The sequence below is a fragment of the Maylandia zebra genome, linkage group LG3 (genome assembly GCF_041146795.1).
Source record: "Maylandia zebra isolate NMK-2024a linkage group LG3, Mzebra_GT3a, whole genome shotgun sequence".
In the NCBI taxonomy this organism is placed as follows: domain Eukaryota; kingdom Metazoa; phylum Chordata; class Actinopteri; order Cichliformes; family Cichlidae; genus Maylandia; species Maylandia zebra.
In genome coordinates, this window is record NC_135169.1 from 46,765,248 (window position 1) to 46,836,738 (window position 71,491).

At 39.8% G+C, this 71,491-nt stretch overlaps 4 protein-coding genes and 2 long non-coding RNA genes across 7 annotated transcripts; 5 read left to right on the top strand and 1 right to left on the bottom strand.

The window, feature by feature from the left end:
- The first annotated feature begins 6,665 nt into the window (after positions 1-6,665).
- LOC112430676 (uncharacterized) lies at positions 6,666-11,307 on the top strand. Of its 2 annotated transcripts, none has more exons than XM_076881951.1 (13): positions 6,666-6,734; positions 7,090-7,127; positions 7,430-7,514; positions 7,614-7,704; positions 7,845-7,933; positions 8,014-8,141; positions 8,236-8,287; positions 9,127-9,224; positions 9,326-9,462; positions 9,546-9,611; positions 9,799-9,845; positions 10,011-10,159; positions 10,878-11,307. In XM_076881951.1, exons 2-13 carry the CDS (start codon positions 7,103-7,105, stop codon positions 11,198-11,200), a joined length of 1,290 nt encoding a protein of 429 aa, XP_076738066.1. In that variant the 5' UTR covers positions 6,666-6,734; positions 7,090-7,102; the 3' UTR covers positions 11,201-11,307. The 2 variants fall into 2 exon arrangements, with proteins under 2 accessions (XP_076738066.1, XP_076738067.1); XM_076881952.1 differs by having other exon boundaries at positions 8,053-8,141.
- A 145-nt stretch (positions 11,308-11,452) lies between these two features.
- On the bottom strand, positions 11,453-13,064 carry LOC112430678 (uncharacterized). Its single transcript, XR_013096950.1, has 3 exons — positions 12,898-13,064; positions 12,427-12,534; positions 11,453-11,862 (listed from the first exon to the last, which is right to left on the bottom strand). It is a non-coding gene; the product is annotated as an uncharacterized LOC112430678 (long non-coding RNA).
- Positions 13,065-43,836: 30,772 nt separating this feature from the next.
- Positions 43,837-45,071, top strand: LOC101463644 (uncharacterized). The gene is made up of 5 exons (XM_076882748.1): positions 43,837-43,949; positions 44,104-44,448; positions 44,528-44,647; positions 44,729-44,763; positions 44,919-45,071. Exons 1-5 carry the CDS (start codon positions 43,907-43,909, stop codon positions 45,036-45,038), a joined length of 663 nt encoding a protein of 220 aa, XP_076738863.1. The 5' UTR covers positions 43,837-43,906; the 3' UTR covers positions 45,039-45,071.
- Positions 45,072-50,430: 5,359 nt separating this feature from the next.
- Positions 50,431-55,987, top strand: LOC101487942 (uncharacterized). The gene is made up of 7 exons (XM_076882258.1): positions 50,431-50,503; positions 50,726-50,861; positions 51,838-51,965; positions 54,890-55,234; positions 55,389-55,493; positions 55,575-55,609; positions 55,868-55,987. Exons 1-7 carry the CDS (start codon positions 50,431-50,433, stop codon positions 55,985-55,987), a joined length of 942 nt encoding a protein of 313 aa, XP_076738373.1.
- Positions 55,988-65,129: 9,142 nt separating this feature from the next.
- Positions 65,130-66,740, top strand: LOC106676848 (uncharacterized). The gene is made up of 5 exons (XM_014414281.3): positions 65,130-65,205; positions 65,593-65,945; positions 66,097-66,199; positions 66,281-66,315; positions 66,621-66,740. The coding sequence occupies exons 1-5, from the start codon at positions 65,130-65,132 to the stop codon at positions 66,738-66,740; spliced, it is 687 nt and encodes a 228-aa protein (XP_014269767.3).
- Positions 66,741-69,131: 2,391 nt separating this feature from the next.
- On the top strand, positions 69,132-70,529 carry LOC143417119 (uncharacterized). Its single transcript, XR_013097333.1, has 4 exons — positions 69,132-69,212; positions 69,385-69,723; positions 69,904-70,011; positions 70,130-70,529. It is a non-coding gene; the product is annotated as an uncharacterized LOC143417119 (long non-coding RNA).
- The last annotated feature ends 962 nt before the right edge of the window (positions 70,530-71,491 follow it).

Sequence of the window (71,491 nt, forward strand, 5' to 3'; positions counted from 1 at the left end):
TGGTCAACAGTACCACAGTCCAATATATCTCTCGTTTGGTAAATTCTAAACGTGAGGCTACATACAGTGATGGATTTCGAAATGGAAAATTTGAAATGACAACCAACATCATAACTCTTTTCCTCAAAATCAAGAAAGTGGATCAATCTGACTCTGGGCTGTATTTCTGTGGATTTCACTCAGATAGACGTCTGCTTTTCAGTGTGACGCGTTTAAACGTTGGTGGTAAGATTATTGCATTATTGTTCTGTAGACTATTATTGTAGTCTTTGGTTTGTTTTGGTTCCCATTGTTTTAATACTTCTTTTTCTAATTATGCTACACTTCCTGCATTGCATATACAACAATTTTCTATAATTTGATTATTATTGAATCAATAAAAAAACAAATTCAGTGTCTTGTTTTTGAAAAGACACTGATGAGCCTGCGGATGGCATGGACAGCAAATTTAAACGTAAGATTTTCCTAAAAATGTATTTTATTGTGCATGTGCACATGATTTGAAAGCCATAAAACAGTTTTGGAGGTTTTAATTTTCTGGATTTTTCTAGCAGAAGAACCTGACGTTGTAGCTAAGCTGACGAGCGTCACCTTTGGTGTTCTGTCTGTTTTGCTCCTAATGGTCATCATTGGACTGGTTGTTCAAAACGGGAAACTTCAGCAAGGTACTTTTTAAAACCTACAAAACTTTTTTTGTATTTAATCTTTATTATGTGCTCTACTGAACAGTCAGAGTAACTGTGTTGTTTTTGCCTCCTAGCTTTTAAAGAACAACAAAATCTGGACCAAAGTGAGGTGACTAAATTTAAAATGTACTTTTGTACTTTGACAAGGCCCAAACAAAACTAGCTCATATACCACAAACTAACATTTGATGTGTTGCTACATGTATTTTGGTAAATCTATTTGTGTATGTCTGTATGTTGTCTTGCACATTTTCTACTAAGCAAAACTTAATGGATGTTGATCCATCATATACTTAAAATAATTAATGAAAAATAATAATTACTTCATAAGTAATTATTATTCATTGTGAATGTTCTTTTCACAGAGTCGAGACAATGATGACTTGAACTATGCTACAGTAACGTTTCAGCCGAAAGCAAAAAGAATCCAAATGGAGTCAAATGTGATCTATGCTGCTACCAGATAGTCTCTAGTTTCTCTGCTTCTATAGTGGCACTTTTTTGGTGCATGGTTTAAACACAACTGAGATGAAAATTCTGACACCTGTTAAGTTGCATCTTTCTTGTTACAGAATCTCTAATGAAACAGTAAATACCGCCTATATTTCTGAACAACAGAGTATTTCATTGTGGAACCTGGATCAAACTTTGAGTTGTATATTGTTTATATCATGTGTGGAACCATATGGTAAAAGTTTATATGTTACCAAATAATACAAACGCATGTGAACGATGAGGTAACACACAGCACTGTGTTTGAGTTAGATATATATCTTTGTTCATGACTGGGAAGATTTAATGCTGTCTTATATAGTTTGACTCATACACTTAGTTTGTTTATACCTAGCTTGTTAAAAAAAATTATCTTTCTATTTTTGCTTAAATTGTTTAAACATGCTATGTTTCTGTGTTCTGTTGCAAATAAAATGCCGTTTTATGAGGTTTGCAAGTTATTGTACACTTTTTTTTAAAATTTATATTTGAAACATATAACTTGGTTTAACATAACTGAAACATACTAGTGCTGTCAACATTAATGTGTTAACGCAAATTAATCCTCCATCACGGTCAACGCAATTAAAATTTTTAACACAATTAACGCATCTGGAGTGCAGAATGACTCAAAATCGGTGGATGTTACTGTCAACACATTTCCGGCAGTTTGTCCAAGTGGAGTTGCCTTCACACATGCGCAAATGGGTAGTTGATCTGGTAGTGACGGGCAGCTGAACCAATCAACTCAGTATGGAAGATGATAAACGCACATTGGAAATTTGAGTATTAAAAAAATTACAAGACGGAATAGTCAACTGACATAAAATATTATGCACATTGTGGAAGAAGGAATTTTCTTTTCACCAAAGCACTTCCAGCTTGAAATATCACATTGACGCGATGCATACGTTAGTCCGAGATGCCGCTAGGACTTTGAGTAATGCTTCACCCAGCTTGCGATAAACCACTCACGGAGCATCGGGGACTCAGTAAGTCTACCATGGTCATATTTACTGACACAATGCCAAGTGGATTACAACAAACTACGGACCTATTAATATCATTGACAAGACGCGCTTTACATAGCTTTGATTCCTCGTTTCAAGGACTTGAAGTGCCTCCCCAAGACTTAAGGAGAAAAAGCGGATAAATGAAAGATTTCTTTGTTAGCATGAATGTTCAAGATGTTCAATAAACATGTTAAGTGTGTATGTTTTCCCTTTTTTCTCGAGACTGTTTGCTCATTCAAATTCTGTTTGTTATTCAATTTCTGTTTGAATTTAAGCATACATTCTTTGTGTTTATTCTGAATTAACTTCATTATATTGCATAAATGTCAGTTACAAGCTTAAATATAAAGTTGAAAAAATTTAATTGCAACCAGGATATTGATCAAGTAAATGCGATTAATCGCAATTAATTACAGAAATTGGACGATTAATTACTTTTTAAAAAATTGTACTTTTCTTTTTTTTACTTTTTTAAAAAAAATAAACGATAAAGTGACCTTTTATCAAAAACCACAAAGAGAACCTAAGGCTAGAGTGAGTGACGGCTAAGAGGTTCAACTCACCAGTTTAAGACACAGGCGTCGAACTCCAGGCCTCGAGGGCACACACACACATATATATACATACATATATATATATATATATATATACATACACACATACATATATACACTCAACAAAAATATAAACGCAACACCTTTGTTACTGCTCCCATTCCCCATGGGATGGACGTAGAGACCTAAAATTCATTCCAGATACACAATATAACCATCCCTCCCAAACAGTGGTCACAAATCAGTCCAAATGTGTGGTAGTGGGCACATCTGCTATATTGAGATAATCCATCCCACCTCACAGGTGTGCCACATCAGGATGCTGATCTGACATCATGAGTAGTGCACAGGTGTACCTCAGACTGCCCACAACAAAAGGCCACCCTGGAATGTGCAGTTTTGTCTCACAGCAAAATGCCACAGATGCCACAAGCAATGAGGGAGCGTGCAATTGGCATGCTGACAGCAGGAATGTCAACCAGATCTGTCACCCGTGCATTGAATGTTCATTTCTCAACCATAAGCCGTCTCCACAGGCGTTTCAGAGAATATGGCAGCACATCCAACCGGCCTCACAACCGCAGACCTCGTGTAACCACACCAGCCCAGGACCTCCACATCCAGCAGGTTCACGTCCAAGATCGTCTGAGACCAGCCACCCAGACAGCTGCTGGAACAATTGGTTTGCACAACCAAACAATTTCTGCACAAACTGTCAGAAACCGTCTCAGGGACGCTCAACTGCATGCCCGTCGTCCTCATCGGGGTCTTGACCTGACTCCAGCTCGTCGCCGTAACAGACTTGTGTGGGCAAATGCTCACATTCGATGGCGTCTGGCACGTTGGAGAGGTGTGCGCTTCACGGATGAATCATGGTTCACACTGTTCAGGGCAGATGGCAGCTGAGAATGTCCCAGTTCTTGCATGGCCAGCATACTCACCGGACATGTCACCCATTGAGCATGTTCGGGATGTGCTTGACCGGCGTATACGACAGCGTGTACCAGTTCCCACGAATATCCAACAACCTCGCACAGCCATTGAAGTGGAGTGGACCAACATTCCACAGGCCACAATTGACAATCTGATAGACTCCATGCGATGATGTGTTGCACTGCATGAGGCAAATGGTGGTCACACCAGATACTGACCGGTTCTGGGTCCCCAGACCCCCAATAGCGCAAAAAACTGCACATTCCAGGGTGGCCTTTTGTTGTGGGCAGTCTGAGGTACACCTGTGCACTACTCATGATGTCAGATCAGCATCCTGATGTGGCACACCTGTGAGGTGGGATGGATTATCTCAATATAGCAGATGTGCCCACTACCACACATTTGGACTGATTTGTGACCACTGTTTGGGAGGGATGGTTATATTGTGTATCTGGAATGAATTTTAGGTCTCTACGTCCATCCCATGGGGAATGGGAGCAGTAACAAAGGTGTTGCGTTTATACTTTTGTTGAGTGTATATACATACACACACACACACACACACACACACATACACATATATATATATATATATATATATATATATATATATATATATATGTGTGTGTGTGTGTGTGTGTGTGTGTGTGTGTGTGTGTGTGTGTATGTGTGCGTGCTTTGGACCTTTGCCTCTTTCCATGAGGTCATGTCTCATGTGGCCACTAACCTCATATGAGGTAGGTTCTGGTCACCAAGTTGGAGAAGCTGGAGCAGCTGCTTAGCTATGATATATTTCCATCTCCAAAAATCTTAGCCAGTGGTATGGAGGAGATTCACATGCTTGCTTTACTCATCACCATCAACACTGAAGCAGACATTGGTTAGCCAAGTGGTACACAGGACTGGTAGCTGCTGGAGGACCTGGGCCAAAAACTGTACTTCCCACCTGAGATTGTCTACACTAACCTGACATTGTGCAATGGTGGGCATCACTCCAGTTTGTTTACATCATTGACCTTACTGTACCATAAGATGATGCACTGGAGGAGGCCGATGAGCAGGTTGCAAGGCTTTTCCGGGAGTTGGGAGTGTGAGAGTAGATCAGCAAGTGGTGAAGAAACTATCCAGAAGTGTTAAAAATAAAGGCAGTCATTGGTTCTGGCTCAAAAGACAGAACTTTAGTTTGGTCTCCATTGTGTAAGGAACATAAACACTTGCTGGACTTCAGCCAGGCCTCTACTGGGTAGATGGTGTTTTGGGGGTGAGCCTGGGATTGACCGCTAAACCTTCCGGAGACGTGGTGGGCTTATCAGTGAAACATCAAGGAAGGAGGGTGCCCACTTGATAATCAAAAAAGACTCCACCACTCAGTCGACAGCTCCATAGTCTAACTTGCAGGTTTCATGTATACAGTTTAGTGATATAAATAATGTACCTAGTCCTTTAAACAAACAATAAAAAAAATGTAATTGAATTTAACTGAACTGAATTAATTCAGTGATAACTTTGTATGTATTTATTTTTTCCGATATTAGCACTTTGAACAGTATTTTTTCCATCTGTAAGTTAAATTTCAGGCAATCATTTCATAAATTTTGATAATTATCTCACACTTTGCTGTACAGTGGTTTAGTTATTGCCTCGCAGCAAAAAGGTCCTGAGTTCGATGTTCTTCCCGTGGTTGCATGGGTTTTCTCTGGGTCCTCAGGCTTCCTCTCACAGTCCAAAGACAGTTAGTGGGGTTAGGTTAATTAGTGAATGTATGTTAGTGTTGTTTATCTGTATGTGTTAGTCCTGTGACAGACTTTTCAGAGTGTACATTGCCTCTCGCCCTATGTTAGCTGGAATAGGCTCCAGCTCCCTTGCGAAATGGAAAAGAATGGATGGATGGATATCTTAAACTTTCAGGTTGGGTTTCTTGAAATTCCTTCTTGCCCAGAAGTTTGTGTGAGTAAATAAAAATTGTGAGATCCCTTAAAGCTGATGAGTGTTAAGCTGAGTGGTCTGACTATTTTCCTGTTAACGATATGCGCTGGTTTGGTTGTTTAAACAAAGAACATTCAGACAGACACTTTTTAGATCTACAACCTACAACTGGAAAAAGTATGAATGTTGCTGCAAAAACAGACCAAAGTTTTATCTTTTAATGTCACCACATGGCTCTGTTAACTCATCAGTTATACTGTCTCTTTAGATTAGCAACTAAAGAAGAAGAAGAAGACGACAAGTATCTGAAACAACAGTTGGGGTCCATTTTATACTGGTTTTAATGTTTAAATATTTTGATGATTGTACCATTAGTACGGTGTACATTTTAGGACATCGTCAGGTATCAGACAAAAAATTGTCAGGTGTCAGTTGTCAAAAAAAAATTGTCAGGTGTCAGAAAAAAAATTGTCAGGTGTCAGTTGTCAAAAAAAAAATTGTCAGGTATCAGAAAAAAAATTGTCAGGTGTCAGAAAAAAAATTGTCAGGTGTCAGTTGTCAAAAAAAAAAAAGTCAGGTATCAGAAAAAAAATTGTCAGGTGTCAGAAAAAAAAATTGTCAGGTGTCAGTTGTCAAAAAAAAAAAAAGTCACGTATCAGAAAAAAAAATTGTCAGGTGTCAGTTGTCAAAAAAAAAAAAAGTCAGGTATCAGAAAAAAAATTGTCAGGTGTCAGAAAAAAAAATGTCAAAATGTCAGGTATCAGAAAAAAAATTGTCAGGTGTCAGACAAAAAATTGTCAGGTGTCAGAAAAAAAAATGTCAGGTATCAGAAAAAAAATTGTCAGGTGTCAGAAAAAAAAATGTCAGGTATCAGAAAAAAAATTGTCAGGTATCAGAAAAAAAATTGTCAGGTGTCAGACAAAAAATTGTCAGGTGTCAGTTGTCAAAAAAAAAATTGTCAGGTATCAGAACACAAGGTACCAGAGAGAAAATCTTCCTGCAGGTGGCGCTGTTGTCATGTCCCACCCGAATTGATTTCCAAATATGTCATCAACGTGTGACCGTGGGAGAGCGTAAGGTCATTGACCTCACCGGAGTTTTACCGTGGTTCAGGCTCCTAACGACACAAGGTAAGTTTAACTTTTTCTCCCTTTTGTTCATATTTTTGCCACAGTTGTGTTATATTAAGTTGCAGTTATGTTGTGAAAGTTACATATCAGAGACGGAAAGCCAGTTTTGTACGAAACCAAATCAGTACTATTTTTGTCTGGCTAATTCATTCTAGCTAGCGACAGTGGTGAAACGTGATTCAAATTTAAACTGTTCAGTAATTGTTTTGTATACATTTCAGCAAATGGACAAGCTGAAAGCTCACGAGCAGCCTGCATCCTTTCTGTCGCTCTTTTTCTTTATTTCTCTTTTCTATATTGCTACTGTCGGGATATTTTTTGATCCCGATATGTTTTTTTCTGTTGTTGTTTTTAGACTTTGCTGCAATATGTCATCTGACGATGATGAAAGGAGTATCCGACTCTGGCTGGTTCCCATGACTGTACCAAAAATACTTTTTTTTTTTTTAATTAAAAAAAGAGCATTAAAAATAAATGACTAAAGTACAACTTATTTATTAACTACTGTTCACCTCTTTCATATCAAAGAAGTGTATTTTTTGCTACACATGTTTTATTTGTGGGCACTGAATAGACGATGCTTTTAGTGTAATTGCCACATAAAAAGATTTAGTACTTTACTGGTTAACTACTTATGTTCAGTGTAAGAGGTGGGTGATCAATTAGACTGTTGTTGTTACACTTAACCTTTCAAGATATGATGATAATAACATTGTTCAACAAAGGCTTAAAACAAAAGGAAATCAGCTGTGCACTGAATTCATATGGGCATAAAATAAGGTAAGTCTGCATTTCAACAGTTTCCGTGACAACTCTCTAAAATGACAAAACATGCAGTTTGCATTTAATATAATGTAAGTCTGTGTTGTCTTTTAACAGTGAGAGGCATCTGAGACGAGTTTTAAAACTTCTAGGGTTGAAGCGAAGATGCCCCCAACGACCTTTTACTGAAATCCACAAAGCTGTGGAGGTAAGCGTTAAAACATCAGTGCAAAAAATATATATTTTCCTGAAGTCTGTGCCATGAGCTATTGTAGAAACAATAAATGTTATTTTCTGTAGTGATTTAAAAAAAAAAAACATTCAATTGTCTGTTTGTTTGTTTTTTAGAGTGAGATGAAACAGTGGTCTCCTGAACAAGGAATCAGGGCAATGGTAAAGCGGGTAAGGGATGTCAGAGGAGTGCGGCCTTGTTACAGGTTGGTTAAATAGTGTGTATATGATCAAGTGTTCTCTTGTTTTACTGTTGAGCTCAGAGTAAAATCTATTGTTACTGTAGAGACGATGTTGCGAATATAATGAGGTATATGGATGCAAGTGGTCTTCAGAGGAGATCTCCTGGAAAGAAGAAAATTCCCTGTCGGAATTACATCAGCCGTGGTCCAAATGACACACGGCACATTGATGGTATTTATTTTATCTTTTCAATTAACCTTCCAAACATGTTTTGATGGTACTTCTGTTGAAACAAATTGTAATTATTATTTGTTGTTTCATATAGGCAATGATAAACTGAAGTTCTTTGGAATGTGGATACATTTGGGGATTGATGGGTAGGTTTGAATATGGCATTCGCTACTTAATTTATTATATTCAGTGATAGTACAAAGTTGCTTCAAGATAAGGATGTGCGGTAAACTGAGGTGTTATCTCTCCTGAGTAGTCTAGGGCAGGGATGGGCAAGTCCAGGCCTCGAGGGCCGGTGTCCTGCAGGTTTTAGATGTGTCCTTGATCCACAGCTGATTCAAATGGCTAAATTACCCTCACAACATGTTTTGTAGTTCTCCAGAGGCCTGGTAATGAACTAATCATTTTATTCAAGTGTGTTTACCCAGGGTGATATCTAAAACATGCAGGACACTGGCCCTCGAGGTCTGGATTTGGCCAAGCCTGGTCTAAGGGACCAAGATAAAGTATGAATAGTGAAGGAGGATTCAAGATGGCGGTTTTTAAAAGGCTTATTTCCTGCTAGTCTTAAAGTTCCATTTCAGACTGGCAGTTAATTTCAGGGAGGGCCAAGACCAACACAACAAACAAAACATCCCTGATATAAAGTAAACAGAATTTAACTCCAAAGAAAATAAAATGTACAATTTACGATAACCTACCTAACCAACACATAAACAGGAGAATACAAGGGATTACAAAACAAAAGGCAGCTCTCCCCTCGCGTCAGTCTGAACACAGTCAAGAGTCACATTCAATTCCAAAGGCATGTAAGCCTACACAACTATGGCAGTCAAAATGGCTGGAGGAACCAGAAACAACGCCTAGACATAATACAATGGAAAACCAGCATACTCTTGGGGAATGTAACAAAAACCAAACATAGTGCCAAAACATGATTAAATCATATGTACAAGTGGCCACTTTTCTGTTTCTTTCTTTTCAGATTTTCCAGGAAGGTTCTATGGCTAAAGGTGGGCACATCCAACCGCAAGCAAAACTTTGTGGCCAGATACTTCTTTGAGGCTGTTCAAGAACAGGGTGGTATGCAATATACTAAAAAATGGGGGGTTAAAAAAGATTACATTTTGTTAATAAATTTATTTTTTCATCATTCACTAATTATCTTCAGTTTGTGTCTTTAGGCTGTCCTCAAATGATTCGGGGGGACAGAGGAAAGGAGAACCTTGTTGTGGGTCAAATGCAGATGGCATTTCACATGCGAGATCTTGGGAATCAGGCATGGAGGTGCTTCAGAATGGGGACATCAGTGCACAACCAGGTATGTCTTTAAGCTGGTAAATGACTATTTCTAAAGTAACAACCTGACAACAAAACTGATAATGTCATGTTTCTGTTGTTTAGAGAGCTGAATGTTTCAACAGTATTTTAAAGCGGACATGGATTAAGAAATGGCTGACAACATTTGAGGTAAAGCAAATCTTTCACCTGTAAAACCTATTAACAAAGAGTAGCCATCCAAATTTCGTTAAACATACGATGGATTAGTTTATCTGAAAACACAAGGCCAGAATCTGTGTTTATGTACATCTGTACCTTTTCACTAATGAAATTCTCACCTTCACAACTTATGTCTTTTTCAAAACAACATGCGTAGGCCATGATGGAGTCTGGGATCCTTGAACTGGACAATCCTGTGCACATGTAAGTCAATATTTTTAGACATGAAAAATAATCAAGCAGCAGTATGAAAGTATGTGGTCTAGGAATGCCTTTGTTTTTTGAGTACTGATTAAAATTTAGCTTTTACTTATTCTACCTCAAAGAAGCAGATGAACATATTAATTTTTTAATTCTCCTTTTTCATAGCAACTGCTTGCAGTACTCACACTTGCCACTGCTTCAAAGAGACTTAAAAACGGAGCAAACAGTTTGGAACACCCATGACATCCGCAAGCAACGCAATGCACCTGGTCCATTTGGGAAACCCGACCTTCTGTTTACCTCACCACCTCCTGGTATGTCATTTGAAAGCCTGTGGGGTTTTATTTTTTTGTTTGTTTTTTAACTTTCATTAGTTTACTTTTACTTTGATATAGCACTCTTCACAGGATAAAAACCACAAAGTGGCTTCACAATAATATAAAACAGATAAACATAAAACAGCACAATCGAACATACAGAATAAATGCAATCAAGGAAACGTAATGATGGAGGCAGAGCATTCCATGACCTGGGAGCCACCGCTTTGGAAGATCTCTTGCCTCTGGTCTTCTGGTGGGACTACTAACAGCCATTGATTAGATGATCACAGGCTGGGAGAGGGAGCGTGGGGTTCTATAAGATCAGAAATTAAGGCAGGAGCTTCACGATTCGGAGCATTGAAAGTCATTACTAAAATTTTTAAATGAATTTTCTAAAATATACTGGAAGCCAGTGTAATGAGCGTAAAACTGTTATAATGTGCTTTCTCTTTTGTGTCTTCCGAAGAAGCCTACTTGTAGTACAATAAGAGATTTCTGAATTTCTACTGTCAATACTAAAATGGCTTCATATTGACACCTTTAACTAAAAATTTATCTAAATGTTTGAGTGATATTTCCATCTTTAAGTTTCTGTAATAACATCTGTAAACACTGACTGCTTCTTATACAGGTTCTAGAACAGCTTTGTCATTATTCATTTATTTTTAACATTCAAAGTGAACATCTTTTCAATATTGCCTTTCATTCGCAGGATATGGCAATGTGCTGCACATTGTTGACCCAGACCTTTTAGACTATGCCAAGCAATTAATCTGTGAGAGGGAAGAGCCTTCACTGGTAGCAAACCAGGAATTCAGAGACATGTGCCAGAACATTTTAGAAAACAGCCAGTTTCCCTGCACACCTGATGGTTGCCTTGCTGCATACCTCATGCTAGTCCAAGAGCTCACAACTGCCATGAACAGAAATGCAGTTCCTACACTTTCTACGTTTGCCGAGGCAAATGACATATACATCTTTCTGAAGAGAGAGAGGATGGAAGGTGCACCAGTAAACATTTCCAATGACCAATAAAATCATACAACAGTGTTTGTTAACATTTATTTATCCTTGTTTAAAATCAACAGGTAATTTGAAAACTGTCTGACCAACAAAATGTACAATAAAATGTTGAAATACAATTGACAAGGTGCCATCTTTCATAATGATTCAGTGTTTCATTTACCACAACTTTTGTTAACAATAATGTAGAACATAATTCACATTGAAAGACTTTTGAACTGCAGACTGTAGCAACATTACCACTTGTAGCCATATCGACTCGTAAGATCAAGGCCTGACTTGAGAAACTTAACAACATCAGATGCGGAAGGCCTTGAGTCTGGGTCATAGCTCACCAAACCACCAAGAAAACTGTTTTTGTCACTGAGATGTGATAGGGCATGTGGTGGGGTTTTGGTGGCCATTAGTGCAGCCAGTTCTCTTTGTTTTTTAACCATCCACGGAGCGGAACCCGTCAGGATCTCCAGATATGTGGCTCCGAGGGACCACATGTCTGTCTGGAACGAGGCCTCTTCAAACATCAGTATGCATTCAGGGGCCATGTAAAGATATGTGCCACCAGCTGGACCAGTAGCCTGGGCAGTGAACTTACTCCCTTGACGAAGCATCACAGTGTCTCTTATGTTTGCCATGCCCCAGTCTGTCAGGACTGCCTTCTTAGAAGGGTGGTGAACCTATAAGGTATACATATGAGAACTTACCAGGTTGTCTAAAATTTCACAAATGTTATCAAAAATGTCATTCCAAAGACCACAGCTCATAATTGGGGAAAAAAAAAAACCCTCAAAGCTTTTAGCACCCAGATCACCCAATCACTGCAGATTTATTCTGAGATTGTTTATTATACCCAACATTAAAATTAACAGATTGGTTAATGATCCAACCCGGTTTTATAGTCCTGTGCATTTTTTAATCCCCATTCCACTTAAGCAAGTGGTACAGACTAATAAAATAATAGAAACTTTCAGTTTGTAAAGCCTAAACTTACAACATGTTTGGGAATTTTGTAGGTGTGCAAGAACCAACATATTAAAGAAAAATTGGACTATTAAAGAAACAATGTAAGGCTTCTTACTTTAAAAAAAAAATCCTTTATATGAATATGCCAGAAAAGTTTCTCATTGTTCAAATGTAGTGTTTAATAGACTGAAGAGAATAAAGTTAAATAAATAATATACTATTTTTATTTTGATCTTCAAAAACAAAGTGGAGAAAAAGAAAAATACAATATGGCTTACCATGACATTTGCTGGCTTTATATCCTGGTGAATGATTCTCTGTGCATGGATGTACTCTACTGCCATGGATAAGTCCAGTGATATGAAACCGGCATCATCCCCTTCAAGCTATCAAGACAATATATAATATTAATAAAACAATGCATAGCCAGGTGTGACAATCTAACATGTCTACCACTGGAAATGTATTACTTCAAATAGGATTAGTATTCAAATGCAACTGCTCGTAAGCTTTCAGCTTGTCCATTTGCTGAAATGTATACAAAACAATTACTGAACAGTTTAAATTTGAATCACGTTTCACCACTGTCGCTAGCTAGAATGAATTAGCCAGACAAAAATAGTACTGATTTGGTTTCGTACAAAACTGGCTTTCCGTCTCTGATATGTAACTTTCACAACATAACTGCAACTTAATATAACACAACTGTGGCAAAAATATGAACAAAGGGGAGAAAAAGTTAAACTTACCTTGTGTCGTTAGGAGCCTGAACCACGGTAAAACTCCGGTGAGGTCAATGACCTTACGCTCTCCCACGGTCACACGTTGATGACGTATTTGGAAATCAATTCGGGTGGGACATGACAACAGCGCCACCTGCAGGAAGATTTTCTCTCTGGTACCTTGTGTTCTGACACCTGACAATTTTTTTTCTGACACCTGACAACTTTTTTTCTGACACCTGACAACTTTTTTTCTGACACCTGACAACTTTTTTTCTGATACCTGACTTTTTTTTTTTTTGATAACTGACACCTGACAATTTTTTGTCTGATACCTGACTTTTTTTTTTTTTTGACAACTGACACCTGACAATTTTTTTTCTGATACCTGACTTTTTTTTTTTTGATAACTGACACCTGACAATTTTTTGTCTGATACCTGACGATGTCCTAAAATGTACACCGTACATTAGTCCAGTTCAAGTCAGTGTAAATTCTTTTATATGTATAGTAGTATAGTCGTTTTATGACTGTGCATAAACATTTTTTATTTTAAAATTCATTGCCATGTTTTGGTGTAGCTAATACTAATTTGGTAAATGGACTGGTTCTTCTATAGCGCTTTTCTACTCTGTCCGAGCACTCAAAGCGCTTTATACAGCTAATTCATTCACCCAATCACACCCATTCACACAAGCACTTCTTTCTTTTTTTTTCTCAAATCTCTTTATTTGGTTTTCCAGTGTTCTTTATCATAGAGGCAACTAAGATTCAAATATAAATGATTACATATATACAATAAAAATTAAACAAAGTCAAAACAAAACAAAACAAAGAAAGCAACAACAAACAACGAAAGAACGTTGGACAGAGGATGCTATTTATCGAACTACCAATGAGGCTCAGTGATCATTTATATCTGTACAGTATTGAAGAGATCTATAAAAGGTTGCCAGGTTGAATGGAATTCCTCCAACCTCCCCTTTAGTAGGAGTTTAATTCTTTCCAGTTGCAAGTGTCTCAATACATCTTGTATTAACGCTGATGTGGTAGGAGGCACCTTTTGTTTCCAATTTAGTAGAATCAAATGGCGTGCCAGCAGCATCACAAAACATATCACATTATTTTGGGTGGCTGATAGGTCTACAACAACCAGCTTCACTCCAAATAAAGCACAGATTGGGTCTGACTTAAGTGGGGTTTTTTTAGAATTTTAGACAAGATGTGAAAGACATTATTCCAATATGTTGCTATACAGGGACAATTCCAAAACATATGCACCAGTGAAGCAGGTTGCTGTTTACATCTTTCGCAGGAGTTTACATTGGGGAACATTTTTGACAGTTTCAACTTTGATAAATGGAGTCTATGTAGCACTTTAAACTGTAAGAGTCCATGACGAATGCAAACAGAGGAAGAGTGTACCTTTTCCTGGGCTTTTGTCCATTGATTGTCTGTAATTCTCGTACCAAGGTCACACTGCCAGGCCTCTTTCAGATAGTCAAGTGTGATAATTCCATCCAGTTGTGACAATGCGTTACACAAGCACTTCTAAGCTTAAGTGCTAAGTATCTAACATTCATACACATTCACACTCCGATGGATGCATCGGAGAGCAACGTGGGGTTAGTATCTTGCCCAAGGATATTTGGCATGCAGACTGGAGCAGCCTGGGATCGAACCACCAACCTTCTGGTTACCTGACAAGAGAGTTATATAGCAAGCAGGTCCTCAGCTAGTTTTTAAACTTTATCTCAGCACTTCTTCTGCTAATTATTTAGCACAGTGTGTTTCGGCTGCATCTGCATCCCATCAGCCCCTATTTGTTTTGTTTCCTACATAGACTGCCTGCCACTGTATGCAGGAAGCTGCTGTACACTGTCCTTTAACAGATATGATCAGGCACTTTTTTCAGTATGTGATTCTAGATTTTTTGTTGTGTTTACCTCAAACTCGAACCAACAGGAGACAGAGAGCCTGCAGCTGAGAGAGAAGTAAAGTTCATGTTGCTTAAGCTGCCAGCAGATAGTAAAGTGATAGTAAAGTTTAAAAAGAAGCTGTGAAACCTCATCTACTTGTTTTGATTACATAATGTCCAAGATTGCAGACTTTGAGAAGAATTACAATTTTTTAATGAAAGTGATTAAGACTGCAGCCATGCACCCTTTGAAGACAAAGGTTGCAGGTAACGTATAAAGCCTGTGCCACAGGAAGATTTCAACACTAACAACAAATATGAAATGACTTTATTGATTCAAAGACTAAGAGAGAGGTTATTTACAAAACTTTCCTGTTGCTGGTCTTATATGAGTAACGCAAAAAACAAAAATAATGAAATCATAGGAGCTATGGTATAAGGTATGTTTCTCTGAAATTAATTTCATCAAGTTTCATATAAAACACAAAAGTGATTTTAGTTTGAATACACTGACATTTCTATTATCTTGTATGAGAAAAGAGAAGTTGTCTTTCCTGACATTTGAACAAACAGAAAGTTTGTAGCAACACTGTTTATCAAAGGCTTTTAGCATTGCAATGAAACCACACGCAAAAATAGCTGAACTGCTTTCACACAAAAGTTTCACATCTGTCTTTCAGCTGTTTAGGTCAACTGCTTTAATGCATTTGAAAAGAGTGACATGCTTTTAGAGAAAAAAAAACATACTGGTCCAGTAAGAGGCTCTACTCTGAATCCAAATGCCTGGTTAGCGACAGAGTTTAGAGAAGAAAGTCCAGGCTGGTTTCATTTGACAAAAAGCAGCAAAACTAAGTTGTGCCTCTTTGAGTCCTTTAAATTGTTCCTCATACTCAATGAGCTTGTAAAGGTTAATAATTTACAACGTTACTCAGGCACGTCTGCTGGAGAAGTGTGTCCCCACATCCTCAAGGCCTGTGACCCCCAGCTGTGTCTTCCATAAACTGTTCATTCTGAGTCTGAGTCTGCAGAGGGTCTCAGTGCTGTGGAAGACATCATGCCTCGTCCCTGTCATGAACTGGCTGTGTGGAGGCAGATGAGGACCCAAACGCAAAACTCACGGAGGCAGGAACTGAACTCAAAATCACTGCTTTATTGCAGGTTTCACAAAGGAACAGAACTAAACTGGGAATACTAACAGAAGACCGTGGGAAGACAGAAAGACACAGGTTCGGGGAGAAGACATTGACGACGCGACACTGACCTGATGGAGACATGCACATAAATACACAGAGGGTTAACGAGGGAAGTGGGAGCACACGGGGAACACAGCTGACACAGATAATCATAACGAGACAGGGCAGGAGTGAACACAACATGACGCATACTGACGAGAGACTGTCAAAGTAAAACAGGAAGTACACAGAGGTTCAGACAGGAGGAGAGAGAGCACGGGGAGAACACAGACATAACAGGCTGGGGAAAACATGGAATAAAACACAAGGAGAAACAAGGGCTCACAGATACACAGGGGCACACAGGAGGTAACCAAATAAGGAACATCTTAACTAAATAACCTAGGAACCAAGGCATAAATAGGGAACAAAATACAAAAACACACAAAACTAAGAACACTGGGCCAACATGGCCCAGGACCATGACCATGACAGTCCCTGTACCAAAGACGAACCTGCAGCGGCATTGCAGACCACATCCTGCCACATACCCCCATCACCCGACAGGCTAGGGAACATCCGGGCGAATCTACTCCCTCTCCCGCTTGAAAGGAGTGCCCTGAACCGTTGGTGCCCCCAGCCTCCAGTGGCAGCGGCGGCACAGTAGCCGTGGAAGTGCACTGGGGCTCCCAGCTGGCGTCAGTCCCTCCATCTCCCCAACCTCGGACCGCGCAGGTCTTTCGGGCGCCTTGACCTCAGGCTCAGGCCAAGCAGCCTCCCCTAGCAAGTGGACCTCTGTCTACAAAACACAACAGGTGATAAGATGTACCACAATCTAAGGAGTGCTCTGACACGTTGATAAATATGTTTTTTTGCTTTCTCGCAGTCGATTAGATGAGATGATAAGGCAGTGTGAAAAAATGTTCCTATTAAGTTGGAGCAGCCCCTCGCGCAGCTCCTCCTCCATCTCTAGCAGGCGCCTCCTGTCATGGTCCTGGGTCGAGCGACCCAGTGTTTGAGTTTTATGTATCTTTTGTATTCATTTGTGCCCTAGTTTAGTTCATCTAGTTTCAGATGTTTAGTTCTTTGTTTAGTCCTTTGTTTCTTAGTTGTTTATGTCATCTCCCCCTGTACTCAGTCTCCCTGGTTCATGCGTCATGTCTGCGTGGTTATGTTTAGTTCATGTCATGTCTAATCCTCATGTTTCCTGTTTTACTTTGAAAGTCTGTATTCAATGTCAGGGTATTTAGTTTCACTTCTCCTGTCTTGTCTTTAGGTTCATGTGTGTCAGCTGTGCTCCCATGTGTGGCCACTTCCCCTGATCATCCCTTATGTGTATTTAGTCTCTGTGTTTCATGTAGTCTGTGTCGTGTCGTCTGTGTTCTCACCCACCATGTTTGTAGTCATAGTTTTCTGTGGCATCATAGTACCAGCTTCCCAGTTTAGTTTCATCACTGTGCTTCTGCCTTGTTTGACCCCCATGGCATCAGCCAAAATAAAGGCTCGCTTTTCGTTTGAACTCAGCTTCGTGTCTTCGCCTGTGTCTGCACCTGAGTCCTCCACACACTCTCCACTCGGCCTGCCACTGCGGATCGTGACACCTCCAGCAGCCAAGCGCTGCCAGATTCTCAAACCTCCGCTCACCGTGCTCAAGCTGGTCTTGGAGTTCCAACCACTGGTGGCGTGACACTGGTCCTGCAATGTGGCCACCATTTGGGCCAGCTTTTTTTGGATTTCACTGTGTGTCACGATCCTGGGTCTTTTGATGTTTATGGTTTATTTTTAAGTTCTTTATCTACATTCATCTTTATCTAAGATCATTTGTTTATTTCGATTACCCTTGTGTCTTCTACCCCTGTTTTAGTCTCCCTTTGCCCTTTATGTGTTCAAGCTGCATGTCTTATGTTGTCAAGTTTATATGTCTGCGTCTCATGTTTCCTGTTTTATTTTGAAAGTCTGTCCTAGTTCAGTGCAGTCAGCTTTGCTTCCTTTGTCTCCTTATATCAGATTAGTGTAAGCTGTTTCCCTGTGTGTTTCCACTTCCCCTAATCACCCTTTGTGTATTTAGTCTGTGTGTTTCTGTCGTCTGTTGTTCCATGTTTCCAGGATTTTCCATGTTTAGGGTTTTTGCAATGTTCAAGGTTTTGTTCTTTTTGTGTTTAGCATTTAGTTTTCCCAGTTTGGTTCTAGTTAGGTTCTTTCTTGTGTGCATCTACCTTTTGTTTTTGTACTTTTTTATCAGCCATATTAAACGGCTTGCTTTTTGTTGATACTCAAGTTTTGGTCCAAGTTCCTTCATGTCTACATTTTGGGTCCACTCTTCACAATACATAGTCTGTCTCTGCCAGACTGTGACACTGTGGTGGACTTGGCTCTCTTTAAAGGGAGATGGTTGGTGGGGGTGGGATGTTGGAGAGGAAAGCATGTTCATTTTTTTAATAAGTTTTTTATATATATGTGATTTTTTAGTGGCTAATGAATTATCAGAAGAATAAATAATAAATGCTTTCTGGAGAAAGGTCTTATGGGCAGATAAGACAAAAACTGAGGTATGTTTAGAGGACTGGTGAGTCTTTTAAACTCTGTACTAGCTGTTAAGCATGGAGGTGGTAGCTGTAAAGTAAATTTACAACAGATTTTGCATCATGTTCATTTGAAACATCTTTCCACTGTTTCAGGCTGGATTTCTGTATTAGGTTGTACGTTTCAGACCACAGTGGACTGGGTGTGATGGGTTGTCTATGATGGAGAACAGTTTTTTCAGTGACCTTCTGTCCTTTGTAGGTGGCATTATTTGATTATTATTTAATGCATTCTTTTAAAAAATTAAAATAATAAAAGTACTATGGCCTATGAAGTTTTAAGTCAAATGGAAGTTGAAACCCAACTTTGTCATATAACAGCTTTTGTTGTCATAAAAGTGTTGACTTATCTTAACTCAAGGATTCTTTGACTGTGACTTTAATGGTTCCCAGTCCGTGACCCAGTGTTTCTACATTCTTTAGTTCTCATTTGATATTTTCTTGTTCTTCCTACTTTAATCATGTTTTTCTAGTTCTTAGTGTCTTCTTCATTTAATCTGTTCCCTTTTGTGATCTGGTTGTCTTCGTGTCGGCTGTGTGTTTTGGTTTGCGTCTCCATGTGTTTCCTGTTTTATTTTTGACAGGCTCTCATTCTGTGTTCAGTTTTTCTTCCTAATATTCTGTTAGTTTGATTGCTTCCAGCTATGTTCCCTGCTTTCCTCTGCTTATTGCTTTTGTGTTTAGCTATGGTTTCTAACTTTACAACAATAAAACTCCTTCCTTTTATTAAACCCTTTGTGTTCTCAGTCCTTCATTTGGGTCCAGTCTTTGCCAGCCAAACAGCAAACCCTGACACTATCAGCATTGTAACAATAGCCAGGTTTTTAATAATGCATGTTTTTAAAACTGAGAAAACTGAAACATCACTCTTCTTCTTCTTTTTTAAAATAAAGACATAATAAAACCTTGAAATAACACTTTATGACTAAACACGTGTGTCATGACTCTATGACCTAAATGCATTTAGCTTTGAAAGCAACACAAAACTCCCACCTCTATCACATTTATCACACTGAGAGCACCCTTCCTGGTGAACACACCATCTGCGGACATTGCAGGGCAGCAGTCATGTGCAGGATGATGAACGTGATAACAGCTTTAGCTCTTTCTTGTTTCTGTAAGTTTGCTCTATTACTCTTTGACATCATTAGCTAATCTAGCACTGCATTTTAACCTGTAATAATTTAAACACATTTGCTTATTAGTAACTTTACAGGTTTAGCCTCATGTTCTTTTGAAGTAATTAAACATCTCATTGTTTCCACAGTTTCAGGCTGGATTGCTGTCTCAGGTTCTGAGTTTCAGACCTCAGAGGTGCAGGCAGGTAAAACTGTCACTCTGCAGTGCACCAAGAATTTCACATATGACGTTACGACTTTCTGGTTCAGACTGGTCAACGGAACCACAGCCAACTCTATTGCTGTTAAGCCAGTGGCTAGCATTGTTAAGTACAATACTGAATTTCAACCTGGAAAATTTGAAATGACAAAAAACACCTCTGTTCTCTTCCTCAAAATCAAACAAGTGGATGTGTCTGACTCTGCGCTGTATTTCTGTGGATATTTCTCAGAAGGACGTCTAAATTTAAGCGTCATGCAATTAAAGGTTGGAGGTAAGATTATTGTAAAGTCTTTGCCTCCTCATTCTTCGGTTATTACTCTTTCTGTTTATATTGCATGTACAGTGTAATTATTGTGAACACCCTGTGTATATGGTGGTTCTATATTAAGATTATTATAGAAATGAGGACTAATAAAATCAAGGCTTTTTTAATAGGCACCTATGAGCATCAGGATGACATGGACTGCATCTCTCAACGTAAGTCAACATTTCTTTTATTGCGCAGATGATTAAAAACACATGAATGTGAAATAAATTTCAGCCGTGTCACTTTTTACCTTTTTTTTGTATTAGAGGCTCACGAAGTAGCAAAGCTGACGAGTGTCACCCTGGGTGTTCTGTCTGCTTTCCTCTTAATGGTCATCACTGTTCTGGCTGTTCAAAACATGAAACTTCAGACGGGTACTTTTTAACAGCTACACAATCTCTCTCATAATCTTTACTTTTTATTGATCTTCTTAAATTTATAATTGCTTTTTGAAATAGAGTAATACTATGTTGTTTTATTCATGGATTAGCAAATAAAGAAGAAAAGTATCCGGACCACAGCACGGTGAGTCAATCTAAAAATGTACTTTTATGCTCTGATTGTCAGCATTTGAACAAAATGTTATTGTACACCATTACAGTGCCAATTACATATCGTATACAGGAAGAAATAAGATTTTTGGTTTGTATTTTCCAAGTAGCTGTTGACTAATTGTCTTCTTTCCTTTAGAAATGTAACATAAACACTTCACTGTTATTGCTTATATTTGTCTATAATTATAATTAATATGTATATAATACTCATAATAAATGTGCTTTTCACAGAATCATGGATCTGATGAGGTGAACTATGCTGCAGTGACAGTTCGACCAAAGCCAAAAAGAAGAGAGATCGAGCCGAATGTGATCTATGCTTCCACCAGATAGAATCAGCCGGCGACTTGAACTGACTGATGATGTCATCATGACTTAGTGTGGAAATGGAAAACTTTTGTTAAAAAAAAAAAAAACAACAACTTTGCTGTGGTGAACCAATATTTGTATTTTAACTGAATATTTGTATGTTTTCCTGTTAATTCTGAGTTATTACTTCATCCATCAAAGTGTATGTAGCCAAACAAAGACGTGACGTGATTTTTAATCAAATGGAAATTTGCAAAAATCTGCACACAACCTGAACAGAAACAGTCGATACTTGCTGACTATAAATGTTCTTGAAAAATAAAGACTATATTCATGTGGAACATGGATATAACTGTGACTGGATACTGTATGTATTATCTTATGCTATTATATGTCTTGATCAACAGACAAAACAATGCAAGATTATACTTCCTCTTCCTGCAAAAGACCTGTTTTTACTGCTGACTACACACTTATATGAAACATTTCCTCTGGTTGAAACCTTGCTATCTATGCAGATAAAAATCAGCTGAGTCAGCTTGTCCTTGTTGGTGGTGACTTAGCAAGACTTCTGGCAGCTTCTGTTTTTGTTTACCAAAAATTAGCCTCAAGATCAATAAATTAGTGATGGGTTCAGTTGACTTATTTGACTTATTGTATTACCAATCATAAAAAATTGAACATCGCTCTTCTTTTCGCTTTTGGTCAAAATGTCACTGCAGCATATTTTGACCAAAAGCAAAAAGAAGAGAGATCGAGTCAGATATGATCTATGCTGCCACCAGATGGACTCGCTGTGTAAATGGAAATGCTGCTGTATCATATTAATTATATAGTGCGGCAACTCTTGATAAAAAAAAAATAAAAAATCTAACTCTGCAGTGAAGAAACGATGCTACTGTAATTGTACATTTGTAAGTCCATTAATTCTCATCATTTCTGGTAATATAAATACATTTGTAAACATGCTCCAAAAATCTTATAAAAGTTTAACAGCACAATTCTGAAGTGTTCATTAGTGGTCATTGCTTTCCAACAATCATTCATTATGAAGTGTTTCATCTTTATAACAACTTTACTCTCCTTAAGCTTCAGTAACTTCTTGTCATGAATTCCTCTCAAATGTAGAAATTCTCTAGTGCTGTTCAGGAACTGTTCATGCATCTTTTGGTTAGTTGAAAGTAAACTGTTTGTTGCTTCTGCTTATTTCAGACTGTATATCTGTGTCATTTCCATATGCTAGCAAAAGGTACAGCTGCTGTGTTTCCAGGGAGAGAAAAAAGTGTGAGATAATTTTACTCAGGGATGGTAAATGGCCTGGTTCTTCTAAAGCGCTTTTCTACTCTGAGAACTCGAAGTGCTTTGTACAACTTGCTTCATTCGCACATTCATAAAAGCACTTTTTATAAGCTTCCTCCAGGTAAGTGCTTTCTATCTAACATTCATATATATTCATACATATACACACACAGAGCAACTCGGCCAAGGATACTTGGCAGAAGAGTAAGAAATGAGGTTATGTTTAAAGGTAAGGGCGACTTAGTGACACTGGATAATATATCATTTTATACAGTCACACAGCAAATTCTGGTCTTTGGAATAAACTCTCAGGGAGTTCAGATTAACTACATTTGAGTGTACATGCGTGACCATCTAATGAACTCTAGTGCAGAGTTAGAGTAACTTTTTTCCGGGAGTTGATTTTTCAACTCTTTATAGGAGTTAAAACTAAACTCTCACGGAGTGAAATTTCTACTACCATATAGAGTAAAATTTAACTCATAACTAGAGTTAAGTTTGATATTAACTCTTTTGTAGTGTTACTCATCAATTGAAAAAAGTTTTAGGTTTTTGGTGCAAATTACTACAAAAACACAATAGTGATTATTATGAATGTATGGATTTTATTTATCAAAAATAACATATTCAAATATGAATGCTGCATGGATTAACATACATTCTGTGTAACAGTACTGTAATAGCATAATATCCACCATTATTGGCAGCTAAACAGTTGAGGTCAGAAAGGCCTAACATTGGGCGAAAAGAAAAAAAAAACAGAATTAAAGGAAAAAAATGACTACAGAATAAGCACTTCTTGTAATGCAGTGTTAACGTGAGGAAGACTCTGTAAAGTCTCCATCAAGCCAACAAATTAAGTAATGCAACTCTCTCACAGAACATAAAATTGTGAATCACACCCATATGACATTTGGGCATCAAAACATTTGAAATGTCTTACTTTCTCCCTTTCTAGGACCAGTATCTTCTTAAAAATGGTTTCATTTACCTGAAAAGCAGGACACTGATCATGGAAACACGTTTCATGGTTAACATGCATAACAAAAACAGAGAGAGAGCGAGAGAGAGAGAGCAAGTCTTATTACACACTACAGTTGCAGAGCAAACTACATGAAATACTATATTAAATTATTTTTCTCTAATCTGTTTTATCTTCGTGTTTAAGCTTTTTCAAGTAATGGCAACTAAAGAGTCAAGTATAAGTCAATTAAGTACTGTATCTACATTTCTTTCATGTATGCTGTCCAATAGAGGCTGAACCATTTGAAGTCCGGCATCACTTGTGTCACTGCTCTGACTGCTGGTGGTTGAGACAGACAATGTATCTGTTAGACTTGGAGAGGAGGGCTCTTCCACATGTTGCTTCAGGACAGTCAAATCTGAGGGTGACAAATAAAAATATTAGAATACAAGGTATATACAATCAAAAACACAACACAACAAAGATACCATTTATGCACACAGGGCCAGTAAATTGCACGGTTTGATTAAATTATACTTTCTCCCAGGAGAACAGATGGTTATTTTGTATTTTATTATGGTAATATACAATTTACATACCACAAGGTGTGAGTGTCACATAGTGTGTTAGGTCTGAGCAGTCACGCAGCTTCTTGGATGATTGTGTTTCCAGGATGTCTGAAATGCATGTGATAAATCCAACTTACTGTTGAGCCATGAAAACAGCATTTTGTGATTGTTACCACAGGATATTAGACAAATTAAAAATGTTTATTTAAGAGTAACTGTACAAATCAAATCCTTCAAAATCTATCAGAGCATATATTTACTTACCTTCAGCTGTATAGATGACAAAACACACCTCTTTGACTGCTGCAAGTTCAGGAAAGATATCCTCATCCACCTCTATACCCTGCTCATCCGTGACTTTCAGTGCTGCATTTTCTGGTATGAGAAACTTCTGCTGCACTGAAGTAAAATCATCACTTGGTTAATAACAACATTATCATTTCTTCTTTAATGACTTAGTACAAACCATAACTTACCTGCTCTCACAAAATCTGTGAAGCTGACTTCTTCCAATTTTGCATATTTCTTTGTCTCTCTGTGTTTTACTTTTATCAACATCTTGGCCACCTACGGAAAAAAATACCTTTACTACTATGAAACACAACACAAGAAGAAGAGGTTGTTTATGGTAACTCTATGTAAACTGTGTATAACTTAATCAACGAACACTGTCTTACATTGAGTTAGCCTGTCCACACTAAATATTGCTTAAAATCTATTTAGCTAGGCTGGTTTAGCAGACAATGTGACTGCATGTTTGCTGTGTCCTTGTCTTTACAGTTCTGGAGACAGGGTTGTGTGCATGTCTCAGTGTGCAGCAGGACTAACTAACTGATGTTAATGGTACCTCAACATCTCATCAGTGCAGGCTGCACCTCTCTTTGGTTAAATACGGCCATTACCATGAGTCTAAACAGAATATTACTGTAGTTAGCTAACGTTAAATTAAACGTTGGTGTTAAAATTAAGAAATAGAAATAAACGTTTTCATTGACAACGTGAAATGTGTATCTTAAAATACAGTAAGATAAGTAAGTTAGCTAACTTTTGACTAGCATTAGCCTAGCTGCTATCTCCAAATCAGCATAACATACAGAAAACACATGTAGTGCTAGTTAGTTAACTTTATATTTTACTTGTGCATCCATGTAACTGAATATATATATATAAATAACATCACTACACTCACAGAAAATTCCAAAGTAAATAAAGTATTTTTACCTCCTACATGTCGGAGTCCAAGAAAGAAACACAGATAGGCGCTGTAACGGTCGACAGACAAACAACACCAGCAATGTGTTGAATTAGACTCCTTAGCACCCAGTGAATGAACACCTAAATATTACACCGCTTTAGAGTACTCCCCAACACTGACTGTAGTATAAGGTGAAAAATAAACTCCCGGAATGTAACTCTTGCGCACTTTTATGCCTAACTCCAGAATATTTAACTCCAGTGATTTGCTGTGCAGGAAATCACATGATATAAGGTGGGGCCAGGTTTCACAATGAGCTCACCCAAAACCCTGGCTGATTGTGGCACACACCCGTTTTCACGGGGGGTCCTTTTGTCCCTCTTTGAGGGTGTGATATTATTCTGTTATCATATGTTACCTTATATCTGTAATCAAAGTAGTTGAAGTATGATACTGCTGTAGATCATATTATACCCTTTAATATAGAGTGTGTGAGCTGTATGTAGTTTAGTTCTCATTATACTTTTGAGTTAACAGAACATATTCACTTATTAGTTTATTAGATAAGTGTGCATCACTCTGTATCCTTGATCTGCTGTGAATGTATTACATGCTTAATTGTTGAATCATGAAGAGAAGGTTGTAAGCAGGAGACTCTGTGTCTAAGACAGGGGAGATAGACAGACCACATTCCACACCCCCACCTTACAGAAAGCAGAGAAACAACTGCCGAGGTCATAACTTAGGCGCCGTAAGAGAGAAAGAATGTTAATGTTTGGTCTTTTACGACTAGATGGGGGCCACTAGAGACTATAAAAAGCTGAGCAACCCGTCACCATTTTGAGACTTGCTGTGACCCTCTTCAGGCATGTCTCCCCATCATGATGGTCCTTATGCTCTTAAGTGTTGAATTGTATGGAAATAAATGATTGTTGATTGAGCATAAATACACCAAGTATTGTCCTTCCTTCAGCCCAAAGATTCAAAGAATTGGGAGATTTCAACAACTTGGTGCCGTGTGACCCGGATCTTTGGTGTGCTGAGGAGGTGCAGATTTGGCCTTTGGTGAGATCGTGAGGCGAGGTGAACAGAGGACCGGTCAAAATATAAAAAGGTAAGCACAGCCTGTTGTATTAGAAATACCAAATGTGCATATTGGGCTTTCCAAATTAATCTGTTCGCTGAGTTACACGTATTTTCACAGTAAATTTGTTGGTGTCTGGTTTTTGGCGCAAGATACTAACAACATAAGTTGAGGCTGAATTCCAGTGTGTTAAATAAACTGCTTCTACCGAGATACTAATAACATACTACGTTGGACTAGTTGCAGTAAACTGCTTCTACCGAGATACTAATAACATACTACGTTGGACTAGTTGCACCCACTTTACCTTCCACATTCAATTTTGTCTAAGACTGGCTTCTGTAGCAATAATACATTAGAATTTCTTCTGGAGACGCGGCCATTAGTTCAGTACATTGAAGTCGAGGTTTTGAAGTTTGTTTATGGTGTCGGTTAAATCCTGGCTCTTGCCGGCTATGAAATAGAAGTTGATTTAAGGAAAAGCAGATGCTGGCTCACGGTGCGGTTAAACACTGGCAACGCGAAAGCGAAACACGTCCGTAGGTTTGGTTTATGATACGGCCGTGTTCCGGTGGTACGGCCGTGAAGTGCAGTAGTGGTTGGTGCTGGTTTCAGTACATTGAAGAGAGGTTTGACGGTGGTTTATGGCGTCAGTCGAGTCTTAAGGGCTGCGGTCATAAAACAAAGTAAAATTTTACTTGCCAAGAGCAAAACCTGGTTTATGGTATCAGTATAACTTCAGGGGACGCAGGCATCACTTTTATGATGCGATTTTGCCCCGTTGTGGCGGCCATAAGCGCAGAGAAAGGGGTATTTTGGTCTATGGTTGTTGTGCTTCAGAAGAGTCTAACAGTTGAGCTCAGAGGTTTCTGTGCAAATTTCTGCTGATGAGAGGCGCTCTCTGTGTGTCTCACTGATGGTGTAACGTGCTGTGTGTGTAACGCGCGCTCTGGCTGTGTGTGAGGTGCGCGCTGAGTGTGTTTCTGTTTGTGAAGTCTGAACACAGTGACAGTGACGGTTGATGTGTTTGATTAGGAGGACGCTAGAGCAAAGACACATTTTAGGATCAAAGGTTGATGCCTAGTGTACCTGTGGAAATAATTTTGTTCAAGGTGTGGCGACCCTCCTGGTCGTGGACGCGCGGCCAGGCCCAGCGGCGTCTGGATGCCAAGGTGGCAATTTGGGAACTGAGGACTCCCGCATAGCTACAGAATAACACTGGAACCGCAGTGTAATCACGGGTTCACATTTATTCTGGACTAGAACAAGACACATTTTGCGAACAAAGGTTGAGTCTAGATTAGTAAAGAAATATAAAAAGGTTGAATTCCTCGTTTCAGTGGTTAAAATTGTTGTGTGCCTGTCCCCTGACGAGTGTGAAATTAAATAAAGAGGGAATTTGGAGCCACATAGAGATAGACGGGCATAATTGGGTGTATTACTCTGTGGTGTAATAAAAAATAAAAAATAAAAAAGAGAGATAGTAAGAGGTGTGTAGTGGAGAATTATGGAGGAGTAGAGAGAGGAATGTGTTGGGAGACTGGCGTACAGTTTACGCTGTCAAGGTAGGCGGGTTGCCTGCTTATCTGTTTAACAGTGATGAAAATGAAATTAAATAAATCTCTTAGTGTGTTAATACAGGAAGCTGCGGACCTGGACCAACTGCCCCCACAAGCACAGCGGCCGAAGCAAAATTATAAGTAATGGGAGCCACACCCAGTAAGAATCAGCAGCTGTGAAAAAGACAGCAGCGAGGAGAGAATTAGAGGAGAATTTAAGAGAAGTTTTAACACATAAAATTGGGGCCAACGGACTTGTGGAGGTTGGGAAGGCGTCCGGAGCATCACAACAAAAAGGTGAAACAAAAACACACACAAGCAGAGAAATCTGAGAGAAAGGCTCCTTTTAAGGTAACGCCTAGTTTGAGAAAAAGATCAAATTAACCTGCCTGCCTACAAATGCACACACACGCAATGAAGAAACAGCTTACACTCAAGAACACGTGAAGATTTTCCAGCAAGGCTAAAGCAGCGAAACTTAACATACATCTGTTGTTAAAGGATAAATACATTACTGACAAATAAACTCTCTGGGTTGCAGGACAACAATTTAACTTCAAAGAAAAAGACACTGGTCTGACCAACCAGTGAAGACATGACAAATTTAGGGGTTAAAAGATTCAAATTGTGACATGTTTTCTGCTGATTGATTGATACAAGTGATTACTGAATGAAAGAAAATGTCTTTTTGGGCTTTTAAACATGATCTTAAGAATTTTAGCAAGGTGCATGTTGTCCTGTCAACTTGGTGGGTTAGCAGTTGATTATATCGGGAGAGAAAAAACAAAAAAAAGGGGGAGAGAAGGCTGACACAGGGCCTGGTCCCGGTGTTTCTCCCCTCTCGTTGTAATACAGCCAACACAACATCATTTTCCTGTTCGTTTGCTTTTGTTTTTTGTCTGTTTTTGTTTTTTGTTTTTCTCTATATATATTTAATTACAGGCTGCTTTGCCGGCCTTGAAAGCCGAGGCTGACTGGACTCCTGCTCTCCCCCATACGTGACCCTGACCAAATGCTGCAACAGCTGGACCCACAACAACGACCTGAAAATGTCAACAGTGCTGCAGGAATGTGATCTCATGCAGCAGAGACGGAGAGCACTAAATCTAAGGCCCGTTTCACTACACGGGGAAAAATTCCCAGACTGCGTCAGCTGACAGAGCTGTGACGAGACGCCCGCCAAGCCCGAAGGAAAAGTAAGGCCGAGCAAAAGAATGCTGACCTTGACAACTCTGCATTTACACAGTGATGGACCAACACGGAGGACCGGGCAGCAAAAAGGGCGTGACCGGGACAGGAGGAGTAACTGAGGTCAGAAGGCACCTCAGAATGGACAAAAAACACAGGAGAAGATGCAGGTTTCACCTGCGGTGAGCATGGACACTGGAGAAAGGACTGCCCCAATTGGGGTCAGAACCAGGACAGACTGAACTTTGAGCAGCAGCAGCAGCAATGGTCGCAAACAAACTGAAAAGGAGGAGGGCAGGACCCCAGGGCACGCTTCAGGCCGTGGTTTACCCAGAACACCAGAACAGGAAAGTGATGAACACAAACACCCACACAAACACACACATCTACATGCACTGACTCAGAATGAAGAGAAACACACACACACACACACACACACACACACACACACATGCACAAATTGGAATGCTGATTCACACATACACATGCACACGCTTGTGCAATGAAGAGTGATCCACACGCACACACACATACGCTGATGCAATGAAGAATGCTTTGCTTATGCTGATATGCAAAATGCTGCACACAAACATCCCAATACATAATTTTTATGAGGAGCCATTGATTACCATTGATTACTTAGAATGTGTTATATGTCACCTAGAGGGCATTTATGTAGAGTTAAGGAATAAGGTCTAAAACGGTTTGGTTATGAAAACAATGTCTGTGCGTGTTGTCTGTTTATGGCTCAAGGCCTTGACTGAATTCTTTGCTGTGCTTCACACAGCCCTGATGAGGAACAGTGGCACAGAGTGAAAAATGATGAATGGAGTACGGCATTTTCTGTGATTGAGATTTAATTCAAGGAGGAACAAAAGGTGTTACGGCACCTGAGCTTCTCATTCCCACACAATATTGTCCCGGCAGGAAGCAAAACGTTCCTGTGAATTTCTGGTTGATTGTTTGGTTTTGTTTAGCGCTAGCTTGATGTTATCAGTGAGCTTTGGCTTGTGTTCTTTCTCGTAAGCGAGAGAGGGATAGTTTTATGCTTGGACATGTCTGCAACAGGCCCTAGTTTGTGTTATTTTAGTAGTATTTTGTTGGTTATGTCTGTTTTCGTTTTTGTTACAGTGCACTGAGAAAAAAAAAAAAAACATCTGAGAGGTGTGATCCACCGGTGGTGATATGGTGATATTTTGTGAGTTCATGATTTAACAATCAGCTCTTTAAACCAGGCCTGAAAGATTGAAATTTAAAGCGCTATGAAATATTCTTACAAAAACAGTTGCAAAGTGTGTTTCTCCATGATTGTAATTGGCTTGGGAGAAATTCACTTATATGGGACACTGATCACATGAGAAGTCCTGAGTCTAAAAGGATTGCAGCGAGTCAATCCAGAACAAAAGAACAAAGAATTGTTTTCCTTTTAAAATGATGACGTCATCTTGCTGGTGATGGAGGCTCGAATAGGTTGCGCGGGAGACTCCGTTATCAGCAAAATCTGGTATGAATGTGTGTGGATGAATGCATGTGAATGGACTGTGATGGACTGACGACTAAAAGCTTTGACTGACTTGATACTGAGACAATGACTGCACCCACTTTAGGACTAGTAAATGCCAATAAACAATTCACCCAGCGGACAAGAGAAGGGTGGATGCTTCGCTTTGTTTTGTTTTTTCAGGAGCAGGGGGATAAGAGAGACTGGAGGAGGAGACTGTAGCTTCACATAAGTATGAACTGCAGACTTAACACTTTGGTTGCTAATTCTGAGTTACTGATGTTTGCATCAGTAACTCATGATGTGTGCTATATTAGCTGTGTTTTGATTAAGGTATCATGTGATATTATTGGGAATGCCAAATGCTACAGTGGAGAAAAACTATTGATATCACTCATGACTGGAATATGTTACTATTAACCTTAGCAGGCCACTGTAAAAAGTCAATTAAATTTTATAGAGGAAAATCGCCAAAACTTTAACAATACCTATGAATGACTGGCCACATTCAGAATAGAGTTATGCAATAAAAAACATTGGTCCACGTGATTTAGGTTCTCGCTTGAAATAGTAAGTTATTAAAAGTAGAATATAATCGACAGGGACATGTGATAGGATGTGGTACTGCAAAAGAACAAGAGCAAAGTAAAGAAAGAAAACCTATTGTGTTTAGTTTGGATAAATTCAAATTGAAATGTACCATTATGCTCAGAGGATCAATATGAAATTAAATATATGCTAATTTTGTATGAAGTACATGACTGATAACTGTTCTGTCCTGAGCTTTTGTTTCTATAGCACCCACTTGACCACACCAACAGTTTCTCGCCACCAACAGGGGGTATTTGCAAAGAATAGGGAGGAATATCATCAAAACTGGGAAAGGTAAGCCCTGAAGGGGGTGATGACACCATAACTTTCACTTATGGTCAAATTCTTAAAATTTGACCCCAAACTTGAAGATTCTTCAAACATTTAGAGACAGAGTGGATAAACATAATGTCGCAAACCACATAAGGATGGAGCATTTGAATCAATAAGATGGTGAAATAACACGCAGTAAAATGTGGATCATGTTGATTATGTTTATTCCAGTGTGCAGAGGAGTCAATTCCCTTCACAAAGTTTATAAATTCACTTGAACCAAAATTAGGAGCACCCGGTGCTGCAAGAGTTAATAGTCACAATACCCGAGGATAAGCACAAGAGCATGACTGATATGATGGGACTGGGATTTTGCTTCACTTAATTATTGAAACTAGCAAACATAAGAAACCACCCAGGTATACAGGGAGTTAAATTTGGGAAGGTGGAAAGTCTTGTTAATATGTACGCAGATGACTTACTGATCTGCCTTTCCAAACCAGAAATCTCATTCCCTAATCTTTTAAATTGTATTAAACACTTTGGGAAATTATCAGGATATATGATTAATTGGGATAAATCTGAATTTATGCCAATAACAGATAATCTATGCCCAAAGTTCCTCAGCTCACTCCCATTCAAATTAGTAACTACGTCCTTTACTTATCTTGGTCTTAAGATCTCTAAAAATCCCAAACTCCTTTATAAATTGAATTTCTTGGAAATGCTGGATAAGCTCAAAGAGGATATTAGAAAATGGAAACTGCTTCCTCTGTCTCTGATCGGTCGAATAAATGCAGTTAGGATGGTGTATTTGCCACGATTTTTATATCTTTTTCAAAACCTTCCTATTCATTTGCCACTTAAATTTTTTAAGCAGCTTGATTCATTGATTCACTCATTCATTTGGGCAGGAAAACCCCCTCGGATATCCATGGCTCATCTTCAAAAAAACACTTCCTGCGGGGGGTTAGGTCTCCCTGTGTTTAGACATTATTATTGGGCAGCAAATTCAAGAGCTCTATTGTACTGGCAGTGGGGTTCGCCTATTGATTATTGTCATGACAAGCTTCCGATCTGGCTCCAGGTAGAGGCAACAACAGTATCTGAAGCCTCATTACCGGTCTTATTGTTTTCTAACACGGGTTCTTGTAATAATTCGCTCAGTCGTAATTTTGTTGTTAAACACTCCTTAAAGATATTAAATCAAATTAGGAAATCTCTCAAACTACCTGATTTTTCAGTAGGAATGCCAATAACACATAACTACGTGTTTAAACCAGGTAAAATGGATAGGATGTTTTTAGAATGGGGGGAAAAGGGATTGAAATACATTGAGGACTTATATACAGATGACAAATTTATGTCCTTCCTTCAACTTCAAGAAAAGTTTCAGTTACCTCAATCACATTTTTTTCGTTATCTTCAAATAAGGAATTTTGTTCAACAAAACTTTTCAGACTTTCCACTGAAGCCACGAAGTTATACATACTTTGATATAATTCGGAAAGCAAATTTTAAACATTTGATATCTCAGTTTGTTAAGTGCTTTACAATCCCAGTTGATTCCGACCGAATTAGGAAAACATGGGCTGAAGACCTCGGGGTCTCTCTGTCTGAAGAGCAATGGTCAAATTGTTTGTCCAATATTCAGAAAGGCTCAATAAATGCCAGATATAAACTAATCCAGTTTAAAGTCATTCATAGACTACACTTTTCTAAACTCAAACTTAACCGGATCTATAATTCTGTATCTCCCTTATGTGACAGATGTAAAGTTGGTGAAGGTTCCCTTGCACATTTATTTTGGCATTGCCCTGTTTTGAATGCTTTTTGGAGCCAGATTTTTATCTGGTTTTCAAACCAATTTAAGAAAAAAATACCACGTGATGGTACATTGGCTATACTTGGATCATTTGCATCAATCGAATCTTTTTCCTTTTCACAAAAACAGATAGTTACAATGGGTATGCTGGCTGCAAAGAAACTTATTCTTTTACAGTGGCGGTCTTCTTCGGCCCCGTGTTTTAACAGGTGGCTTAATGAGATGGTGTCTGTGGCCAGGGTGGAGCAGATAAGATTTGATAGAAAGGGGAAACTGGCGAATTTTTGTATGATTTGGCAACCATTTCTAGAATTCTTAAAAGAATAATTGATCATAATTTATGCCTCACACTCCACGTGAATTATTATTATTTATTTATTTTTTAGTCTATTTCACTCTTTATTTAGTTAATATTGTTATAATTTTTTTTTTTTTTTTTTTTTTTTGGTTGTTGTTTTTTTCCTCTTTTTTCTTTTTCTTTTTTTTCTCTTTTTTTTCTTTTCATGCTTATAAGTTCACAAATGTTAAAGACAGTAATTGTTCTCGGTTGATTTGTATAAGCATGTTATGTTTAATTTAAATGCAGAAATAAAATTTAAGAAAAAAAAATGCGTACTTCAAGCGTGCGGTCTCTGAATTGGGACACAGCCCCTGTCTTCCTCTGTTAAGTGTTGGGTCATCTGTTTTTCTAGCATCACGTACTTCAAGTCACAGGATTACTTTCAAGCTTGGGTTCAGATTCATGTTCATGTTTATGTTTAATGTCACCGTTTTCATAGTTAATCCTAGCTTCCCCAGTTTAGGCTATAGTTTAGTTTCATCATTGCCTTTTGTTTCTACATTTCGCTGTCAGCCATAATTAAAGACTTGCTTTTTGTTAAATCCAGTTATGTCCCTCGTGTTTTCCTGCTCTTCTGGCAGGAAAACCTAAAGCTTATTTTGTGCTGTTTGAGTTTTTATTGACCCTACTGGCAAACATCTGTATTTAGAAAGTGGTAAATCAAATAGATATTCATCTTGGGAAAGGAAGTGAAATGAAACAAAGATTAAATTAAATTTGCTGTTACTTGTTAACAGTAATGTGGGGGTTCATTTTACTATCTATAAAATGACTGAACAGGAATAAACACTGTCTTGAGAGAGCCAGTTTGAAATAGTTTAAGCACCACGTGACACTCTGCCACTATTGCATTGACAGTAGTACACTGAGAGCAACCTTTCTAGTGAACACACCAACTGCGGAGTTGTTAAAGATTTACTTAAAAAGTTTAAACCTGCTATGTTTCTGTGTTCTGTTAGAAATAAAATGCAGTTTTATGAGATTCACAAGTTATTGCATACTTCTTTTATTTATATGTTAAACATAACTAACATAACTTAAACATACTACACATATGAACTATGCCACAGTGACTTTTAATCAATGCCATAGGCAACTGTTGTGTATGCTGCCACCAGATTTGTTCAGGGGGAAGTGAATTGCTGCTCAGAGTAGAAGAAACGCCTTTTCCCACCTGCTGTTTGTGAAACCCCTGTGGGTGGAGTTGTTACTTTTCATAATGCACTGGAGATCCTAATTTCTCTTTGTGCACATTCAAAGTGCAAGAAAACACTTTCTTGTCCACACTTTATTGTAACTTGAATAATATCTACACTTAGCAATAAACCAGGAATAAAAAACAGTTCTGTGTCCATGTAATAATTTGAGTTTATACCCCAGAGTCACCTCAAATGTGAACAAACTACTATAGAGAAACAGGATGCTTGGTGCTCACAGCTGGCGAGGAGCAAGGATTCAATTTTGTGCACACGTGTGCACACAAATTAAAAAACTACACAATTTCTCACTTTTTTACTGTAGACTCTGACATGGGAGAAAAAAAATTAAGATGAACTTTTGTGAGATCTCGCAAAAAAAACTCTCGCAAAAGTGTTGCGAGATCTCGCAAAAGTTTTCAATGCTAGTGTCCCTTTTTCTATTTAGTGCGATTTCGTATTTCGTTTTCGTATTTTTTCTGCCCCTGATCCTATTTGAAAAAAGAGAAGAAGAAAAAAAGGGCCTATTCATTTTTTTGGTGAGCAGACAAAATGGAAAATGATGATTGTTTTTTGTACTCAAAAGGAGAGTCAAATCCTCCAGGGGAGGTAGGGCTGTGGCCTGAGCACAAGTGAACTCACAAGGCCTCTACATACAGCAGAGCATTATAGCCAAGTTCAAAACAAATGTACACGATAATATGAGATGTTGTATGTGTATAAACCCATATGGAAAAGATGTATATAAATCTTATAAAGTTTGTATCTGTCTTGTGTGAAACCTGTATGAAAAGCATATAAGAGTGAAAACAGATATAAGATCCCTTGAAAAATTATATAATGAAACTTGTATGTTTTGGATACTAAAACAATATATGAAAGTAATGAGAAAGTGGCCACTTTCATGAGTAAATCATGTAAGCCGTAATCACGTTTTTACTATTTCTTTTCCATATGGGAATATTTGGGATATAATTAAATTTAAGTCAAGTAATATCCATCCATCCATCCATTCGCTTCCGCTTATCCTTTTCAGGGTTGCGGGGGGTGCTGGAGCCTATCCCAGCTGTCATGGGGCTGGAGGCAGGGTACACCCTGGACAGGTCGCCAGTCTGTCGCAGGGCCAACACACAGGGACAGACAACCATTCGCACTCACATTCCCTCACACATTCAAACCTAGTGGCAATTTGGATTATCCAATTAACCATGCATGTCTTTGGACAGTGGGAGGAAGCCGGAGTACCCGGAGTGAACCCACGCAAACACGGGGAGAACATGCAAACTCCACACAGAAAGACCCTGGCCTGATTGAACTCAGGACCTTCTTGCTGTGCGGCAACAGTGCTAACCACCATGCCACCGTGCTGCCCAGTCAAGTAATAAAAAATTAAATTTCCTGCACCTCTAAAACTTTATTTATTACTTGTGCTTTGATATCAAAGTCTGTCTGTCACAGGAGAACTTAACCACTGACAACAACTATCAAATGACTTTGTTTAATTCAGGTACAAAAGTGATGGTACTTAAAACTAAACACCCTGATGTGCTTTTGAGTCTCCTAATAAGAAATAACAGAACTCAATGATGGCTCTAATTGGATTTATGGTATTTCTATTAAAGTCATGTCATCAAGTTTATGTAGTAAGGCTATTGCTACTGCACCTGCATCTTATTTGCAAGAAAGGGAAATAAGAGCATCATCTCTATCTCATCGTGTCACATTAACCCGGCTGGTGTTCCTCACGGGCCTCTGGTCAGTTCACTGTCCCTTGACTCTTGTGCTGCTGGATCCTTTTCTTGGCTGTTTGTGCTGCCTGGATTCTGTTGGACTGCCCGCGCATCCAGTGGCAGGGGAGGCACAAGAGCCGTGGAAGTGCGCCGGGGCTCCCAGGCGGCTCGGCTGGCGTCAGTCCCTCCATCTCCCCAACGTCGGGCTGTGCAGGTTTCGGCCACCATTTGGGCCAGCTCCTTCCCTGGCTGGCCCGGTCCTGGGACACACAGATGCATCCATCTCACATGCAGCAGCATCGCAGACCACACCTGCTACACTGTGGACTCTGTTTCTTTTTCTTTCTTGCGATTTATCAGAAGAATAAAGAATAATTGCTTTCTGGAGAAAGGTCTTATGGGCAGATAAGACAAAAACTGAGGTATGTTTGGAGGACTGGTGAGTCTTTCAAACTGTACCAGCTTTTAAGCATGTAGGTGGTGGCTGTAAAGCTATAACAGCATATAACAGCATATCTTTTGTTGTCAAAAAAGTGTTGACTTATCTTAACTCAAGAACTCTTTGACTGTGACTATCTGTCATGGTTCCTGGTCCATGACCCAGTGTTTCTATGTTTGTTTCCTGTTTCCTGTTGTGTTTGTTGTTTGTTTTTGGGTTTTTTGTTTGTTTGTTTGTTTGTTTTTGGGGGGGATTGACAGGCTCTGTTCAGTTTTGCTTCCTACTATCCTGTTGGTTTGATTATTTCTACTTGTGTTCCATGTTTTCCTCTGCTTACGTGTCTTTCACATAGCTGTTTGTTTCCTTGTTTCCCTTGTTTCCATCGATGCTCCTTTATTCTAGCTCTTTGTTTCCAGTTCTTAGTTTCTAGTTTTAAAGTTTTGTGTTTAGCTATGGTTTATAACTTTACAGCAATAAAACTCCCTCCTTTTGTACATCCCTTTGTGTTCTGCATCCTTCATTAGGGACCAACCTTTGCCTGCCACACAGCCAACCATGACACTATCAGCATTGTAACAACTGCCAGCTTTTTAATATAGTACCACACGTGTACATCACTGTGTATTGGTCTTTCATGTGGATTTCCAGTGATATTGATTCATGTTTGTGGCTGTAATGTGACAAAATGTGGAAAAGTTCAAGGGGGCCGAATACTTTTGCAAGCCACTGTAATGCAGCAAAACAACCTGAAGAGCCGGTTGGGAGCCGAAAGAGCTGGTTCTCTAAAAAGAGCTGGAAATCCCATCACTACCAGTTACTTGAAGACAGAAGCTGGCTATACACCTTCTGCAGTTCTCACAACACTTGATTTTTCAGTACAGAAATGCAGTGTTTGACTGAGGTGCCCTGCTACAAAGCTCATTTTGAATAGTGGAGTAAATTCTTCTACGTATCAAGAATGGACTTCGAGGAAGTGATCCAAACATGCTCAAGCTCTAAAACTTGCCAGTATTATCAGGGTTAGCAGGGTAATTAAATTAGGGTGTGGTTACTGACCTGTTTGCTCACATCTAATATATTCTTATTTTGTTCTGTTTAAGTTTTTATTGACCCTATTGGCAAACATCTGTATTTAGAAAGTGGTAAATCAAATAGATATTCATCTTGGGAAAATTAAGTGAAAGGAAATGAAGATTAAATAAAATTTGCTGTTACTTGTTAACAGTAATGTGTGGGTCGATGTTACTATCTACAAAATGGCCAAACAGGAATAAACACTGTCTTGAGAAAGCTCACATGGCCCCTTTGAAATGGTTTAAGTAAAACATGACACTCCGCCTCTATCGCATTCACAGTAGTACACTGAGAGCAACCTTTCTTGTGAATATACCAACTGCGGGCTTGCAGAGCGTCAGACACACAACGATGAACTTCTGCTTTATAACAGCTTTAAGTCTTTGTAGCTTCTGTAAGTATAGTTTCTTAACTTGATCATCAACTTATCATTGTTTGTTTAACCCATCATCAACTACATTTGCTTATTACCAACTTTACTATTTAGAAAATCGAATTCCCCATCATGTTATCTGACAGTAAGTCTCTAAAGAACATTTGTCTGTTTTTTTCATTGTTTCAGGGGGAATTTCCATTTCAGCTTCTGATTTTCAGACTGTAGAGGTCCAGCCAGGTGAAGATGTGACTCTGCAGTGCACTAACAACTCCAAATGGGACTCTTTGACTTTCTGGTTCAGAATGGTCAGCAGTACCACAGTCAGCTGCATCTCTCTTTCTTTAACTTCTAAACGTGAGGTTACATACAGTGATGGATTTCAAAATGGAAAATTTGAAATGACAACCAACATCTCCACTCTTTTCCTCAAAATCAAGAAAGTGGATCAATCTGACTCTGGGCTGTATTTCTGTGGATTTTATGATGGATGTCTGGTTTTCAGTGTGACGCATTTAAACGTTGGTGGTAAGATTATTGTATTATTGTAGTCTTTGTTTTGATTTGGTTCCCATTTTTTGAATATTTCTCTTTACCAAAAAAGTGGACCACATGAGTCCAGCTCTGAGGTCCTTACACTGGCTGCCTGTCCGTCAGAGGATAGACTTTAAAGTTCTGATGCTGGCCTATAAAGCTCTGAATGGTTTAGGACCAAAATACATCAATGACCTCCTGACCCAGTATGAACCATCCAGATCCCTCAGGTCATCTGGATCCGGTCTTTTATCAGTTCCCAGAGTCAGAACCAGACACGGAGAAGCTGCATTCAGCTTTTATGCTCCTTATATCTGGAACAAACTCCCAGAAAGCCTCAGATCAGCTGAAACACTCAGTTTATTTAAATCCAGGTTGAAGACTCACCTGTTCTCAGCTGCATTTGAATAAAGCACCAAATCCACACTTTAAGCTTAAATTTCAAAACTTACATTTAACTACTGATTTTATCTACTGTTCTGATTTCATCTGTTTTGATTTTATATACTGTTGTTTGTTTGTTTGTTTGTTTGTTAATTAGTTAGTTAGTTTATTTGCTTGTTTTATTCAATTTTAAATCATGCTTTTTATTTGTTCTTGTTTCTAATGTCTCTGTAAAGCACTTTGAATCACCTTGTTGTTGAATTGTGCTATACAAATAAACTTGCCTTGCCTTGCCTTATCATTAAGCTACACTTCCTACATTGCATATAATAATAATAATAATAATGGATTGGATTTATATAGCGCTTTTCAAGGCACCCAAAGCGCTTTACAATACCACTATTCATTCACTCTCACATTCACACACTGGTGGAGGCAGCTACAGTTGTAGCCACAGCTGCCCTGGGGAAGACTGACAGAAGCGAGGCTGCCATATCGCGCCATCGGCCCCTCTGGCCAACACCAGTAGGCAAGTAGGGTAAAGTGTCTTGCCCAGGGACACAACGACCAGGACAGAGAGCCCAGGGATCGAACCGGCGACCTTCCGGTTACAGATGCGATTCCCAACCCCCTGAGCCACGGTCGCATATATAGTTGAACCCCGGCTTACGAAGACCCCATTAAATGAAAAATTCAAGTTACAAAGGCACTTAACGGCAATATTTCTGCCTGTGGTACGGCAAAATGCCCACGCTGGCTGAGCTCAGAATGCCCACAATGCCTTCCGAATGATGTGATAACCCCTTGGCTTTTGTACTTGCACTTTGCTGTTCCACGTGAAAGACATATTGTTGTTGCATTGCGCTATTTCATGTGCTTTTCGTTTGCAATTAGCCTATTGTTCATTCATAATGGTGTGAAAAAAACTTTCTGCAAGTGATTCGAGTGAACAAAGAAGCGTAAAGTCTCGATGGAAACAAAGAGATTATTGATATTAAATTATTGATAAATATGAGCAAAGTCCTCCTCCACCAAGAACTTCGTCTTTAGCCAGCATCGCCTCACTCAAAAGGCGATGGAAAAAGGTGCTTTTACTTATGAAAATTTTGACTTACGAAAGACCCTCTGGAACGAATTTATTTCGTAAGTCGGGGTTCCACTGTACAACAATGTGGATGCTCTATATTTTTATAATTATAATTATTGAATCAATAAAAAACTAATTCAGTGTCTTGTTTTCAAAAGACACTGATGAGCCTGTGGATGACATGGACAGCAAATGTAAACGTAAGATTTTTCTAAAAATGTATTTTATTGTGCACATGTACATGATTTAAAAGCTATAAAACAGTTTTGGAGGCTTTAATTTTCTGCATTTTTCTTGTAGAAGAGTCTGACGTTGCAGCTAAGCTGACAAACGTCACCTTTGGTGTTCTGTCTGTTTTCCTCCTAATGGTCATCATTGGACTGGTTGTTCAAAACGGGAAACTTAAGCAAGGTACTTTTTAAAACATACAACAGCTTTTCTTGTATTTAATCTTCATGATGTGCAGTAATGAACAGACAGTAACTGTGGTGTTTTTGCCTTCTAGCTTCTAAAGAACAACAACATCTGGACCAAAGTGAGGTGACTAAATTTAAGTGTGATCTATGCTGCTACCAGATAGTCTCTAGTTTTTCTCCTTTTTTAGTGGCCCTTTTTTGGTTTAAACATAACTGTGATGAAAATTCTGACACCTGTTAAGTTGCATCTTTCTTGTTACAGAATCTCTAATAAAACAGTAAATTCCACCTACATTTCTGAACAACAGAGTATTTCATTGTGGAACCTGGATCAAACTTTGACTTGTGTATATATATATATATATATATATATATATGCATACTACATGTGCAACCACATGTCTGAATCTGAATCAAAGATACCAGTTAATACAAATACATGTGAACCGATGTGGTAACACACAGCGCTGTGTGTCCGTTAGATATATATCTGTCTTCATGACTGAAAAGATTTTATGCTGTCTTTTATACTTTGACTCATACACTTACTTTGTTTATACCTAACTTGTTAACAAAAAATCACCTTTTTATTTTTTACTTAAAAAGCTTAAACATGCGTGTTTCTGTGTTCTGTGTCAAATAAAATGCAGTTTTATGATATTGATATGATAAGTTATTGCATACTGTCTTTTATTGATATTTTAAACATACAACTTAGTTAAACAAAACTAACATACCTTAAACATGCTATATTTAGGGACGATGCCACAGTAACTTTTTATCAAAAACAAAAGAGGGCCACAGGCAACTGTTGTGTATGCTGCCACCAGACAGGTTCAGAAGGGAAGTGAATTGCTGCTCAGAGTGTAACGAATGGCTATTTCCCCCCTGCTGTTTGTGAGACACCTGTGGGTAGAGTTGTCACTTCTGCTTTTCATTTTGCACCGGACATCCTAATTTGCAGAAAGAAAGAGACAAATGGGTGAGTTTCATTGACTTCTATCAGCAGAGAGCAGCACACTGCAGTATGACAATCACAATAGAAACAGTCTGTGGTTTCGAGTAGATGATAAAACAGGCAGCTTTTCTGTGTAGGGAAATAAACTGTGAAAGCCTAAATAAACATATTTAGAAGCAATATCCAATAAATAGATCATCCTCATAACAAATGTGGGGTTTTTTTTATTCTCATTGACACTTCTGGTGTAAATATCTCTACACAACAGGAGAAATGCATGCATGTTCAGCACTTAAAACTTCAGACAGACTGACTCCTTGTCAGCCTGGGTACAGCACTAAAAAAAAACCTTGGGCCATTTTTATTTCCTTTTATAAGTGATAAATAGTAAGATGGCTTTGCTTTGCTGAGGGCTTTTTTAATAGCTAACAAACAGCTTTTCCTGGCCAATTAAATTTTTAAATGAGTGTAAACCTCAACAGTTTTTGTGTTAAATGCTTTAAGTTGTGTGTGTAAGAGTGATACCAGAGAGTCAAGCCCTGTTATGGGCATCACTGAGACAGCCAGTGGGTTACAAAGAAAAGTGTCATTACTGCTCTAATTACAGAAGACCAGAGAAAACTCGTCCAATATTATTTTTGCAAAGTTACACACCAGCTCAACATTAATTTTAGTGACCTCCAGTTACAGCAAACAGATGTCATTGTTGCCAATGTAAATTCAATTTTACTAAATCTACACTTACTCTTAGCCAGTAGTTTCAAATACTCTTTACTGCCACCTGCTGGACTGAGGTTGAAAGCAAGTGCAGACAGCTACATGTATTTTCAGTCTGATTATGTAAATAATTCCACTGTGTTGGAGAAGAACAAAAGAAATGTTCATTGTTAAAGCAAAGGTCAGTGCTACATAGCTAGCTTAAACAAACTACCACATGTAAATCTTACATATTGTTGACTTGGACATTTGCAGTGTCGGGGCAGAAAAGTTCAGGTAGCATTAATTTGTGGTATAACAGTAAAGTTGACCAAGTATTTTTCAGTGTCGGGCAAAGCATTCCTACCGTTTAAATGAGCTACGACTGACAGCCATAATTGCTGTGGAGAAGCAGGGATTCATACGATGTGGCCTGTAAGTAGGGTCAGGAGAAGTGTATTCAAGTGTTGGTGCTATACTCTTTGCCCTTCTGACAGCTGTAAATAAACACCCATCACATCTAGCACAGCAACTGTCTGGCATTCTGGCTAAATTAAAATCAAAGGATGGCTGGAGGGCAAATAACAACAGTACTGTTTCCCTCTAGGTGGGTGTGTCCTGGTAGCTCTGAAGTTTAGCTTATCACAACATGTGTCAAGTTCTTTCTTAGCTAAGAATGATATTTTACGTTAAAATGAGGAACAATAAAGAATGGGCAAGGATTTCAGTCTCTAGATGTGCAAAGCTGGTAGAGACATACCCTAAAAGACTGGCATCTGTCATTGCAGCAAAAGGTGGTTCTACAACACTTTTCAGTTATTTATTTGTAAAAAATGTTTGGAATCATGTATGATTTTCGTTCCACTTCTCACGTGTGCACCACTTTGTATTGGTCTTTCACGTGGAATCCCAATGAAATTAATTCATGTTTGTGGCTGTAATGTGACAAAATGAGGAAAAGTTCAAGGGGGCTGAATACTTTTGCAAGCCACTGTAAGACTTGCATAAACTAACATCACTACCCTCAAGGTTGAACTTATACTGGTATCATTCCATTGCTATCAATTAATTATCACTTTTATAGAGGTCAGATATCCACTAAAGATATAATCATGTTGTTAATTTGCTTGTGTTATTTGTGTGCATGTACGCCAGCCTGCAATTTATGAAGCAACTGGCTTTCTTATTGCATGACTGTTTCTAAAATACTAACCTGAATATAAACTTTTAACTGCAGGAGCTATCCAGCTAGCTAGATAGAGAGATGCTGGTTTAGTCAAAGCTTAATCACATAGACTATTATCATGTCCTGCAGTTATAAAAATCAAAGACAAAGTTAATGTGCCAGTGTCAGGAAAGGTTTACAAAAGCATTACTGAGACTGTCTAACAAACAAACCTAACAAACAAGCGATGATATCCTGATTTTTGTTGCTGCGCTTTTCTACAAGCACCCGTGCAGTTGGTCTGCAGTCAGTGCAGTCAGTTTAAATATATAAGAACAGCCCACCTCTTTGTCTAGAGATCACTTTTGCAGGAGCACCATTCAGTTAGTGCCACTGCAGTGGCCGTGTGCACAATGGTGAACTTCAACTTGCTATCATTTCTACTCTATACTCTCAGTAAGTACACCTATCTATTTTTTTATCAGTAGTTAGTTGCAATTTGTTGTTGCCATTAAATTACGTTTACAAAAGTTTATTGACAACATAAATTTTAGGTGTTGTTTCGTTCTTTGGAAAATTGTCTTTTATGAATACTTGTTGATTGTTTCAGGCTGGATATCTGTTTCACTCGCACAGTTTTACACTGTGGCGGTTGAGCCTGGACAAGAAATCACACTGCAGTGCTCCAACTTCAGCAGTTTTGCAACCCACATATTCTGGTTCAGACTGGCCGACAGACTCAATGCCAGTTGCATCTCTTTTATGCCCACTGCTAATAGTCGTGCTACCTTCTGTGATGGATTTCAAGATACTAAATTTAAGATGACATCCAACACCTCTGTGCTATTTCTCGAAATTAAACAAGTGGATTCATCTGACTCTGGGTTATATTTCTGTGGAGAGTTGAACATGGGAAGGCCAAAGGTTTATACTGCAACATATTTGAAGGTTCAAGGTAAGATTTTTCTTTTGCTTTGATTTTTGAGTAATTGTCACAAAGGCAGAATATCCTATATGTGCTACTTTTTTTGTAGTTGACGTTCTTTTAGAAGATGGGTTAACCAATCTATCAACTGTGATCCTCGGCAGTTTAACTGTTTTCCTTTTACTGGTCATCATTGGTCTGGTTGTTAGCATCAGGAAACTTCATACAGGTATTTATGTGTTTGAATTTAAACTGAAATTGCAAAGTTTTTGAGTAAAGAACTGATAGATGTACTGTTTCTGTCATTTAGCTCATGACGAGATGCAGAATTTGCAACACAGTGAGGTAATCTATTTTAACCTTGGATTCCAGTTGATTTACTGATATATTGTCTGATTCAGTTATTTAAACTGTTAGCTTACTGCCTGTGACCTGGTGGATGTCAACAGGTTAACATTTAATGCTTTGAGATGAGTGACTTTAAACATTTTCCATTACAGAATGCAGAGTCTGATGCCATGAACTATGCAGCACTGAGTTTCCATACCAGAACAAAAATGAGAAGGCCTGCACCACAGAGGGAGCTGGAGCCAAATGTTTTGTACGCTGCTACGAGATAGACTCACAAAATAACAGGAACACCAGCACAAAGTGAAAGCTATCATATTTATCTGCTTGTGGAGTTGTGTACAGTTGGTGTATGTAAATCTTTACAACCACCTTTAACAAAAAAACACTTTTTCTAATAAAGATTAATACAAAAATGTGCAGTAACTGCTAATACCTTCTCACTTTCTAGCTATCTTTCCGTCTCCCAACGCAGCTGCTTTGACTTTATCTGAGAGCAAACCATTGTGATTGGTAGGTAGGTAATGGAGGAGGAGTTAGTGAAGACTGATAAATAATGAAGACTATTTTTTGTATTGAGAGTTAGTGAGGCTCTGCTTTAGTTTAATAGTGAGAGGGGCATAAAGGTGTTTAAGATATGTTGAACAGGAAGAGACAAAACGCTGTGGTCTGAATACCACTGAAAATATCACAGGGCTGTCTTGCAAACATTTGTTTTTTTAGGTCATAATCTTCTGAGCGCCATGACTGTCTTAAAATGACTGTGGTTATGCTAGTTAACAGAAATATCTAATCAGGTAGTCACATAGCACAAAGGATATATTTACACATATGATGGTTTACAACAAAATGCTGCTTGTATTTAAAAGTGTTGGAAAAAATGCTTTACAAATGGATCTTACCAGTTTAAATATCAGTGAGTCAAGTAGAGAAATATAAATGGTGATACAAGAACAACATTCAGCATGTATACGCAATTTTAATTCAACAAAATAGAGGGGGAAAGCAGCCGTATTTCTATATGGTCACCAACTGTGACATGAAAATTGTTTTCTGAGCATAAAAATTTGCTCATTTCATAATTTTGGTGGAAAAAATTTCGTTCTACGTCATTTGAACACAAAATTTCCAACTAGAATGAATTTTGAAAACCTCACACTTTATCTGAAACAGCTTCAATCACCTGTGCAGGTTAACAACATGTTTGTGGCATTTGCACTGTTTATGACTGTACGCCACACAACACGCATCAGTACACATTACTGGTGTCACCAGTGTGCCCTGATTATACAGCAGATTATACTCTATTTATGGATGATACGTTCACAGTGAGGCAGTTCTTCAGTGTCATTGCTACACTTTTCACATAATTCTAGTTGATGCCTGTGGTTCATTTACCTTATACAGCATATCTGTGTTGCATTACTCTATTAGTAGTGCAATGAGAGTCCAGTAGCAGTGGCAGCAATGGAAGCAATGACAGTGACAGGCTAGTCCTACTGTGATTTGGTCTCAGTTTGTAAAAAAAAAACCCAAAAATATTAATCCAAACACACACACAATGTACTTGAATGACGTGGGTACTCAGTCTTTGCAAGATAGTTAGCTCACTCTGCATGGTAAATTGACTTCTTGTAAACCTCCAGTTTCCAAGTTCTAAGATGTTTATGTCCTTGCTTTGAGCTTCCACTTACACTCTGCACACTTTTTTTTTGTCTGACCTCTTGGCGCTCCTTTCCTACCTTAAACCACCTGCCTCCCTCCACATCACACTTGCCATTGGCACCAAGTAAGGCAGAAAATCCCCTCTCACTGCCCAAGTCACATTCAGAGACATCTTAATATCCGTTTCTGACCAATAACCAAACTATACTTTCACTAAGTGGCGCTCCCTCCTAACCTTGACTCAGACTATCACCTCGATTCCTTTGTTATTTCCTCTTGTGTTTATAAAGACTTGAGACTGAAAATGCTTCACTGTTCAATCCTGCTATTGAGACATCTTCTCTGCCTGGTGTTCACAGCCCACAACAGATTGATTGATCACGAACAATTCAGATTCACTTCAGTATATGTTAGGGGTGTAATTACACAAAATACTTAAAAGAAACATATTACACTTGTTACATTTTTAAATACAGTGCATTACGTTATGTTTGTACTCTTTGTTGAAGTGATTTGTTATATTCTTCATTATATTACTTTGATGTTACCTTACACATAGCATGTTATTCCCATTGCATTGGGCTATAGCAGCAGAAGACCACAAAGGGTGCTGACACCTAAAAATACAAAGCTTCAAATCAAATTAAACAGGCTCAGTAAAACTGGACAAAAACAGTGCCTGATCTGACAAACTGCTGTCACATTATTCAGGTCTGTTAGGGTCAGAATTTGGGGTAAACAATATGAATGGCAGTGTGAGCTACTCCTCAAAGAAGGTGAAGGAGGGTCTGAGATGGAAAACTCCAGCAGGAAGTTGTCAGGCTCTGGAAAGACTGATCTTGAAGTCTGACATTCAGGCAATCACTCCCTGCACTACACTAGTGTTTCTCTGTGTGCTCTTCTCAAGGCTGTTTCTGGATATTCCTGACATGCCTCCTATATTTACTCTTTAAATGAAAAATAGACACAAGAATACATAGAGAAAGTCTAACTTCTTTTAACTTTTTATGTGAATAAAAAAGACGTTGTATAAACAAAAACAGTAATCAAAAACATGGGGACATTAATAACAGATTAAAGTGTCTCTCAGCTGACAACCTTGGATCTTGCTTCACTCCCACCCTCCCACTATGGACATTATAACCAGAGATGGGCAGTAACTGTAATCCGATTACTTTTTTCAAGTAACGAGTAAGGTAAGGAATTACTATTGCAAAAACGGTAATTAGATTACCGTTACTTTCACGCAAGCACGCTGCGTTACTGCGTTACTAAAACCGTGATTTTTTTGCGAGAATGTCTCATGACAATGATGTAAGCGAGTGCGACATTCGTGGCAACAGCTGTGTGCAGATCCACAATGGATAATATATCGAGTGCGGGAGAGAGTATGAGCGTGCAGCGTTTAAAGCGTGGAAGTACTGACCTTATTTTGAGTTTGATTCCATAAAAAGTGACAAAAACATTAGCGTCCGTTGTGCGTGGGAAGAAAACTTCTTTTTACAGCGAAAAAAAACCCTAAACTTCCAAGCAAGCACAGAGTGCGCAACGACGTAATGGGAAATTCACAGAGAAACTCGCGGATTCTTCCGCTGACCGCTGCGGCACACCTGCACCAGGGTAAACCTACGCCTACCCTACTTCTGCTTTATAGGTGGAAAGTAGAGCAACAGGACCGCTAGTCTGTGACTTTATTTATTTTCTGCTGTGTTTTACTATCTATTTGAAAGACTGAGTGTAAACACAAAGAAATATTTTATTTTATGTGCTGGAATGTGCAGAAAAAAGGTTTAAGTGTTAAACAAATTTCTTCCAGGAATTGATAAGACGTTAGGGAGTCCTATTCAGATAAAGATAAAGACTAATACTGTTTATAATTATGCAGGCTGACATGTCACAGGGACTGTTATTGAATATTAAGTTTATTAATACTCATTGTTTGTTCCAGGTTGGATCTCTGTCTTAGCCTTCGAGTTTCACTATGTGGAGGTTCAGCCTGGTGAAGCAGTCACACTGCAGTGCTCCAACCTTAGCATTTTTGTGTTTACTTATCCTGGTTCAGAATGACCAACAGATTCAACGCTAGCTGGATCTCATCAATTATCAGCCCTGAGAGCAATGTGACTTTCTATGAAGGATTTCAAAATGGCAAATTCAACATGACATCCAACATCTCTGTGCTATTTCTTGAGATCAAACAAGTAGATTCAGTTGACTCTGGGCTGTATTTCTGTGGTGAGCTGAAGAATGAAAAGTTAATAGCAAGCAACTTTTTTATCGGTAGGGTTTATTGTACACAGTCATAATGCACGATGTATCCTGAAACAGAAAAAGAGGACGTTAAAGAGACCCTAAAATAGTTTTTTGTATGGGTATTGTGATCTGATTGTGACCTCAGAATTCTTATATCCTTGAAGGAGAAGTTGGCCGTCCGATTGGGGTCTGGAATGTGGGGCCTCCCTGTTGCTGCTGAGTTGGGGCAGTCTGATTCTCCCCACCCCAGGGAAAAGGGTAACACTACCTGGGTCTGTGCAGTTTTCCCCTCCATGGGCAAGGGTACCTAGACCTGGGGTATAGAGTACGCTTGGGGAGTGTGATTGTGTGTACAGTGTCTCTCTATGTCTGTCTCCACGTTGGGTGAGTGCTGAGTAATTGCATATGAGAGCATGAGGGTGGGAATGGATGTCTGTATCTGTGTGTGCCTGTTTGTTTGTGTCTATATGTCAGGTTGGGTATCAGACGCCACCTCTCTGGGGACATTTCAGGCCCTCTAAGGTATGGAGGCCTATCTCCCCCCACCACTCCCCCTGCCAGTGGCAGAGGCCCTCAGACATCGGTACATTGGTGGTTCTTTGTGTCCGGGGATGGGCATCCAGGTACACACCAGCTCACTCCTGTGGCTGCTTGTCGGGGCCTGGAGCCTGGGGCTCGCTCGGGCCCCTTCGGGGGTGGGGTGCCCTCGGCCTCTCAGCTGGCTGCCGGCAGAGCTCACGGTCGCTGCAACCCCCCTAGCTTCTGCTACGCGGCTGCTGAGCTACCCCTCATCTGGGAATCTCCTCAGCTCTTTCTGGGACAGTGGCGCGGCTGCCCCTCTGTTGGTCTGCCTTGGTTTCTTGTGTTCTGGGGGCCTCTGGATGTCTGGAGCCTGGATCTCCTCCATACCTGCTTCATGCCCTGGAGGACGGGGCTGTGGCTCCCCACACCTTCTAGCAGATCATCACATGAAGGAACCTTTTAAATACAAGCGCGTCCATGCTCACAGGTCTACACACGGCTGCTCACACACACAAACTACACCCTTTTTGGCTGCCACCTCAAAGCACCTGTCGATCTTACATGCTGCACAATAATATTTAATATTTAGTATTTGCTGTTACAGTATTTCTTATAGTGCAATAACTGGACACATTTCAGCTAATAGTGTCATAGTCCCTGTGGCTCAATAAGGCTACAGGTATTCATGACTGTTTTTCTTCTCCTCTCTCGCTATCTCTACTGTCTCCTCCTCGCCTGGGCGGAGCTCACTGTGGGCTTCCGTTTTTGGCCAACACACCTGGAAGCAGGTACTCACCTGTGGCTCGTTATACTGCTAAAAGACGTGGGTGTCATGCTGGGAGGGAGCGCTGTCGCCCAAGAAGGAGACATTATAGACCATCTCTCCCTTCTTTAATCACTGGAAGTGTAAGATCGCTGACCAATAAAATGGATGAGCTCACATCACTAACCTAGTCACAGAGGGAGACCGGCAATGTAGCATCATGATCCTAACGGAGTCCTGGCTAACACCGCTAACTCCGGACACGAGCATAACACTACCTGGATTCCAGCTGCTCCGGGTGGACTGCACGAGAGAGAGCGGTAAGAGGAAAGGAGGGGGACTGGCAGTGTTTGTGAATGACAGATGGTGTAAACCCAAGCACATCACTGTGAAAGAACAACTCTGCAGCCATTAGCATGCGTGAGTACTACCTGCCCAGGGAATTCTCGCATGTTATCGCGATGCCCCCCTCGGCCAACGTAGATGCAGCCTGTGACTCTCTCCACTCTGTGGTCAGCAGACTGCCATCCCAATGTCTGAGAGCCCTTCTCCTAATATCAGGGGAGTTTAATCATGCCTCACTGAATTCCACACTGCCCACCTTCACCCAGTATGTGACATGCCCAACCAGAGACAATAAAACACTGGACTTACTGTACGCCAATGCAGAAGAGGCATACAGTTCATCACCTCTACCTCCCCTGGGCAGATCTGATCACAACCTGGTGCACCTTGTCCCTGTGTATGAGCCCTTAGTGTGCAGGGACCCACCAGACACCCGCACAGTGCAGAGCTGGTTGGAGGAGGGCGACGAGGCTCTTAAAGATTGTTTTGAGTCTACTATGTGGAAGGCGATCTGTGACGACCACGGAGAGGACATCGACAGCCGGCAGTACGGACTATATTAACTTTTGTGTGGATAACACCACACCCACCAGGACTGTACGGTGTTTCTCTAACAATAAACCTTGGATTACCCCAGAAATTATAGCTGTCCTCAAGCAGAAGAAGAGGGCCGTCAAATCCAGAGACAAGGAGGAGCTGAAAAGGGTGCAGAGAGAGCTGAGAAGAATGATAAGGAATGGGAAGGACAGCTACAGGCAAAAAATGGAGAACCAGCTTCAACAAAACAACGCTGGCAAAGTCTGGAGAGGCCTCAGAACCATCTCAGGCCACAAAGTTCAGAACTCTCTGCCTGGGAGGGATGAGGTGGGTAAATGATCTGAGTCATTTGTTTAACAGATTTGATTCATCCATGAGGCAGTCTCCAACATCGGCTGCAGACTCACCCACCCCCACTGCTGCTGTTCCACCTCTGACACCTCAGACACTTCACACCTCCTCTACTCACTCTGCTCACCACTCCACACCCCCAACAACAGCATCCAACACACATTTAACACAAGGCTCCAGGCTGTCTCTCTCAACCACCCAGGTTAGGAGGGAACTGAGGAGGATTAAAGCCAGGAAGGCAGCGGGCCCAGATGGCATCAGCTCAAGGGTCATCAGGTCCTGCGCAGACCAACTGTGTGGGGTGATGGAGCACCTCTTCAACCTGAGCCTGAGGCTGGGAAGAGTCCCACAGCTCTGGAAAACCTCCTGTGTTGTACCAGTGCCAAAGACTTCACACCCCAAGAACTCAACAGCTACAGGCCGGTGGCTCTGACATCCCACCTGATGAAGACCCTGGAGCGGCTGGTCCTGGCTCAGCTTCGGCACCTGGTGAGCTCATCCCTGGACCCACTTCAGTTTGCCTACCAGCCTGGCATTGGAGCGGATGATGCCGTCATTCACCTCCTACATTGTTCCCTCTCTCACCTGGAGACTGCTGGGAGCACTGTGAGAATCATGTTCTTTGATTTCTCCAGTGCCTCTAACACCGTTCTTCCCACAGTCATGAAGGACACGCTGGAGAACTCAGGAGTGGACCATCACCTCACAACATGCATACTGGACTACCTCACCGGCCGACTACAGTACGTGAGAACTCAGGACTGTGAGACTGTGGACAGCTACAGGTACCTTGGTGTTCATCTGAACAACAAACTGGACTGGACTCATAATTCAGACACCCTCTACAGAAAAGGTCAGATCAGGCTGTACCTGTTGCGGAGACTCAGGTCTTTTGGAGTGAAGGGCAGACTCCTGAAGACCTTCTATGACTCTGTGGTGGCCTCAGCCATCTTTTACAGTGTGGTCTGCTGGGGTGGCAGCATCTCTGCTGGGGACAGGAAGAGACTGAACAGGCTGATCCGCAGGGCCAGCTCTGTTCTAAGATGCCCTCTGGACCCAGTGGAGGTGATGAGTGATAAGAGAATGGTGGGTAAGCTGTCATCCCTGTTGGACAACATCTCCCACCCCATGCAGGAGACTCTGACAGCACTGAGCAGCTCCTTCAGTGGCTGCGGCACCCACGGTGTGGGACGGAGAGATTTCGCAGGTCTTTCCTCCCCACTGCTGTCAGACTCCACAACAAAGACTCTAACTAATCAAACACACATATCCACACATGTGCAATAACACTAAGTGCAATACTCTTTTCTAGCATTGTTGTATTATACTCAGTTGTATATAGCATTTTAATTTTATTTTATTTAATTCTATTGTATATAGTATTTTATTCTTATCCTATTCCAGTCTTTTTCTAATTCTTGCTATGTAACTTTGCACTGTCCACTTTCTGCTGTAACAAAACAAATTGTTACAGTGTGTGTTTAATTTCCCTCACCATACCCAGCATACCCCGTGGAACCCTTGAACCCCTGAACTCCCTTCACATATAGTCACTCAGTGTTTTTTAAATAAACCATCTTTGCACTTTTCCTCAAATCTGCGCCTGAGTCCGTTCAGTCAACCTCGGCAATAAGCCATATCTTGCAAAAAAACAAGGCAAACAGCCAGGACAATATGAAATCCAGATGACTTCCGAGCACTAACAAACAAAAAGAACTCGAATTGCGTCACGGAACGCATCCATGAATGACCCACCCCAAAATGTAGCTCATAAAAAATAATTTAACAAAGAATCATGGCCAAAAACTCAATATAATAATCTACAGATATGTGTCGATTCGTAGGGAGCTTGTAGATGCAGGGAAGGTGGACGGACCTGAGCAGCATCCACAGTTACGCCTCGCCGGCTTAAAAGCTGAACTAGATCCTGCAGTGTTGTTGTTGGTATGTGTTTGGCTGGCAGCTGAAAAGTTGCAACTGTGTGTGTGGTAAAAAAGAATGCATGGAAATGTGGATCAATCTGCCGTGTCAGCATTACAGTGTGCGCCCCATCCTGGGTATTATTGTACACAGTTCTAATGTGCAATGTATCCTGAAAACAGAAAAAGAGGAGGTTAAAGAGACCCCTAAATAGTTTTTTGTCTTTCTATTGTGATCTTGGTCTCAGAATTCTTACATCCTCTAATATAGGTTTGTTTTTGTGTCGAAAAGAAAGAAAGAAACAGGTCTCATTAAACTGATCCAATACAGGTTAAAACTGAACTGAGAGGAAAGGTTTACTCATTAAGTATTAAACAGGCAGATGTACATACATACTAATAAGGACTGTGTATACTGTCAGTTATGGTTGATTAGATCGTGGGACGTGTTATGATCACTTTGCAGCTGCTACTTTGTTCAGAGACAGTGGAGACTGAGTTGAGTCTGTTAGAAGAGCTGCTCAGAGTTTTTTTTTTCATCTGTGCTAAGCACACATAGGTCACATGATGCTGGTGGTAAATTACCTTCACATTATTTCACTGCACTCAAGAGTACAGGTCACACCTAACTTCACAAACTCGCTTCACTGCTCTCAGCTAAGGTGACACGTGCACAGCCTTTAGTCTGCAATCTTTTTTTTACATTTTAAGATCTGAAATTAGACGTCAAAACCACATCAGGGTAAAGCTTCACAATTAGATACATTTGATCTACTAAACCTCACTTGCATTATCATGGCCAAGCCAGTCATGAACTCTCAAGTCACTGTGCATTTATAGAGCTACTAGTTTAATATATCATAATATATCATTAACTTTAGCATCACTGCAAAGGTAACTCCTAATAAAATACTAAGTTAACTTTTGGATATAAAGGTACTGTCATGAACTGGTGGAAATATGAGAATGGGACCCAAGAGCAGACTCAATACATGAGTTGAAGGTAGGATGGAGGCTTGGCAGGAGCACTGAAAGACTTGGAGGGTCCCTACAAAGCAGGTTGCAAGCAAGAATGAAAGATGAGGAGTGTGACTTTAAGTACACAGAGTGGAGGCTGACTGACTTGAAGTAAGCAGCCAAAAAGAGGATTGAACTGGAGTAATGATGTCAGCATTGAGTTTTACAGTGTGTGAAAGTGAGATACAGAATAGACCAGCAGCCAAACACCGGAAAAGCAAACGAGTGATTACAGAGGTTAGTTATTGAAATTACACTTGGACTTCATGTCTGTAGACAAATGTGAAGTAAACAGTCTGCACCAAAACCAGCAACTGAATAATGACTGTGATAAATATTGAATACTACAGCAAAGAATATTTAATACTGTATAAATTTACTGACATGTCTCTTGTAAACAGCCTTTTGTAAAAACTTTACTTGAAAAATGGTATCAAGCTGGATTTTAATGATACCCAGTTTGTCTTGCTCAGTGTCAGTTTGCACTCGTGCTCCTAAAAGCACCGTCACTGTCAGTCTGACTAAACATGTAAAAGCACAGCCCGCCTCTTTACCTAGAGATCACTTTTACTGAAGCAAAGTTCAGTAGGTAAAATAGTAGTGTTGTGTGTCACAATGATAAACATGAAACTAGTTTTACTCTACACCTTCAGTAAGTACATTTATCACGTTTTTTACATTTACTTCTATACAGTAATCCAGCAGGACTGAACCTTACGTACATGTCATTAATGCTCGCTGTTTGTTCCAGGTTGGATCTCTGTCTTAGCCTTCGAGTTTCACTCTGTGGAGGTTCAGCCTGGTGAAGAAGTCACGCTGCAGTGCTCCAACCTTAGCAGTTATCCTGTTCACCTATTCTGGTTCAGAAGTACCAACAGACCGAACGCTAGCAGGATCTCATCTATGTACAGCCCTGAGGGCAATGTGACTTTCTATGAAGGATTTCAAAATGGCAAATTTAGCATGACATCCAACATCTCTGTGCTATTTCTTGAGATCAAACAAGTGGATTTATCTGACTCTGGGCTGTATTTCTGTGGCCAGCCCAGTTCTGAAAAGTCCATAGTTTATGGTGCAACAAATTTAAAGGTTCATGGTAAGATTGTTTTTATTTTTTCTCTATTGATTCATTTAAGGCAATTAAAACGTGTACTATCTTTATTACCAGTCAAAAAACTACAGATACTCTTATTTATTATTCCTGTTATTTATTCTTATTAAGTAATGTAATTTAGTTTTCGTTCTTGTAGAAGGTAGATCACAAAATCCATCCACTATGATCCTGGGCAGTTTAACTGTTTTCCTTCTACTGGTCATCACTGGTCTGATTGTCAAGATCAGGAAATTTCATACAGGTATTTATTTGCTTAAACTTAAACTAAACATGAAAAGGTTTTTAGTGAATAACTAACAGATGTAGCTTTTCTATTAAATAGCTCAAGATGATGGACAGAATCCACAACGCAGTGAGGTAATCTGTTTAAACCGTAGATTCAGATCGATTGATTTATATATTGTCTGATTCAATCATTCATCTGTTAACATCCACCAGTCACCAGCAATCAGTCTTGAATTAGGTTTGAGTTATGTTGCTGAAAATGTACATTTTTATAAACTAAGACATCCACACATCAGCCTAGACTCTAGACAGATTGCTTCTGACCTAGTGGATGTTAAGAGATAAATAAATAATGTGCAAGATTAGTGACTTTGAACATTTTCATTACAGAATGTGGACTCTGGTGCCATGAACTATGCAGCACTGAGTTTCCCTCTGAGAGCAAAAATCAGAAGGTCTGCACCACAGAGAGAGCTGGAGACAAATGTTGTGTACTCTGCTACGAGATAGACTCACAGGAAAAGCAACACAAAAGATCTCTCACACATTTTGTTGTTACTTGATAAAAATAGTGTGACTGATGGTTGATGGGGGACGAGCTAGTGAGGACTTTGATGTATAGCTTAGATTGTCTTGTAGTGAAAGTGAGTGAAGCTCTGCTGTACTGTAATAGTAACACAGATGTAGTTTACCTTGTTTGACATGAAGAGACAGCAGCTGTGGTCTGACAGTCAATGAAAATCTCATCTCATCTCTGAGGCTTATTTTACAGACATTGTTGCTGGTAAAAGACCTGCAGCTTTTTACAAGTATGTGAGGCCAGACTCTGCAGCAACCAAACAACCAAAGTCATAATCTAGAAAGCCGATGCAAAGTCTTGCCACTGTGACATCCACCTGTCACAGCTACAGCCTCTTCTCTGGGCAGTTAAAGCTCTAAATAAATAAACTTGAATCTAGTACATAAATGCATGTATATAATCACACACAAACTCTCATTGAAGCTGAAGCAACAGACTTGCAGGTTGTAATAAAACAGACGTCACCAAAATGTGTTTGAGTTTTTTTCTGGTTTGCTCACAACTTATGTGTAAAACTGAACTGAACTACCAGTCTATCAACAGATATAATATCTTTACTGATGAGTTGTGGCTAATCTTCTGGCTCTTGTAAACTCCATGTAGTTATTTGTGTGTTATTTTTTTAATAGCTTCCGAAAACTGGAATTTTCAGATTAACTTTGCCATCAAAGCTAGCCTTTTTGCCATGAAAGCCTTTTCAATTGAGATGGTATGAGTGTGAGCAGTGAGTCCAGCCTGGGTGATCCAGTCATCCCGGACAACGGTGACATGAGGGCAGGCAGATGAAGCGAGACGGCAAAAAGAGCATGAAACTGTGACTTGGGATGCACATCAATGACCAGCGTCCAGGTAAGTGAGAGTGCATCCAGGTTGGAGAATTGGAGATCCATGAAAAGACTAAAACACAAGGTAAACATAAACTAGAAGATGAAGAGATGATGAGATAGCCTTTATTTGTCAGTTGCAGGTCTTTTGCCCACAACCGAGATGACAGACCTTGCCGATCTTACATACAATACACAAACATCACATTGGGGAGACAGGTCAGGCCAGGTAGCGAAGAAAAAAACATTGAAATGTGTAACACAAAAGGATAATACAGGAATGCACAGATATCAACACACCATAGCACAATAAACACAGACAGCAACATGGGAAAGAGTTCCAGTGTGTACATCTGATCTGGGACCGCTGCAATCTTTTGACTGCGCCTCCAGCTGACCCGATGTCCACATCAGAGGGGAGGTAAGCGTTGGAGGGTGATGCGTCAGTGAGTGCTTATCAGTATATGTATGTGTGTGTATGTGTGTGTGTGTCCATAGTTCAGCTGAGACAGTGTCCTTCGCCCTGCCAGGCTAAGTAAACAGTCTTCCAGCCAACCCAGGTGGCCTTGCATGGAATGGGAAGGAACAGACTAAACACAGTCGTTATCAGGGTGTTTTGTTCAGCTCCGGCCTTGAGCCCACAGCTGGCGCCGAAGGGGTAGCCGGATTATGATGGTAATTTTTCTTTGCGACGACTCATTAGAATTTCAAAGCTGTTCTTTAACACTCTGACACTGGTCTCTCAATCTCCTGTTGGAGAACCGCGAGCTTCCCAGTGATGGTATCAAACTTGCTGGTGTTTTCATTCTTTTGCCCAAACAGCCGATTCTGAGAACTCACAACTGCAGTGAGCTGTTCCGCGATGCAATCCAACTTTCGCTCAAGGGTGTTATTTTGAGCAGGCCTAAGTTGAAGCACTAAGGTGGATTAGCAGACAAACTTGCGAAGACACATCTTATTTCACAGTTGTGTGCGCTGGTCTTAAGTGCAGCCACCAGGTGTGGACAACAGGTGAGATGATGAGGGCTCCGCCCAGAGGTGGAGACCACAGCTCTGTGGAGAAAAACTGCCACTCACCCGGACCATGACAATGGTGTCCTGGTCCTAAAAGCACAGATGAGAGTTTAGCCCAACTATAGCTAACTAGGATCTCTTCACCTAACAACATACTTTTCCTCCAAAGAGATGACTTTCCATTTATCTAAAGCCAAACTGGCAAACTGTGATTTGATTGCCAGGCCTCCATCCCTGACTGCTTTCCATTCCACATGGCACTCAATACAATATCGTATCCACTTTGTTGACTCACAAAAGTGTGGGCCCATGTCACTCTTTTCAGGCTGCATCCAGATATGTGTTTGCCTTTGAGCTCAGCATCAAAAACAGCAAAGCAGCATTCCCAGGTCAGTGATTAAAATCAGTGTCAAAGCTGCTGTTCTGCAGCAAAAGCACAGGGTTACAGCAATACTCATTCAAAAAAGGACTTTTTTTACTCCAAGCAAATCTTTTTCCAACCTGTTATGTAAAGCCAAAGAGCTCAAAAAAGAAAACAGTTCAATAGTTTGTGGATGAAGGAACATGAAAGCAACCATGGTTAAGAACAATTTGAATTGCTTAGTATGAGTACAGCTGTAATGTTTGCCAAAGAGGCACAAAAGTGGCTTAAGACTGTCAAACTTAGTCACAGGGTGAGTCAGATGGTCTGCAAGGGGGAGGAGAGTTGAGTGAGATACATGTGCATATCACACTACAGAAAGATGCAGCACAGTGACAACACGAGGTCATAGAGCTTTAAAGAACAGAGTAAAGACTTTGTAAAAACCAACATAGAAAGTCTGTCTCTTTGCTGATGTGGTGAAATGAGCGATAAAGGATCATTGAAAAAAAGACGAATCAGTAGAACAATGTCAGTGTTTTCCTTTCTTTTCTTTTTTCTAAAGTCATGTAGTCAAGTTTTAGGATAAAATGCACAAACGTGATTTAATTTAACTGTTAATTTTGTTTAACAGTGACTGTAAGAGTGAAATACAAAGGCCGCAGCTTTCTTTCCTGACCATCATGAACGTGCTACAGATTGTGCCCCTCCACCCATCATCTTCTGCCGTGGTGACAAACGGTGCATCAGCTTTTTATCAGAGGTGGCAGTGTAGACACCTGGATAACAGATGCAGTTATCACAGGTCGAGTGCCCTCACCAAGTGAACTCTGCATTTCCTGCTGGCTAATACCAACAGGTTTAGAGATTAGGACTTTTTACACAAAGACCTGATCCAGACTTCCTGTATTGGGGTGCTGGTTCACAGATTGGCACTCTTAAACAGAAAGTTGGCAGAGCGGGTGAAATATGTGCTTTCACTGACACCAAATAAAGTCAATGCTAGAACTATCTGAAATGAAATGTGAAGCCTAAAGTTAAGGTTCACAGGGGTTACTGTTAAAGACAGAGACTTCTTTAATTTAGCCATGTTTAACATTAATTTACTATATTTAATATCAACACTAATGTATACACATTACGAAAATACACTCACTTTCTACTGTGATCCTACAGTTTGTACTAACATTTACAAATTTGAGTAACACAATGACAACATTTAACAATTTGACTACAACAACGTGTGTTAGTAAAAAAAATAACAATACTTGATTTTGAATATGACATGGTTATTGGTGTCAGACAGACTGATCAATGTATTTCAGTAATCTGCTGATGTTTAACTAAATAACCACGACTTTCAGTCAAGATAGATTCAGTCAGAGGAGAGGTAGAGCGATAAGGAGAGAGACACAGATAGAAAGTAGTGAGCCAACCAGAACTGACAGAAGGACTGTAAACTGTAAATTGATTCTACCTGCTATGTAAGTTTCTTTATGTATTTAATGTACAACCAGACATGTGGACATACAGTACACACACACATTAAACTAGTAATGTATTGAATTTGATTGCTTCCCCCATGAAACTGATAATTGGTATTTTTAGGAGCACTTGCACTTTTTTGCTTATTAGTCTAAGCATACAGTCAGCCATTGGTCAAGCAGTAGTGCAAGGAATGATACGGGTTAAAAACCTTTAGTTTAGTTCACACTTTAGTTCAGTGTGTGAATGTGTGTGTGAATGGGTGGATGACTGGTTGTGTAAAGCGCTTTGGGGTCCTTAGGGACTAGAAAAGCGCTATACAAATACAGGCTATTTACCATTTTACATCAGAAAAAAGAGAAAACAAAAAAGTTTACTCTATGAAGACACATCACTATATTTCTTATAGTGCAATAAATGGACACATTTCAGCTATAAGTGTCATGGTCCCTGTGTCTGCCCGGCCAGCTCAAAAAGGCTACAGCTATTTGTTATTCTTCTCTCTCGCTCTCTCTGCTGTCTCATCCTCACCTGGGCGGAGCTCACTGTGGGCTTCCGTTTTTGGCCAACACACCTGGAAGCAGGTACTCACCTGTGGCTCTTTATGCTGCTACTCCCGGCAACTTTTTAAGGCAAGGGCTTAAAAAGTTGTACTACTCACGTTAGTGTAGCCCAGCTCAAACCCACTCTTGTGTTTCCATGTGATATTCCTGGTCCTGATTTCTCATCTGTTCTGTATATAGATTTCCAGGTCACATCCAGGATTCTCATCCCTGGATTTCCTGAGTGTAAGTGAAGTTGCAAGAGATGAGTGGCGTGACCGAAGAGGAGTGTGGGAGCATATCGGAGAGTGTGTGTGGAATTCTCTTCACCATACCCTGTGGAACCCTGAACCCCTGAACTCCCTTCACGTTCTGTATATGGTCACCAGTGTTGGTCAAGTTACTTGAACAAAGTAATCAGTAACTAATTACTGATTACTTCCCCAAAAATGTAATCCCGTTACTTTACTGATTACTTATTTTCAAAAGTAATTGATTCTTAGTTACTTTTTAAAAACACGATTTACAACCTGAATAGGTAATAAAGTGATAGATCTTTCAGCCCAATTCTACTTTTTCTGCATAATCCATCATACGAAATGTAATCAAATGGAAAAAGTCTCTTTTTAAAACTTGTTTTATTAGATTTAATCTTTTAACTTTATGCATCAAGCAAAAATTTAATTATATGCAACATTCTCTGACTGGAAGAAATTAGTTTAACATTTAAACCTATTTTTCTGCACATTCCAGCACATAATATATATATATATTTTGTCTTTACACTCAGTCTTTCAAACAAATGCAAGTAAACCCAATATACACACAAAAGATCAAGAGCACTGGGATTACAACCAAAACCGTGAGAACATGGCCGCAGGATGCTATTCCGATGCTTCAGGACTGTTTCCACTGCACAGACTGGGATGTATTCAAGGTGCAGGACACTGACAATCGTGTCGCATTGGACAGTTACACCTCCACTGTCTTGGACTACATCTGTTTCTGTGTGGACAATGTAACAACTTTGAAACGATTCCGTGTGTTCCCTAATAATCCACCCTGGATGACACACGGAGTTCAACAACTTATTCGAACAAGGAACAACGCTTTCAAATCCGGGGACCAGGAGGCATACAGTGCTGCCAGGGCCAACCTGAGAAGAGGCATCAAGACTGCCAAGCAGCAGCACAGGAGGCGTATCGAGGCCAGGTTTGAGAACAACACAAACCCAAGGCAGGTCTGGGAGGGCATCAGGGCTATCACGGACTACAAAATAAGAACACCATCACCCTCAGCCGACAGTTCTACTCTGGCTGAGGATCTAAATCTCTTTTATGCCCGTTTTGATAGGGAGAACACCGACCCTGTCCTGTCCCCTCTCCCCTCAACCGATCCTGCTCCAGTCCTGAGCACTCATGAGCTGAGGCGTGTGTTCCGGAGCATTAACACCAGGAAGGCGGCCGGGCCAGATGGAGTGCTGGGCCGGGTGCTAAAAGACTGTGCTGCGGACCTGGCGGACGTCTTCACCTCTATATATAACACCTCGTTGTCCTGTTCACTGGTACCATCCTGTTTCAAAGCAGCAACCATCGTTCCCATCCCAAAACAGTCAAATGTCACATGTCTGAACGATTTCAGACCTGTGGCACTCACCCCCATTCCCGCCAAATGCCTGGAGAGACTGGTCATTAAACACATCAGAGCTGCTTTTCCACCATCCCTGGACTCGCACCAGTTTGCATACAGGGAGAACCGGTCAACCGAGGATGCGATCGCCACAGTGCTGCACACATTACTGAAGCACTTGGAACACAGGAACACCTATGCACGGCTCCTCTTTGTAGACTACAGCTCGGCTTTTAATACCATCCGGCCATACAAACTCCGTCCCAAACTCCACCAACTGGGACTTAACTCCTCTCTGTGCAACTGGATTGTGGACTTCCTCACTAACCGTAGACAGAGTGTCAGAGTGGGTAAGAACACCTCCTCCACCCTTGTGGTCAACACCGGTGCCCCTCAGGGGTGTGTTCTGAGCCCTCTGCTATACACTCTCTTCACCCATGACTGTATTTCCTCCTGCGCGTCCAATCTCATTGTTAAGTTTGCAGATGACACTACAGTGCTCGGACTTATATCCAACAATGATGAGACAAACTATAGGACAGAGGTGCAACAACTAGAGTCATGGTGCCACGACAATAACTTGGTCTTAAACACCAAAAAGACCAAGGAGATCATTGTAGATTTCCGGAAGAGGGGTCATAACAACCATCTGCCTCTCTTCATTGGCAGTGAGGCGGTGGAGAGGGTGAGCAGTTTTAAATTCTTGGGGGTAACTGTGACCGAGGACCTGTCCTGGGGCAACCATATCACCTCAGTTGTACGAAAGGCCCAACAGCGCCTCTACTACCTGAGGAGACTGCAGAGCGCACACATTCCCAGATCTCTGTTGTTGAACTTCTACAACTGTGCCATCAGCAGCGTTCTGACGTATGGATTTCTAGTATGGTTCCCCAGCTGCACCAAGGCCGATCAGCAAGCACTCCAGCGGGTGGTGAAAGAAGCTGGCAGAATTATTGGAACAAGTCTGCCAGAGATCAGTAATATCTTCCCCACTCGCTGTCTGAGGAGGGTGCACAGTATCCTGCGGGACCAACATCACCCTGCGCGCCACCTTTTCCATCTGCTGCCCTCAGGGAGAAGGTACAGGTCTATACAGGCCAGAACATCCAGACTGGCCAACAGCCTGTATCCACAGGCTGTGAGGCTCCTGAACTCTCTGCCCCCCTCTCACGGACAATAACCGTATCCAACTTCTTAATAGCAATGAACTGGTCTGCATTGGTGCATCATATCTTTATTCTCTTCCCCCTCCTGCCCCCCCCCCCCTCTTTCTTAAATAGATAACTATCATATCTGATATCGTATCTCACAGTACAATAATATTGAATGGGTTGCATTGTTGTATTTTGTCATGTTTCTCAGGTCTTTGTCTGAATTTCTACGAACATTATTGCTAAGGATTGTCTTATTGCATTGGAGTCACACTGGGTTAAATATGTACACTTGGGTTTTAAGGGGTATTTATTATTTTCTTCTTTTTTTTGGGTTGTATGGAAGCCCCAAACGCAATTTCATTGTTCTTGACAATGACAATAAATAAATACTACTACTTTCAAAACACAGCAGAACATAAATAAAATCAAAGACTCAACGGTCCTGTTGCTCTATTTTCACCTGTATAGTAGGTTGATGTTTGCCCTGGTGCAGGTGAGCCGCAGCGGTCAGTGGAAGAATCCGCGAGTTTGTCTGTAAATTTCCCTGGTAGCGCACTCGGTGCTTGCTTGGAAATTATGGGGTTTTTCACTGTAAAAAGAAGTTTTCTTCCCACGCAGTGAACAGCGGACGCTAATGTTTTCGTCACTTTTTACGGAATTAAACTCAAAGTAAGGTCAGTACTTCCACACTTTAAACGCTGCATGCTCATACTCTCTCCTGCACTCGATATATTATCCATTGTTGATCTGCACACAGCTGTTGCCACGAACGTCGCACTCGCTTACGTCACTGTCATGAGACACTCTCGCAAAAAAATCACGGTTTTAGTAACGCAGTTACGCTGCGTTCCTACGGGAAAGTAACAGTAATCTAATTACTCGATACTTGAAAAAAGTAATCGAATTACAGTAATGCGTTACTTGTACTTGTGACACGTTACTGCCCATCTCTGATGGTCACTCTGTGTTTTGTAAATAAACAATCTTTGCACTTTTCCTCAAGTCTGTTCAGTCAACCCTGACAATAAGCCGTCTTCAGCAGAAATCAAGGCAAATAGCAATATGAAGACAAGATGACTGTTTGTGACTTCCGAGCACAAACAAACAAAAAGGAGTTGAAAGCCTCCGTGAATGACCCACCTCAAAATGTAGCTCTTAAAAAATAAATAAAATGAATTTAAGAAAGAATCATGGCCAAAAACTCATATATAATGATCTACATATTATTATATATGAAGATCTACATACACATTAATAAGGACTGTGTATACTGTCAGTTAGGGTTGATCTGATCATGGAACTTGTTATGGTAACTCTACAGCAGCTACTTTGTTCAGAGACAGTGGAGACTGAGTTGAGTCTGTTAGAAGAGCTGCTCAGAGTGTTTTTTTCCATCTGTGCTAAGCACATATAGGCCAGGTCACATGATGCTGGTGGTAAATTACCTTTCACTGCACTCCAGATTACTGGTCACACTTAACTTCACAAACTCGCTTAACTGCTCTCAGCTATAGTAAAGTGACACTTGCACAACCTTTAGTCTACTATTGTTTTGTTTTGTTTTTTGTTTTTTTTACATTTTAAGATGTGAAATTAAATGTGAAAACCACACCAGGTGAAAGTGTCACAATTAGATACATTTGAATCTACTACTCGCAAGTCACTGTGCATTTATAGAGATACTGGTTTAATGTATCATTAACTTTAGTATCACTGCACAGGTAACTCCTAATAAAATACTAAGTTAACGTTTTAGATATTAAGGTACTGTCATGAACTGGTGGAAATATGAGAATGGGACCCAAGAGCAGACTCAATACACGAGTTGAATTATTGACAAGGTTTATTTACAAAATGTGAACTTAAACAAGAACATGCCTAGAAACTGAAACGTAAACAAGGGACCTAGAGCTGAGGAAGATCAAGGGCGGAGAAACGCTTAAACACAGGGAGCACACGGAGAGCCAAGGAATGGGGAGCTCTGCATCAGAGTAGAGGGAGGTTACTGGGCAGGAAGGTAAGTGAATGATTAGCCGTGGGTTGTGCTTCCTTGCATATTGGAGATGGTGAGTCCTGAGGGAGGTGAGAGTGCCCAGTGGGGTGAGAACAATGAAGGAGGATATCCAGTCCCAGAGGATGGTCTGGACACACCCTGAAAAATCTCCAAAAAACTCTGTATCTGGTAAACAGTTAGCCCTTTACCCCAAAACTTACATGAAACATGGTATCAAACTGGATTTTAATGAAACACGTTTTTTGTTTTTTTTTACTCAGTGTCAGTTTGCACTCGTGCTCCTAAAAGCACCGTCACTGTCAGCCCGCCTCTTTACGTAGAGATCACTTTTACTAGAGCACAGTTTAGTTAGTGACATTGAGGCGGTGCTTGTCACAATGATAAACATGAAGCCAATTTTACTCTGCACCTTCAGTAAGTACATCTGTCACCTTTTCACATTTACTTCTATACAGTAATCCAGCAGAACTGAACCTTACGTACATGTCATTAATGCTCGCTGTTTGTTCCAGGTTGGATCTCTGTCTTAGCCTTCGAGTTTCACTCTGTGGAGGTTCAGCCTGGTGAAGAAGTCAGGCTGCAGTGCTCCAACCTTAGCAGTTATTCTGTTCACTTATTCTGGTTCAGAATGACCAACAGACCAAACGCTAGCAGGATCTCATCTATGTTCAGCCCTGAGGGCAATGTGACTTTCTATGAAGGATTTCAAAATGTCAAATTCAACATGACATCCAACATCTCTGTGCTATTTCTTGAGATCGAACAAGTGGATTCATCTGACTCTGGGCTGTATTTCTGTGGTGAACTCAAGAATGAAATGTTTATAGTTTATGGTGCAACAAATTTAAAGGTTCAAGGTAAGCTTGTTTTTTTCTCTATTGATTCATTAACAGCATAAATTAAATTAAGATATGTACTATTTTTAGTACTTGTCAAAGAACTAATAATACTCTCATTTATTATTCCTATTATTTATTTTTATTAAATAATCTAAAAAAAATGTCTTTCTTGTAGAGGATTCATCACAAAATCCATCCACTATGATCCTGGGCAGTTTAACTGTTTTCCTTCTACTGGTCATCATCGGTCTGATTGTCAAGATCAGGAAATTTCATACAGGTATTTATTTGCTTAAACTTAAACTAACCATGAAAAGGTTTTTAGTGAATAACTAACAGATGTAGCTTTTCTATCAAATAGCTGAAGATGATGGACAGAATCCACAACGCAGTGAGGTAATCTGTTTAAACCGTAGATTCAGATCGATTGATTTATATATTGTCTGATTCAATCATTCATCTGTTAACATCCACCAGTCACCAGCAATCAGTCTTGAATTAGGTTTGAGTTATGTTGCTGAAAATGTACATTCATGAATTTCAAATGAAACATTACAGTCTTTGTGTGTCTGTATTCCCAATAGAGCAGAATTTTGTCTAACTCTACACATCAGTCTACACAGATTGCCTCTGACCTAGTGGATGTTAAGAGATGAATAAATAATGTGCAAGATTAGTGACTTTGAACATTTTCATTCCAGAATGTGGACTCTGGTGCCATGAACTATGCAGCACTGAGTTTCCCTCTGAGAACAAAAATCAGAAGGTCTGCACCACAGAGAGAGCTGGAGCCAAATGTTGTGTACGCTGCTACGAGATAGACTCACAGGAAAAGCAACACAAAAGATCTCTCACACATGTTGACATTACTTGAGAAAAAAAATTGTCACTGATGGTTGATGGGGGACGAGCTAGTGAGGACTTTGATGTATAGCTTAGATTGTCTTAAGTGAAAGTGAGTGAGGCTCTGCTGTACTGTAATAATTACCTTGTTTGACATGAAGAGACAGCAACTGTGGTCTGAGAGTCAATGAAAAAGATATTGTTGCTGGTAAAAGTTCTGCACCATTTTACAAGTATGTGAGGCCAGACTCTGCATCGGCTTTTTAGACTATGGAGTTAGCTGTTTGGTTGCTGCAAAGTCTTGCCACTGTGACATCCACCTGCCACAGCTACAGACTCTTCTGTGGGCAGTTAAACCTCTAATTAATTTTGAACTTGAATCTTAGTACATAAATGCATGTATATAATCACACATAAAATCTCATTGAAGCTGAAGCAACAGACTTGCAGGTTGTAATAAAACAGACGTCATCAAAATGTGTTTGAGTTTTTTTCTGGTTTGCTCATAACTTATGTGTAAAATTGAACTGAACTACCAGTCTATCAACAGATATAATATCTTTACTGATGAGTTGTGGCTAATCCTCTGCCTATTGTAAACTCCATGTAGTGAACCTTAATAGCTTCCAAAAACTGGAATTTTCAGATAACCTTGCCATCAAAGCCTTTTTCAATTGAGATGGCGTGAGTCCAGCCTGGGTGATCCACTCATCCAGGACGACGGTGACAGGAGGGCAGGCAGATGAGGCGAGAAGGGAAAAAAGAGCATGAAACTGTGGCTTGTAACCCACAGCAATGACCAGCATCGAGGTAAATCATCCATGGAGATCCATGAAAAGACTAAAACACAAGTAAACACAAGGTAAGCATAAAGGAGAACTTGAAGCACTGCGAAACTAGAAGTCAAAGCACTAAGGTGAGTTAGCAGACGAACTTGCAAAGACTAGTTAGGTATTCTTGTCTTAAGTACAGCTGGAACCACCAGGTGTGGACAACAGGTGAGATGATGAGGGCTCCACCCAGAGGTGGAGACCACAGCTCTGTGGAGAAAAACTGCCACTCACCCGGACCGTGACAAGGATGTCCTGGTCCTAAAAGCACAGATGGGAGTTGTCCCAGCTATATTTAGCTGGCATGAAGGAACATGAAAGCAACCATGGTTAAGAACAATGTGAATTGCTTAGTATGAGTACAGCCTTTTGTTTGCCAACAACAACAGTCAACAGTGTTTTCCTTTCTTTTCTTTTTTCTAAATTCATGTAGTCAAGTTTTAGGATAAGAAACATAAAAGTGATTTCAGTTTACTTTTAATTTTGTTTAACAGTGACTGTAAGAGTGAAATACAAAGTCTGCAGCTTTCTTTCCTGGCTGTCATGAACATGCTTGTGCCCATCCACCCACCATCTTCCGCCGTGGTGGCAAAACGGTGCATCAGCTAAACTGAAAGCCACAGCAAGATGAACATTAAGCTCTGCATTAAAACCACATGCAAATAAGCTGTGTTGCTTTCGCACAAATGCTTGATGTTTTTCTTTTTGGCTGTTTAGATCAACAGATTAATACATATAACCAGAATTATATGCATCAATCTGTTGATGGTCATTTAGCTGTGGCACCCCACCATAAGCCATCGTCCATTGGCGGGCCGACCCCACAGTTTGAGAAACATGGCAGTGGGGTAATGCAGCATGTCACAAATTTCATAGGATCTCGGACTGCTTTCATCAACATGACTTGAATGGTTTCCACAGTCTCCAAATATCAGACATGATTCCATCATTAAATCTGCAGCAGTGAAATGATGCTGCCTTAACGTGCATGAAAGACTGATTCTAGCAGCTTGATGAATCTATACCACAGCAATGTTACCACAAAGGTGGGTGGGGAAGTGTGGGGTGGGAGTCCTACCAGGTAAGGTATCCCTAGTAAAATGCCAAGTAAGAGTATTTGTATTTGTATGTAGAAGAAAGAAACTACTCATAATCTCGTCAGTGGTAAATTTATGTATTCATTATGATTTTGCTAAACTAATTCCGATCTTTTATCTTCTGTCAAATCTGTTAATGCATTTTATTTGTCTTCTACTTATATATTACAGGAAAACTGTGCTTGGAAAAAACATCTTGTAAAGACTTGATGACAATGTTGGCCTCAGTCTTGGTACATGCTTTAAAAATCTACAATATTACATGCTGGGACGGAGCTTCAAAGCACTGAGATCACAATCCAAAGAAGTGGTGAAGGTGTTAACAATGCGAGGCAAAACACACCTCATTCATTTTGGTGCTCATGCAGATGTTTGTGCTGCAACATTTTGTGGGCAAGTTATTGTATCTCAGTGGCGAGACAGATAGAAGTTGTTCTTTATTGAAACTTCCTTAGTGAAGCTCAGTTATTAAGAACAGCGATGAGCTTTATTATGAGAACAGCTGTACTTCTCTTCAGCCTTGGTAAGTACTGGCAATGAGTCTTTCTCCAAATGAATTCCATGGGTGAGGGTAATGTTTTACTTAATAACCAGAAGAAAAATGGTATTTATGAGCTACTAAAACTGTTGAGGTCTATTAGTATCTGTTTTGGTCTTAACAGCTCAGAACTACATTTCTTTGCTGTTTGTTTCAGGATGGATCTCCCGCTCAGATTCTCAGACTGTGGAAGTCCAGCCTGGAAAAAATGCCACACTGCTGTGCTCCAACTTTTCCAGTTTTCCTACTCACACAATCTGGTTTAGACTAGTCAATCAAACCTCGCCTATTTGTATTTCATCAATTTATAATTTCGCTCAGCCCAGTGTTCTCTGCAACGGAGTTGAACATGAAAAAGTTGAATTGACATCCAACATCTCGACTATCTTCCTCAAAATCAAACAAGTGGATTTGTCTGACTCTGGGTTGTACTTCTGTGGATATTATATAAACGGACACCCAGTGATCGTCAACTCAACATATCTAAAGGTTCAAGGTAAGAATGATGTAACATTTCATATGAGAGTTAACCACAGGAACCACAGATGTGTGTCTTGCATCAGTACAGGTAGATTGTAATGCAGTACTGTGAAGAGGTTGGATCACATTTGAAGAATCTTTTCAGTTTTTGCACAAAATGTTTTATTCAAGTCAAATGTGGGCATTTCTCCTGTAGGAGGAGCTGATGAAACAACTAACCTGACGAGCTTAATTCTGACCGCTGTGACTGTTGTTCTTACTAAGGTCATCATTTGCCTTGTTATCAAAATGAGGCTTCAGACAGGTACTGTTCAGGAACTCGGTCCTATCTCTTCATGTTTAATTTAAAAAGTCCACTTGTGCAATTCAAAGACATAGTCAAAGACAAATCTATAAGAAAATTTTCTTGTTTCTTTTTACAGAATCTAGTATCCAGCCTGAGAATTGATTTTTTTGTTTATTTCATCGAATCACCTAAAAGAAGAGGAGAATCAGTCTTAGTCATGCTGCTGTCACATTCCTGACCAGCCATCTGACATTTTGCAATTATAATTTTACAGTGATCCAAGCTGGACAACAGAGTAAAAGGATGATCAGTGCATTAGAACATATAGTTTATATCTTAAATATAGAACAGGATACAGTGCTAAAAAATGGCTTAAATCTTTTTATCAAGTTTACCCTTTATAAAACTGTTCCATCGGAATATTGACATTTTGGATTTAAACGTTCACAACACATGCAGCTGTAGCCTGTATCTGACATGTCTGTTACCAGAACACTAACACTGTGGCTTCAAAATGTCCTCAGTTCAAACCTTAAATGGTGACATCATTTATGCTTTATAGCTATAGTCATTGTTTTTCACCTCTTAGTCACTTTGTAGTAAAGAGTGTTCTTATTTTTTCCTCTAACTTAGAGAAAAGATTATATATACATATATATGTATATATACACATACATACATACATATATATTTAAAGAATCAACTCTTTTCATTCACTCCCAACAGCTAGACTGCTTTATGGTCACTTCTGTTATTACCTGTGGTCTGTGCACTTGTGTAGTGTGTGTATTTAAACAGGCTAAAGGTATCTCAAGTTAAAAATGGTAAGTTGTGAATGTAATGGAAAAGATGATCATTTGACCATGTTTTACTAAATTTAACGTACTCTGCGAGGGATACCCAAGTTACTGGTGCTACAGATTAGCACTCCTTTGTTGCATCTAGATTGGAACCTTGCAGTGGCCAGGAGAAAAATCTTCAGCTTAAACTTAGAGAAACAGGCAGAAGAACATGGTTTCTTATGTGACATTGGTCTCGTCAACATATTTTTGTCACCAAACATTTTAACTTGTTATAATGTACATGTTTTTGCTCAATATTACCTTTTTTGTCTGGTTTCTCCCAGCTGTGTTTCCCTCCTGTCTCTCATTCCCTGATTGCTCCGGTGTGTATTTAATCCTGTTTTTTTCTTGCCCTGTGTTGCGTCTTACCCTCTTTTTTGCCGTGTGTTTTCTTGTTGTGTTCCTGGTTGTTTTTTCTAGCTCATGTTCCTTAGTTTTTAGTTTCTTGAGTCCAGTTTAGTTTCGAGCTCATGTTTGAGGTTTTTGGTTTGTTTTGTAAAGTCAATGCCTTGAAACGTGTTTCCAGCGAATAAAGCTGCATTTTGAGTTTAAGTCCAGTGTCTGAGAGTCCTGCATTTGGGTCCTGCCTCTTGCCTGCTACACAGCCTTTTCATGACACATTGTTTAACTGGTGCACTTAATTCTTTTATAAAATT

Coding starts and splice junctions, on each gene's coding strand:
- LOC112430676 (XM_076881951.1), top strand. CDS start 7,103: ATGTCATCTGACGATGATGAAAGGA. Junction 9,463..9,545: donor GGACATCAGTGCACAACCAG/GTATGTCTTTAA, acceptor TCTGTTGTTTAG/AGAGCTGAATGTTTCAACAG. Junction 9,612..9,798: donor AATGGCTGACAACATTTGAG/GTAAAGCAAATC, acceptor CAACATGCGTAG/GCCATGATGGAGTCTGGGAT.
- LOC101463644 (XM_076882748.1), top strand. CDS start 43,907: ATGGTGAACTTCAACTTGCTATCATTTCTACTCTATACTCTCA. Junction 43,950..44,103: donor ATTTCTACTCTATACTCTCA/GTAAGTACACCT, acceptor TGATTGTTTCAG/GCTGGATATCTGTTTCACTC. Junction 44,449..44,527: donor AACATATTTGAAGGTTCAAG/GTAAGATTTTTC, acceptor CTTTTTTTGTAG/TTGACGTTCTTTTAGAAGAT.
- LOC101487942 (XM_076882258.1), top strand. CDS start 50,431: ATGCCCCCCTCGGCCAACGTAGATGCAGCCTGTGACTCTCTCCACTCT. Junction 55,494..55,574: donor GATCAGGAAATTTCATACAG/GTATTTATTTGC, acceptor TCTATTAAATAG/CTCAAGATGATGGACAGAAT. Junction 55,610..55,867: donor AGAATCCACAACGCAGTGAG/GTAATCTGTTTA, acceptor TTTTCATTACAG/AATGTGGACTCTGGTGCCAT.
- LOC106676848 (XM_014414281.3), top strand. CDS start 65,130: ATGGTGAGTCCTGAGGGAGGTGAGAGTGCCCAGTGGGGTGAGAACAAT. Junction 65,946..66,096: donor TAAAGGTTCAAGGTAAGCTT/GTTTTTTTCTCT, acceptor TTTCTTGTAGAG/GATTCATCACAAAATCCATC. Junction 66,316..66,620: donor AGAATCCACAACGCAGTGAG/GTAATCTGTTTA, acceptor TTTTCATTCCAG/AATGTGGACTCTGGTGCCAT.